Here is a 67,945-nt window from a genome sequence, read left to right as displayed (position 1 = left end):
CTGGGGTCAGAGTGAAGAGTCAGTATCGGGGTCAGTGTCTGGGGACTGTGTGAAGAGTCAGTATCGGGGTCAGTGTCTGGGGTCAGAGAGGAGAGTCAGTATCAGGGTCAGTGTCTGGGGACTGTGTGAAGAGTCAGTATCGGGGTCAGTGTCTGGGGTCAGAGTGAAGAGTCAGTATCGGGGTCAGACTCTGGGGTCAGTGTGAAGAGTCAGTATCAGGGTCAGAGTCTAGGGTCAGTGTGGAGAGTCAGTATCAGGGTCAGTGTCTGGGGTCAGAGTGAAGAGTCAGTATCAGGGTCAGTGTCTGGGGTCAGAGTGAAGAGTCAGTATCGGGGTCAGTGTCTGGGGACTGTGTGAAGAGTCAGTATCGGGGTCAGTGTCTGGGGTCAGTGTGGAGAGTCAGTATCAGGGTCTGTCTAGGGTCAGTGTGGAGAGTCAGTATCAGGGTCAGTGTCTGGGGTCGGTGTGGAGAGTCAGTATCAGGGTCAGTGTCTGGGGTCGGTGTGGAGAGTCAGATTCAGGGTCAGTGCCTGGGGTCAGTGTGGAGAGTCAGTAGGGTCAGCGTCTGGGGTCAGTGTGAAGAGTCAGTATCAGGGTCAGTGTCTAGGATCAGAGTGAAGAGTCAGTATCGGGGTCAGTGTCTGGGGACTGTGTGAAGAGTCAGTATCGGGGTCAGTGTCTGGGGTCAGTGTAGAGAGTCAGTATCAGGGTCAGCGTCTAGGGTCAGGGTAAAGAGTCAGTATCGGGGTCAGAGTCTGGGGCAGTGTGAAGAGTCAGTGTCTGGGGCAGTGTGAAGAGTCAGTGTCTGGGGCAGTGTGAAGAGTCAGTGTCTGGGGCAGTGTGAAGAGTCAGTGTCTGGGGCAGTGTGAAGAGTCAGTGTCTGGGGCAGTGTGAAGAGTCAGTGTCTGGGGCCAGTGTGAAGAGTCTGTATCGGGGTCAGTGTCTGGGGACGGTGTGAAGAGTCAGTATCGGGGTCAGTGTCTGGGGTCAGAGTGGAGAGTCAGTATCGGGGTCAGCGTCTGGGGACTGTGTGAAGAGTCAGTATCGGGGTCAGCATCTGGGGTCAGTGTGAAGAGTCAGTATCGGGGTCAGAGTCTGGGGCAGTGTGAAGAGTCAGTGTCTGGGGTCAGTGTGAAGAGTCAGTATCGGGGTCAGTGTCTGGGGACTGTGTGAAGAGTCAGTATCAGGGTCAATGTCTGGGGTCAGAGTGGAGAGTCAGTATCGGGGTCAGTGTCTGGGGTCAGAGTGAAGAGTCAGTATCGGGGTCAGTGTCTGGGGACTGTGTGAAGAGTCAGTATCGGGGTCAGTGTCTGGGGTCAGAGAGGAGAGTCAGTATCAGGGTCAGTGTCTGGGGACTGTGTGAAGAGTCAGTATCGGGGTCAGTGTCTGGGGTCAGAGTGAAGAGTCAGTATCGGGGTCAGACTCTGGGGTCAGTGTGAAGAGTCAGTATCGGGGTCAGAGTCTAGGGTCAGTGTGGAGAGTCAGTATCAGGGTCAGTGTCTGGGGTCAGAGTGAAGAGTCAGTATCAGGGTCAGTGTCTGGGGTCAGAGTGAAGAGTCAGTATCGGGGTCAGTGTGGAGAGTCTGTATCAGGGTCAGTGTCTGGGGTCAGAGTGAAGAGTCAGTATCAGGGTCAGTGTCTGGGGTCAGAGTGAAGAGTCAGTATCGGGGTCAGTGTCTAGGGTCAGTGTGGAGAGTCAGTAACAGGGTCAGCGTCTGGGGTCAGAGTGAAGAGTCAGTATCGGGGTCAGCGTCTGGGGTCAGAGTGAAGAGTCTGTATCAGGGTCAGTGGGGTCAGTGTGAAGAGTCAGTATCGGGGTCAGCGTCTGGGGTCAGTGTGAAGAGTCAGTATCAGGGTCTACCTAGGGTCAGTGTTGAGAGTCAGTATCGGGGTCAGCGTCTGGGGTCAGTGTGAAGAGTCACTATCGGGGTCAGTGTCTGGGGTCAGTATCAGGGTCAGTGTCTGGGGTCAGTGTGGAGAGTCAGTATCAGGGTCTACCTAGGGTCAGTGTTGAGAGTCAGTATCGGGGTCAGACTCTGGGGTCAGTGTGGAGAGTCAGTAACAAGGTCAGCGTCTGGGGTCAGTGTGAAGAGTCAGTATCAGGGTCGGACTCTGGGGTCAGTGTAGAGAGTCAGTATCGGGGTCAGAGTCTGGGGCAGTGTGAAGAGTCAGTGTCTGGGGTCAGTGTGAAGAGTCAGTATCGGGGTCAGTGTCTGGGGACGGTGTGAAGAGTCAGTATCGGGGTCAGTGTCTGGGGTCAGAGTGGAGAGTCAGTATCGGGGTCAGTGTCTGGGGACTGTGTGAAGAGTCAGTATCGGGGTCAGTGTCTGGGGTCAGTGTGGAGAGTCAGTATCGGGGTCAGTGTCTAGGGACTGTGTGAAGAGTCAGTATCGGGGTCAGTGTCTGGGGTCAGTGTGGAGAGTCAGTATCAGGGTCAGCGTCTGGGGTCAGTGTGAAGAGTCAGTATCAGGGTCTACCTAGGGTCAGTGTGGAGAGTCAGTATCGGGTCAGACTCTGGGGTCAGTGTGAAGAGTCAGTATCATGGTCAGTGTCTAGGATCAGAGTGAAGAGTCAGTATCGGGGTCAGTGTCTGGGGACTGTGTGAAGAGTCAGTATCGGAGTCAGTGTCTGGGGTCAGTGTGGAGAGTCAGTATCAGGGTCTGTCTAGGGTCAGTGTGGAGAGTCAGTATCAGGGTCAGTGTCTGGGGTCGGTGTGGAGAGTCAGTATCAGGGTCAGTGTCTGGGGTCGGTGTGGAGAGTCAGTATCAGGGTCAGTGCCTGGGGTCAGTGTGGAGAGTCAGTAGGGTCAGCGTCTGGGGTCAGTGTGAAGAGTCAGTATCAGGGTCAGTGTCTAGGATCAGAGTGAAGAGTCAGTATCGGGGTCAGTGTCTGGGGACTGTGTGAAGAGTCAGTATCGGGGTCAGTGTCTGGGGTCAGTGTAGAGAGTCAGTATCAGGGTCAGCGTCTAGGGTCAGGGTAAAGAGTCAGTATCGGGGTCAGTATCTGGGGCAGTGTGAAGAGTCAGTGTCTGGGGCAGTGTGAAGAGTCAGTGTCTGGGGCAGTGTGAAGAGTCAGTGTCTGGGGCAGTGTGAAGAGTCAGTGTCTGGGGTCAGTGTGAAGAGTCTGTATCGGGGTCAGTGTCTGGGGACGGTGTGAAGAGTCAGTATCGGGGTCAGTGTCTGGGGTCAGAGTGGAGAGTCAGTATCGGGGTCAGTGTCTGGGGTCAGTGTGAAGAGTCAGTATCTGGGTCAGAGTCTGGGGCAGTGTGAAGAGTCAGTGTCTGGGGTCAGTGTGAAGAGTCAGTATCGGGGTCAGTGTCTGGGGACTGTGTGAAGAGTCAGTATCAGGGTCAATGTCTGGGGTCAGAGTGGAGAGTCAGTATCGGGGTCAGTGTCTGGGGTCAGAGTGAAGAGTCAGTATCGGGGTCAGTGTCTGGGGACTGTGTGAAGAGTCAGTATCGGGGTCAGTGTCTGGGGTCAGAGAGGAGAGTCAGTATCAGGGTCAGTGTCTGGGGACTGTGTGAAGAGTCAGTATCGGGGTCAGTGTCTGGGGTCAGAGTGAAGAGTCAGTATCGGGGTCAGACTCTGGGGTCAGTGTGAAGAGTCAGTATCGGGGTCAGAGTCTAGGGTCAGTGTGGAGAGTCAGTATCAGGGTCAGTGTCTGGGGTCAGAGTGAAGAGTCAGTATCGGGGTCAGTGTGGAGAGTCTGTATCAGGGTCAGTGTCTGGGGTCAGAGTGAAGAGTCAGTATCAGGGTCAGTGTCTGGGGTCAGAGTGAAGAGTCAGTATCGGGGTCAGTGTCTAGGGTCAGTGTGGAGAGTCAGTAACAGGGTCAGCGTCTGGGGTCAGAGTGAAGAGTCAGTATCGGGGTCAGCGTCTGGGGTCAGAGTGAAGAGTCTGTATCAGGGTCAGTGTCTGGGGTCAGTGTGAAGAGTCAGTATCGGGGTCAGCGTCTGGGGTCAGTGTGAAGAGTCAGTATCAGGGTCTACCTAGGGTCAGTGTTGAGAGTCAGTATCGGGGTCAGCGTCTGGGGTCAGTGTGAAGAGTCACTATCGGGGTCAGTGTCTGGGGTCAGTATCAGGGTCAGTGTCTGGGGTCAGTGTGGAGAGTCAGTATCAGGGTCTACCTAGGGTCAGTGTTGAGAGTCAGTATCAGGGTCAGCGTCTGGGGTCAGTGTGAAGAGTCAGTATCAGGGTCAGCGTCTGGGGTCAGAGTGAAGAGTCAGTATCAGGGTCTACCTAGGGTCAGTGTTGAGAGTCAGTATCGGGGTCAGACTCTGGGGTCAGTGTGGAGAGTCAGTAACAGGGTCAGCGTCTGGGGTCAGTGTGAAGAGTCAGTATCGGGGTCAGACTCTGGGGTCAGAGTGAAGAGTCAGTATCGGGGTCAGACTCTGGGGTCAGTGTGAAGAGTCAGTATCGGGGTCAGAGTCTAGGGTCAGTGTGGAGAGTCAGTATCAGGGTCAGTGTCTGGGGTCAGAGTGAAGAGTCAGTATCAGGGTCAGTGTCTGGGGTCAGAGTGAAGAGTCAGTATCGGGGTCAGTGTGGAGAGTCTGTATCAGGGTCAGTGTCTGGGGTCAGAGTGAAGAGTCAGTATCAGGGTCAGTGTCTGGGGTCAGAGTGAAGAGTCAGTATCGGGGTCAGTGTCTAGGGTCAGTGTGGAGAGTCAGTAACAGGGTCAGCGTCTGGGGTCAGAGTGAAGAGTCAGTATCGGGGTCAGCGTCTGGTGTCAGAGTGAAGAGTCTGTATCAGGGTCAGTGTCTGGGGTCAGTGTGAAGAGTCAGTATCGGGGTCAGCGTCTGGGGTCAGTGTGAAGAGTCAGTATCAGGGTCTACCTAGGGTCAGTGTTGAGAGTCAGTATCGGGGTCAGCGTCTGGGGTCAGTGTGAAGAGTCACTATCGGGGTCAGTGTCTGGGGTCAGTATCAGGGTCAGTGTCTGGGGTCAGTGTGGAGAGTCAGTATCAGGGTCTACCTAGGGTCAGTGTTGAGAGTCAGTATCGGGGTCAGCGTCTGGGGTCAGTGTGAAGAGTCAGTATCAGGGTCAGCGTCTGGGGTCAGTGTGAAGAGTCAGTATCGGGGTCAGTGTCTGGGGTCAGAGTGAAGAGTCAGTATCAGGGTCTACCTAGGGTCAGTGTTGAGAGTCAGTATCGGGGTCAGACTCTGGGGTCAGTGTGGAGAGTCAGTAACAGGGTCAGCGTCTGGGGTCAGTGTGAAGAGTCAGTATCAGGGTCGGACTCTGGGGTCAGTGTGACGAGTTAGTATCGGGGTCAGCGTCTAGGGTCAGTGTGGAGAGTCAGTATCAGGGTCTGTCTAGGGTCAGTGTGGAGAGTCAGTATCAGGGTCTGTCTAGGGTCAGTGTGGAGAGTCACTATCAGGGTCAGTGTCTGGGGTCGGTGTGGAGAGTCAGTATCAGGGTCAGTGTCTGGGGTCAGTGTGGAGAGTCAGTAGGGTCAGCGTCTACGTTCAGTGTGAACAGTCAGTATCAGGGTCAGCGTCTAGGGTCAGCGTCTACGGTCAGTGTGGAGAGTCAGTATCAGGGTCAGTGTCTGGGGTCAGTGTGGAGAGTCAGTATCAGGGTCAGCGTCGACAGTCAGTGTGGAGAGCCAGTATTAGGGTCAGTGTCTGGGGTCAGTGTGAAGAGTCAGTATCAGGGTCAGTGTCTAGGGTCAGAGTGAAGAGTCAGTATCGGGGTCTGCGTCTGGGGAGTGTGTGAAGAGTCAGGATCGGGGTCAGCGTCTGGGGAGTGTGTGAAGAGTCAGTATCAGGGTCAGCATCTGGGGTCAGTGTGAAGAGTCAGTATCGGGGTCAGCGTCTAGGGTCAGTGTGAAGAGTCAGTATCGGTGTCAGAGTCTGGGGCAGTGTGAAGAGTCAGTGTCTGGGGTCAGTGTGAAGAGTCAGTATCGGGGTCAGTGTCTGGGGACTGTGTGAAGAGTCAGTATCAGGGTCAGTGTCTGGGGTTAGAGTGAAGAGTCAGTATCGGGGTCAGTGTCTGGGGACTGTGTGAAGAGTCAGTATCGGGGTCAGTGTCTGGGGTCAGAGTGAAGAGTCAGTATCGGGGTCAGTGTCTGGGGACTGTGTGAAGAGTCAGTATCGGGGTCAGTGTCTGGGGACTGTGTGAAGAGTCAGTATCAGGGTCAGTGTCTGGAGACTGTGTGAAGAGTCAGTATCGGGGTCAGTGTCTGGGGTCAGAGTGGAGAGTCAGTATCGGGGTCAGCGTCTGGGGTCAGAGTGAAGAGTCTGTATCAGGGTCAGTGTCTGGGGTCAGAGTGGAGAGTCAGTATCGGGGTCAGCGTCTGGGGTCAGAGTGAAGAGTCTGTATCAGGGTCAGTGTCTGGGGTCAGTGTGAAGAGTCAGTATTGGGGTCAGTGTGGAGAGTCAGTATCGGGGTCAGTGTCTGGGGTCAGAGTGGAGAGTCAGTATCAGGGTCAGCGTCTGGGGTCAGTGTGAAGAGTCAGTATCAGGGTCTACCTAGGGTCAGTGTGGAGAGTCAGTATCGGGTCAGACTCTGGGGTCAGTGTGAAGAGTCAGTATCGGGGTCAGTGTCTGGGGACTGTGTGAAGAGTCAGTATCGGGGTCAGTGTCTGGGGACTGTGTGAAGAGTCAGTATCAGGGTCAATGTCTGGGGTCAGAGTGGAGAGTCAGTATCGGGGTCAGTGTCTGGGGTCAGAGTGAAGAGTCAGTATCGGGGTCAGTGTCTGGGGACTGTGTGAAGAGTCAGTATCGGGGTCAGTGTCTGGGGTCAGAGAGGAGAGTCAGTATCAGGGTCAGTGTCTGGGGACTGTGTGAAGAGTCAGTATCGGGGTCAGTGTCTGGGGTCAGAGTGAAGAGTCAGTATCGGGGTCAGACTCTGGGGTCAGTGTGAAGAGTCAGTATCAGGGTCAGAGTCTAGGGTCAGTGTGGAGAGTCAGTATCAGGGTCAGTGTCTGGGGTCAGAGTGAAGAGTCAGTATCAGGGTCAGTGTCTGGGGTCAGAGTGAAGAGTCAGTATCGGGGTCAGTGTCTGGGGACTGTGTGAAGAGTCAGTATCGGGGTCAGTGTCTGGGGTCAGTGTGGAGAGTCAGTATCAGGGTCTGTCTAGGGTCAGTGTGGAGAGTCAGTATCAGGGTCAGTGTCTGGGGTCAGTGTGGAGAGTCAGTATCAGGGTCAGCGTCGACAGTCAGTGTGGAGAGCCAGTATTAGGGTCAGTGTCTGGGGTCAGTGTGAAGAGTCAGTATCAGGGTCAGTGTCTAGGGTCAGAGTGAAGAGTCAGTATCGGGGTCTGCGTCTGGGGAGTGTGTGAAGAGTCAGGATCGGGGTCAGCGTCTGGGGAGTGTGTGAAGAGTCAGTATCAGGGTCAGCATCTGGGGTCAGTGTGAAGAGTCAGTATCGGGGTCAGCGTCTAGGGTCAGTGTGAAGAGTCAGTATCGGTGTCAGAGTCTGGGGCAGTGTGAAGAGTCAGTGTCTGGGGTCAGTGTGAAGAGTCAGTATCGGGGTCAGTGTCTGGGGACTGTGTGAAGAGTCAGTATCAGGGTCAGTGTCTGGGGTTAGAGTGAAGAGTCAGTATCGGGGTCAGTGTCTGGGGACTGTGTGAAGAGTCAGTATCGGGGTCAGTGTCTGGGGTCAGAGTGAAGAGTCAGTATCGGGGTCAGTGTCTGGGGACTGTGTGAAGAGTCAGTATCGGGGTCAGTGTCTGGGGACTGTGTGAAGAGTCAGTATCAGGGTCAGTGTCTGGAGACTGTGTGAAGAGTCAGTATCGGGGTCAGTGTCTGGGGTCAGAGTGGAGAGTCAGTATCGGGGTCAGCGTCTGGGGTCAGAGTGAAGAGTCTGTATCAGGGTCAGTGTCTGGGGTCAGAGTGGAGAGTCAGTATCGGGGTCAGCGTCTGGGGTCAGAGTGAAGAGTCTGTATCAGGGTCAGTGTCTGGGGTCAGTGTGAAGAGTCAGTATTGGGGTCAGTGTGGAGAGTCAGTATCGGGGTCAGTGTCTGGGGTCAGAGTGGAGAGTCAGTATCAGGGTCAGCGTCTGGGGTCAGTGTGAAGAGTCAGTATCAGGGTCTACCTAGGGTCAGTGTGGAGAGTCAGTATCGGGTCAGACTCTGGGGTCAGTGTGAAGAGTCAGTATCGGGGTCAGTGTCTGGGGACTGTGTGAAGAGTCAGTATCGGGGTCAGTGTCTGGGGACTGTGTGAAGAGTCAGTATCAGGGTCAATGTCTGGGGTCAGAGTGGAGAGTCAGTATCGGGGTCAGTGTCTGGGGTCAGAGTGAAGAGTCAGTATCGGGGTCAGTGTCTGGGGACTGTGTGAAGAGTCAGTATCGGGGTCAGTGTCTGGGGTCAGAGAGGAGAGTCAGTATCAGGGTCAGTGTCTGGGGACTGTGTGAAGAGTCAGTATCGGGGTCAGTGTCTGGGGTCAGAGTGAAGAGTCAGTATCAGGGTCAGCGTCGACAGTCAGTGTGGAGAGCCAGTATTAGGGTCAGTGTCTGGGGTCAGTGTGAAGAGTCAGTATCAGGGTCAGTGTCTAGGGTCAGAGTGAAGAGTCAGTATCGGGGTCTGCGTCTGGGGAGTGTGTGAAGAGTCAGGATCGGGGTCAGCGTCTGGGGAGTGTGTGAAGAGTCAGTATCAGGGTCAGCATCTGGGGTCAGTGTGAAGAGTCAGTATCGGGGTCAGCGTCTAGGGTCAGTGTGAAGAGTCAGTATCGGTGTCAGAGTCTGGGGCAGTGTGAAGAGTCAGTGTCTGGGGTCAGTGTGAAGAGTCAGTATCGGGGTCAGTGTCTGGGGACTGTGTGAAGAGTCAGTATCAGGGTCAGTGTCTGGGGTTAGAGTGAAGAGTCAGTATCGGGGTCAGTGTCTGGGGACTGTGTGAAGAGTCAGTATCGGGGTCAGTGTCTGGGGTCAGAGTGAAGAGTCAGTATCGGGGTCAGTGTCTGGGGACTGTGTGAAGAGTCAGTATCGGGGTCAGTGTCTGGGGACTGTGTGAAGAGTCAGTATCAGGGTCAGTGTCTGGAGACTGTGTGAAGAGTCAGTATCGGGGTCAGTGTCTGGGGTCAGAGTGGAGAGTCAGTATCGGGGTCAGCGTCTGGGGTCAGAGTGAAGAGTCTGTATCAGGGTCAGTGTCTGGGGTCAGAGTGGAGAGTCAGTATCGGGGTCAGCGTCTGGGGTCAGAGTGAAGAGTCTGTATCAGGGTCAGTGTCTGGGGTCAGTGTGAAGAGTCAGTATTGGGGTCAGAGTGGAGAGTCAGTATCGGGGTCAGTGTCTGGGGTCAGAGTGGAGAGTCAGTATCAGGGTCAGCGTCTGGGGTCAGTGTGAAGAGTCAGTATCAGGGTCTACCTAGGGTCAGTGTGGAGAGTCAGTATCGGGTCAGACTCTGGGGTCAGTGTGAAGAGTCAGTATCGGGGTCAGTGTCTGGGGACTGTGTGAAGAGTCAGTATCGGGGTCAGTGTCTGGGGACTGTGTGAAGAGTCAGTATCAGGGTCAATGTCTGGGGTCAGAGTGGAGAGTCAGTATCGGGGTCAGTGTCTGGGGTCAGAGTGAAGAGTCAGTATCGGGGTCAGTGTCTGGGGACTGTGTGAAGAGTCAGTATCGGGGTCAGTGTCTGGGGTCAGAGAGGAGAGTCAGTATCAGGGTCAGTGTCTGGGGACTGTGTGAAGAGTCAGTATCGGGGTCAGTGTCTGGGGTCAGAGTGAAGAGTCAGTATCGGGGTCAGACTCTGGGGTCAGTGTGAAGAGTCAGTATCAGGGTCAGAGTCTAGGGTCAGTGTGGAGAGTCAGTATCAGGGTCAGTGTCTGGGGTCAGAGTGAAGAGTCAGTATCAGGGTCAGTGTCTGGGGTCAGAGTGAAGAGTCAGTATCGGGGTCAGTGTCTGGGGACTGTGTGAAGAGTCAGTATCGGGGTCAGTGTCTGGGGTCAGTGTGGAGAGTCAGTATCAGGGTCTGTCTAGGGTCAGTGTGGAGAGTCAGTATCAGGGTCAGTGTCTGGGGTCGGTGTGGAGAGTCAGTATCAGGGTCAGTGTCTGGGGTCGGTGTGGAGAGTCAGATTCAGGGTCAGTGCCTGGGGTCAGTGTGGAGAGTCAGTAGGGTCAGCGTCTGGGGTCAGTGTGAAGAGTCAGTATCAGGGTCAGTGTCTAGGATCAGAGTGAAGAGTCAGTATCGGGGTCAGTGTCTGGGGACTGTGTGAAGAGTCAGTATCGGGGTCAGTGTCTGGGGTCAGTGTAGAGAGTCAGTATCAGGGTCAGCGTCTAGGGTCAGGGTAAAGAGTCAGTATCGGGGTCAGAGTCTGGGGCAGTGTGAAGAGTCAGTGTCTGGGGCAGTGTGAAGAGTCAGTGTCTGGGGCAGTGTGAAGAGTCAGTGTCTGGGGCAGTGTGAAGAGTCAGTGTCTGGGGCAGTGTGAAGAGTCAGTGTCTGGGGCAGTGTGAAGAGTCAGTGTCTGGGGCCAGTGTGAAGAGTCTGTATCGGGGTCAGTGTCTGGGGACGGTGTGAAGAGTCAGTATCGGGGTCAGTGTCTGGGGTCAGAGTGGAGAGTCAGTATCGGGGTCAGCGTCTGGGGACTGTGTGAAGAGTCAGTATCGGGGTCAGCATCTGGGGTCAGTGTGAAGAGTCAGTATCGGGGTCAGAGTCTGGGGCAGTGTGAAGAGTCAGTGTCTGGGGTCAGTGTGAAGAGTCAGTATCGGGGTCAGTGTCTGGGGACTGTGTGAAGAGTCAGTATCAGGGTCAATGTCTGGGGTCAGAGTGGAGAGTCAGTATCGGGGTCAGTGTCTGGGGTCAGAGTGAAGAGTCAGTATCGGGGTCAGTGTCTGGGGACTGTGTGAAGAGTCAGTATCGGGGTCAGTGTCTGGGGTCAGAGAGGAGAGTCAGTATCAGGGTCAGTGTCTGGGGACTGTGTGAAGAGTCAGTATCGGGGTCAGTGTCTGGGGTCAGAGTGAAGAGTCAGTATCGGGGTCAGACTCTGGGGTCAGTGTGAAGAGTCAGTATCGGGGTCAGAGTCTAGGGTCAGTGTGGAGAGTCAGTATCAGGGTCAGTGTCTGGGGTCAGAGTGAAGAGTCAGTATCAGGGTCAGTGTCTGGGGTCAGAGTGAAGAGTCAGTATCGGGGTCAGTGTGGAGAGTCTGTATCAGGGTCAGTGTCTGGGGTCAGAGTGAAGAGTCAGTATCAGGGTCAGTGTCTGGGGTCAGAGTGAAGAGTCAGTATCGGGGTCAGTGTCTAGGGTCAGTGTGGAGAGTCAGTAACAGGGTCAGCGTCTGGGGTCAGAGTGAAGAGTCAGTATCGGGGTCAGCGTCTGGGGTCAGAGTGAAGAGTCTGTATCAGGGTCAGTGGGGTCAGTGTGAAGAGTCAGTATCGGGGTCAGCGTCTGGGGTCAGTGTGAAGAGTCAGTATCAGGGTCTACCTAGGGTCAGTGTTGAGAGTCAGTATCGGGGTCAGCGTCTGGGGTCAGTGTGAAGAGTCACTATCGGGGTCAGTGTCTGGGGTCAGTATCAGGGTCAGTGTCTGGGGTCAGTGTGGAGAGTCAGTATCAGGGTCTACCTAGGGTCAGTGTTGAGAGTCAGTATCGGGGTCAGACTCTGGGGTCAGTGTGGAGAGTCAGTAACAAGGTCAGCGTCTGGGGTCAGTGTGAAGAGTCAGTATCAGGGTCGGACTCTGGGGTCAGTGTAGAGAGTCAGTATCGGGGTCAGAGTCTGGGGCAGTGTGAAGAGTCAGTGTCTGGGGCAGTGTGAAGAGTCAGTGTCTGGGGTCAGTGTGAAGAGTCAGTATCGGGGTCAGTGTCTGGGGACGGTGTGAAGAGTCAGTATCGGGGTCAGTGTCTGGGGTCAGAGTGGAGAGTCAGTATCGGGGTCAGTGTCTGGGGACTGTGTGAAGAGTCAGTATCGGGGTCAGTGTCTGGGGTCAGTGTGGAGAGTCAGTATCGGGGTCAGTGTCTAGGGACTGTGTGAAGAGTCAGTATCGGGGTCAGTGTCTGGGGTCAGTGTGGAGAGTCAGTATCAGGGTCAGCGTCTGGGGTCAGTGTGAAGAGTCAGTATCAGGGTCTACCTAGGGTCAGTGTGGAGAGTCAGTATCGGGTCAGACTCTGGGGTCAGTGTGAAGAGTCAGTATCATGGTCAGTGTCTAGGATCAGAGTGAAGAGTCAGTATCGGGGTCAGTGTCTGGGGACTGTGTGAAGAGTCAGTATCGGAGTCAGTGTCTGGGGTCAGTGTGGAGAGTCAGTATCAGGGTCTGTCTAGGGTCAGTGTGGAGAGTCAGTATCAGGGTCAGTGTCTGGGGTCGGTGTGGAGAGTCAGTATCAGGGTCAGTGTCTGGGGTCGGTGTGGAGAGTCAGTATCAGGGTCAGTGCCTGGGGTCAGTGTGGAGAGTCAGTAGGGTCAGCGTCTGGGGTCAGTGTGAAGAGTCAGTATCAGGGTCAGTGTCTAGGATCAGAGTGAAGAGTCAGTATCGGGGTCAGTGTCTGGGGACTGTGTGAAGAGTCAGTATCGGGGTCAGTGTCTGGGGTCAGTGTAGAGAGTCAGTATCAGGGTCAGCGTCTAGGGTCAGGGTAAAGAGTCAGTATCGGGGTCAGTATCTGGGGCAGTGTGAAGAGTCAGTGTCTGGGGCAGTGTGAAGAGTCAGTGTCTGGGGCAGTGTGAAGAGTCAGTGTCTGGGGCAGTGTGAAGAGTCAGTGTCTGGGGTCAGTGTGAAGAGTCTGTATCGGGGTCAGTGTCTGGGGACGGTGTGAAGAGTCAGTATCGGGGTCAGTGTCTGGGGTCAGAGTGGAGAGTCAGTATCGGGGTCAGTGTCTGGGGTCAGTGTGAAGAGTCAGTATCTGGGTCAGAGTCTGGGGCAGTGTGAAGAGTCAGTGTCTGGGGTCAGTGTGAAGAGTCAGTATCGGGGTCAGTGTCTGGGGACTGTGTGAAGAGTCAGTATCAGGGTCAATGTCTGGGGTCAGAGTGGAGAGTCAGTATCGGGGTCAGTGTCTGGGGTCAGAGTGAAGAGTCAGTATCGGGGTCAGTGTCTGGGGACTGTGTGAAGAGTCAGTATCGGGGTCAGTGTCTGGGGTCAGAGAGGAGAGTCAGTATCAGGGTCAGTGTCTGGGGACTGTGTGAAGAGTCAGTATCGGGGTCAGTGTCTGGGGTCAGAGTGAAGAGTCAGTATCGGGGTCAGACTCTGGGGTCAGTGTGAAGAGTCAGTATCGGGGTCAGAGTCTAGGGTCAGTGTGGAGAGTCAGTATCAGGGTCAGTGTCTGGGGTCAGAGTGAAGAGTCAGTATCGGGGTCAGTGTGGAGAGTCTGTATCAGGGTCAGTGTCTGGGGTCAGAGTGAAGAGTCAGTATCAGGGTCAGTGTCTGGGGTCAGAGTGAAGAGTCAGTATCGGGGTCAGTGTCTAGGGTCAGTGTGGAGAGTCAGTAACAGGGTCAGCGTCTGGGGTCAGAGTGAAGAGTCAGTATCGGGGTCAGCGTCTGGGGTCAGAGTGAAGAGTCTGTATCAGGGTCAGTGTCTGGGGTCAGTGTGAAGAGTCAGTATCGGGGTCAGCGTCTGGGGTCAGTGTGAAGAGTCAGTATCAGGGTCTACCTAGGGTCAGTGTTGAGAGTCAGTATCGGGGTCAGCGTCTGGGGTCAGTGTGAAGAGTCACTATCGGGGTCAGTGTCTGGGGTCAGTATCAGGGTCAGTGTCTGGGGTCAGTGTGGAGAGTCAGTATCAGGGTCTACCTAGGGTCAGTGTTGAGAGTCAGTATCGGGGTCAGCGTCTGGGGTCAGTGTGAAGAGTCAGTATCAGGGTCAGCGTCTGGGGTCAGAGTGAAGAGTCAGTATCAGGGTCTACCTAGGGTCAGTGTTGAGAGTCAGTATCGGGGTCAGACTCTGGGGTCAGTGTGGAGAGTCAGTAACAGGGTCAGCGTCTGGGGTCAGTGTGAAGAGTCAGTATCGGGGTCAGACTCTGGGGTCAGAGTGAAGAGTCAGTATCGGGGTCAGACTCTGGGGTCAGTGTGAAGAGTCAGTATCGGGGTCAGAGTCTAGGGTCAGTGTGGAGAGTCAGTATCAGGGTCAGTGTCTGGGGTCAGAGTGAAGAGTCAGTATCAGGGTCAGTGTCTGGGGTCAGAGTGAAGAGTCAGTATCGGGGTCAGTGTGGAGAGTCTGTATCAGGGTCAGTGTCTGGGGTCAGAGTGAAGAGTCAGTATCAGGGTCAGTGTCTGGGGTCAGAGTGAAGAGTCAGTATCGGGGTCAGTGTCTAGGGTCAGTGTGGAGAGTCAGTAACAGGGTCAGCGTCTGGGGTCAGAGTGAAGAGTCAGTATCGGGGTCAGCGTCTGGGGTCAGAGTGAAGAGTCTGTATCAGGGTCAGTGTCTGGGGTCAGTGTGAAGAGTCAGTATCGGGGTCAGCGTCTGGGGTCAGTGTGAAGAGTCAGTATCAGGGTCTACCTAGGGTCAGTGTTGAGAGTCAGTATCGGGGTCAGCGTCTGGGGTCAGTGTGAAGAGTCACTATCGGGGTCAGTGTCTGGGGTCAGTATCAGGGTCAGTGTCTGGGGTCAGTGTGGAGAGTCAGTATCAGGGTCTACCTAGGGTCAGTGTTGAGAGTCAGTATCGGGGTCAGCGTCTGGGGTCAGTGTGAAGAGTCAGTATCAGGGTCAGCGTCTGGGGTCAGTGTGAAGAGTCAGTATCGGGGTCAGTGTCTGGGGTCAGAGTGAAGAGTCAGTATCAGGGTCTACCTAGGGTCAGTGTTGAGAGTCAGTATCGGGGTCAGACTCTGGGGTCAGTGTGGAGAGTCAGTAACAGGGTCAGCGTCTGGGGTCAGTGTGAAGAGTCAGTATCAGGGTCGGACTCTGGGGTCAGTGTGACGAGTTAGTATCGGGGTCAGCGTCTAGGGTCAGTGTGGAGAGTCAGTATCAGGGTCTGTCTAGGGTCAGTGTGGAGAGTCAGTATCAGGGTCTGTCTAGGGTCAGTGTGGAGAGTCACTATCAGGGTCAGTGTCTGGGGTCGGTGTGGAGAGTCAGTATCAGGGTCAGTGTCTGGGGTCAGTGTGGAGAGTCAGTAGGGTCAGCGTCTACGTTCAGTGTGAACAGTCAGTATCAGGGTCAGCGTCTAGGGTCAGCGTCTACGGTCAGTGTGGAGAGTCAGTATCAGGGTCAGTGTCTGGGGTCAGTGTGGAGAGTCAGTATCAGGGTCAGCGTCGACAGTCAGTGTGGAGAGCCAGTATTAGGGTCAGTGTCTGGGGTCAGTGTGAAGAGTCAGTATCAGGGTCAGTGTCTAGGGTCAGAGTGAAGAGTCAGTATCGGGGTCTGCGTCTGGGGAGTGTGTGAAGAGTCAGGATCGGGGTCAGCGTCTGGGGAGTGTGTGAAGAGTCAGTATCAGGGTCAGCATCTGGGGTCAGTGTGAAGAGTCAGTATCGGGGTCAGCGTCTATGGTCAGTGTGAAGAGTCAGTATCGGGGTCAGCGTCTATGGTCAGTGTGAAGAGTCAGTATCGGTGTCAGAGTCTGGGGCAGTGTGAAGAGTCAGTGTCTGGGGTCAGTGTGAAGAGTCAGTATCGGGGTCAGTGTCTGGGGACTGTGTGAAGAGTCAGTATCAGGGTCAGTGTCTGGGGTTAGAGTGAAGAGTCAGTATCGGGGTCAGTGTCTGGGGACTGTGTGAAGAGTCAGTATCGGGGTCAGTGTCTGGGGTCAGAGTGAAGAGTCAGTATCGGGGTCAGTGTCTGGGGACTGTGTGAAGAGTCAGTATCGGGGTCAGTGTCTGGGGACTGTGTGAAGAGTCAGTATCAGGGTCAGTGTCTGGAGACTGTGTGAAGAGTCAGTATCGGGGTCAGTGTCTGGGGTCAGAGTGGAGAGTCAGTATCGGGGTCAGCGTCTGGGGTCAGAGTGAAGAGTCTGTATCAGGGTCAGTGTCTGGGGTCAGAGTGGAGAGTCAGTATCGGGGTCAGCGTCTGGGGTCAGAGTGAAGAGTCTGTATCAGGGTCAGTGTCTGGGGTCAGTGTGAAGAGTCAGTATTGGGGTCAGTGTGGAGAGTCAGTATCGGGGTCAGTGTCTGGGGTCAGAGTGGAGAGTCAGTATCAGGGTCAGCGTCTGGGGTCAGTGTGAAGAGTCAATATCAGGGTCTACCTAGGGTCAGGGTGAAGAGTCAGTATCGGGGTCAGTGTCTGGGGTCAGAGTGAAGAGTCAGTATCGGGGTCAGCGTCTGGGGTCAGTGTGAAGAGTCAGTATCAGGATCAGCGTCTGGGGTCAGTGTGAAGAGTCAGTATCGGGGTCAGTATCTGGGGTCAGTGTGAAGAGTCAGTATCGGGGTCAGTGTCTGGGGTCAGTATCAGGGTCAGTGTCTGGGGTCAGTGTGGAGAGTCAGTATCAGGGTCAGCTTCTGGGGTCAGTGTGAAGAGTCAGTATCAGGGTCTACCTAGGGTCAGTGTGGAGAGTCAGTATCGGGTCAGACTCTGGGGTCAGTGTGAAGAGTCAGTATCAGGGTCAGTGTCTAGGATCAGAGTGAAGAGTCAGTATCGGGGTCAGTGTCTGGGGACTGTGTGAAGAGTCAGTATCGGGGTCAGTGTCTGGGGTCAGTGTGGAGAGTCAGTATCAGGGTCTGTCTAGGGTCAGTGTGGAGAGTCAGTATCAGGGTCAGTGTCTGGGGTCAGTGTGGAGAGTCAGTATCAGGGTCAGTGTCTGGGGTCGGTGTGGAGAGTCAGTATCAGGGTCAGTGCCTGGGGTCAGTGTGGAGAGTCAGTAGGGTCAGCGTCTACGTTCAGTGTGAACAGTCAGTATCAGGGTCAGCGTCTAGGGTCAGCGTCTACGGTCAGTGTGGAGAGTCAGTATCAGGGTCAGTGTCTGGGGTCAGTGTGGAGAGTCAGTATCAGGGTCAGTGTCTAGGGTCAGTGTGGAGAGTCAGTAGGGTCCGCGTCTACGTTCAGTGTGAACAGTCAGTATCAGGGTCAGCGTCTACAGTCAGTGTGGAGAGCCAGTATTAGGGTCAGTGTCTGGGGTCAGTGTGAAGAGTCAGTGTCAGGGTCAGTGTCTAGGATCAGAGTGAAGAGTCAGTATCGGGGTCAGTGTCTGGGGACTGTGTGAAGAGTCAGTATCGGGGTCAGTGTCTGGGGTCAGTGTAGAGAGTCAGTATCAGGGTCAGCGTCTAGGGTCAGTGTAAAGAGTCAGTATCGGGGTCAGAGTCTGGGGCAGTGTGAAGAGTCAGTGTCTGGGGCAGTGTGAAGAGTCAGTGTCTGGGGCAGTGTGAAGAGTCAGTGTCTGGGGTCAGTGTGAAGAGTCAGTATCGGGGTCAGTGTCTGGGGACGGTGTGAAGAGTCAGTATCGGGGTCAGTGTCTGGGGTCAGAGTGGAGAGTCAGTATCGGGGTCAGTGTCTGGGGACTGTGTGAAGAGTCAGTATCGGGGTCAGTGTCTGGGGACTGTGTGAAGAATCAGTATCGGGGTCAGTGTCTGGGGTCATTGTGGAGAGTCAGTATCAGGGTCTCTCTAGGGTCAGTGTGGAGAGTCAGTATCAGGGTCAGTGTCTGGGGTCGGTGTGGAGAGTCAGTATCAGGGTCAGTGTCTGGGGTCGGTGTGGAGAGTCAGTATCAGGGTCAGTGCCTGGGGTCAGTGTGGAGAGTCAGTAGGGTCAGCGTCTGGGGTCAGTGTGAAGAGTCAGTGTCTGGGGCAGTGTGAAGAGTCAGTGTCTGGGGTCAGTGTGAAGAGTCTGTATCGGGGTCAGTGTCTGGGGACGGTGTGAAGAGTCAGTATCGGGGTCAGTGTCTGGGGTCAGAGTGGAGAGTCAGTATCGGGGTCAGTGTCTGGGGACTGTGTGAAGAGTCAGTATCGGGGTCAGCATCTGGGGTCAGTGTGAAGAGTCAGTATCGGGGTCAGAGTCTGGGGCAGTGTGAAGAGTCAGTGTCTGGGGTCAGTGTGAAGAGTCAGTATCGGGGTCAGTGTCTGGGGACTGTGTGAAGAGTCAGTATCAGGGTCAATGTCTGGGGTCAGAGTGGAGAGTCAGTATCGGGGTCAGAGTGAAGAGTCAGTATCGGGGTCAGTGTCTGGGGACTGTGTGAAGAGTCAGTATCGGGGTCAGTGTCTGGGGTCAGAGAGGAGAGTCAGTATCAGGGTCAGTGTCTGGGGACTGTGTGAAGAGTCAGTATCGGGGTCAGTGTCTGGGGTCAGAGTGAAGAGTCAGTATCGGGGTCAGACTCTGGGGTCAGTGTGAAGAGTCAGTATCGGGGTCAGAGTCTAGGGTCAGTGTGGAGAGTCTGTATCAGGGTCAGTGTCTGGGGTCAGAGTGAAGAGTCAGTATCAGGGTCAGTGTCTGGGGTCAGAGTGAAGAGTCAGTATCGGGGTCAGTGTCTAGGGTCAGTGTGGAGAGTCAGTAACAGGGTCAGCGTCTGGGGTCAGAGTGAAGAGTCAGTATCGGGGTCAGCGTCTGAGGTCAGAGTGAAGAGTCTGTATCGGGTCAGTGTCTGGGGTCAGTGTGAAGAGTCAGTATCGGGGTCAGCGTCTGGGGTCAGTGTGAAGAGTCAGTATCAGGGTCTACCTAGGGTCAGTGTTGAGAGTCAGTATCGGGGTCAGCGTCTGGGGTCAGTGTGAAGAGTCACTATCGGGGTCAGTGTCTGGGGTCAGTATCAGGGTCAGTGTCTGGGGTCAGTGTGGAGAGTCAGTATCAGGGTCTACCTAGGGTCAGTGTTGAGAGTCAGTATCGGGGTCAGCGTCTGGGGTCAGTGTGAAGAGTCAGTATCAGGGTCAGCGTCTGGGGTCAGTGTGAAGAGTCAGTATCAGGGTCTACCTAGGGTCAGTGTTGAGAGTCAGTATCGGGGTCAGCGTCTGGGGTCAGTGTGAAGAGTCACTATCGGGGTCAGTGTCTGGGGTCAGTATCAGGGTCAGTGTCTGGGGTCAGTGTGGAGAGTCAGTATCAGGGTCAGCGTCTGGGGTCAGTGTGAAGAGTCAGTATCAGGGTCTACCTAGGGTCAGTGTGGAGAGTCAGTATCGGGGTCAGTGTCTGGGGTCAGTGTGACGAGTTAGTATCGGGGTCAGCGTCTAGGGTCAGTGTGGAGAGTCAGTATCAGGGTCTGTCTAGGGTCAGTGTGGAGAGTCAGTATCAGGGTCAGTGTCTGGGGTCGGTGTGGAGAGTCAGTATCAGGGTCAGTGTCTGGGGTCAGTGTGGAGAGTCAGTAGGGTCAGCGTCTACGTTCAGTGTGAACAGTCAGTATCAGGGTCAGCGTCTGGGGTCAGTGTTGAGAGTCAGTATCGGGGTCAGCGTCTGGGGTCAGTGTGAAGAGTCACTATCGGGGTCAGTGTCTGGGGTCAGTGTGAAGAGTCAGTATCGGGGTCAGTGTCTGGGGTCAGTGTTGAGAGTCAGTATCGGGGTCAGCGTCTGGGGTCAGTGTGAAGAGTCACTATCGGGGTCAGTGTCTGGGGTCAGTATCAGGGTCAGTGTCTGGGGTCAGTGTGGAGAGTCAGTATCAGGGTCTACCTAGGGTCAGTGTTGAGAGTCAGTATCGGGGTCAGCGTCTGGGGTCAGTGTGAAGAGTCAGTATCAGGGTCAGCGTCTGTGGTCAGTGTGAAGAGTCAGTATCGGGGTCAGTGTCTGGGGTCAGAGTGAAGAGTCAGTATCAGGGTCAGCGTCTGGGGTCAGTGTGAAGAGTCAGTATCAGGGTCTACCTAGGGTCAGTGTTGAGAGTCAGTATCGGGGTCAGACTCTGGGGTCAGTGTGGAGAGTCAGTAACAGGGTCAGCGTCTGGGGTCAGTGTGAAGAGTCAGTATCAGGGTCGGACTCTGGGGTCAGTGTGACGAGTTAGTATCGGGGTCAGCGTCTAGGGTCAGTGTGGAGAGTCAGTATCAGGGTCAGTGTCTGGGGTCAGAGTGAAGAGTCAGTATCAGGGTCTACCTAGGGTCAGTGTTCAGAGTCAGTATCGGGGTCAGACTCTGGGGTCAGTGTGGAGAGTCAGTAACAGGGTCAGCGTCTGGGGTCAGAGTGAAGAGTCAGTATCAGGGTCGGACTCTGGGGTCAGTGTGACGAGTTAGTATCGGGGTCAGCGTCTAGGGTCAGTGTGGAGAGTCAGTATCAGGGTCTGTCTAGGGTCAGTGTGGAGAGTCACTATCAGGGTCAGTGTCTGGGGTCGGTGTGGAGAGTCAGTATCGGGGTCAGTGTCTGGGGACTGTGTGAAGAGTCAGTATCGGGGTCAGTGTCTGGGGTCAGTGTGGAGAGTCAGTATCGGGGTCAGTGTCTAGGGACTGTGTGAAGAGTCAGTATCGGGGTCAGTGTCTGGGGTCAGAGTGAAGAGTCAGTATCGGGTCAGACTCTGGGGTCAGTGTGGAGAGTCAGTATCAGGGTCAGCGTCTGGGGTCAGTGTGAAGAGTCAGTATCAGGGTCAGTGTAGAGAGTCAGTATCGGGGTCAGTGTCTAGGGACTGTGTGAAGAGTCAGTATCGGGGTCAGTGTCTGGGGTCAGAGTGAAGAGTCAGTATCGGGGTCAGTGTCTGGGGTCAGAGTGAAGAGTCAGTATCGGGTCAGACTCTGGGGTCAGTGTGGAGAGTCAGTATCAGGGTCAGCGTCTGGGGTCAGTGTGAAGAGTCAGTATCAGGGTCTACCTAGGGTCAGTGTGGAGAGTCAGTATCGGGTCAGACTCTGGGGTCAGTGTGAAGAGTCAGTATCATGGTCAGTGTCTAGGATCAGAGTGAAGAGTCAGTATCGGGGTCAGTGTCTGGGGACTGTGTGAAGAGTCAGTATCGGGGTCAGTGTCTGGGGTCAGTGTGGAGAGTCAGTATCAGGGTCTGTCTAGGGTCAGTGTGGAGAGTCAGTATCAGGGTCAGTGTCTGGGGTCGGTGTGGAGAGTCAGTATCAGGGTCAGTGTCTGGGGTCGGTGTGGAGAGTCAGTATCAGGGTCAGTGCCTGGGGTCAGTGTGGAGAGTCAGTAGGGTCAGCGTCTGGGGTCAGTGTGAAGAGTCAGTATCAGGGTCAGTGTCTAGGATCAGAGTGAAGAGTCAGTATCGGGGTCAGTGTCTGGGGACTGTGTGAAGAGTCAGTATCGGGGTCAGTGTCTGGGGTCAGTGTAGAGAGTCAGTATCAGGGTCAGCGTCTAGGGTCAGGGTAAAGAGTCAGTATCGGGGTCAGAGTCTGGGGCAGTGTGAAGAGTCAGTGTCTGGGGCAGTGTGAAGAGTCAGTGTCTGGGGCAGTGTGAAGAGTCAGTGTCTGGGGCAGTGTGAAGAGTCAGTGTCTGGGGCAGTGTGAAGAGTCAGTGTCTGGGGCAGTGTGAAGAGTCAGTGTCTGGGGCAGTGTGAAGAGTCAGTGTCTGGGGTCAGTGTGAAGAGTCTGTATCGGGGTCAGTGTCTGGGGACGGTGTGAAGAGTCAGTATCGGGGTCAGTGTTTGGGGACTGTGTGAAGAGTCAGTATCGGGGTCAGCATCTGGGGTCAGTGTGAAGAGTCAGTATCGGGGTCAGAGTCTGGGGCAGTGTGAAGAGTCAGTGTCTGGGGTCAGTGTGAAGAGTCAGTATCGGGGTCAGTGTCTGGGGACTGTGTGAAGAGTCAGTATCAGGGTCAATGTCTGGGGTCAGAGTGGAGAGTCAGTATCGGGGTCAGTGTCTGGGGTCAGAGTGAAGAGTCAGTATCGGGGTCAGTGTCTGGGGACTGTGTGAAGAGTCAGTATCGGGGTCAGTGTCTGGGGACTGTGTGAAGAGTCAGTATCGGGGTCAGTGTCTGGGGTCAGAGAGGAGAGTCAGTATCAGGGTCAGTGTCTGGGGACTGTGTGAAGAGTCAGTATCGGGGTCAGTGTCTGGGGTCAGAGTGAAGAGTCAGTATCGGGGTCAGACTCTGGGGTCAGTGTGAAGAGTCAGTATCGGGGTCAGAGTCTAGGGTCAGTGTGGAGAGTCAGTATCAGGGTCAGTGTCTGGGGTCAGAGTGAAGAGTCAGTATCAGGGTCAGTGTCTGGGGTCAGAGTGAAGAGTCAGTATCGGGGTCAGTGTCTGGGGACTGTGTGAAGAGTCAGTATCGGGGTCAGTGTCTGGGGTCAGTGTGGAGAGTCAGTATCAGGGTCTGTCTAGGGTCAGTGTGGAGAGTCAGTATCAGGGTCAGTGTCTGGGGTCGGTGTGGAGAGTCAGTATCAGGGTCAGTGTCTGGGGTCGGTGTGGAGAGTCAGTATCAGGGTCAGTGCCTGGGGTCAGTGTGGAGAGTCAGTAGGGTCAGCGTCTGGGGTCAGTGTGAAGAGTCAGTATCAGGGTCAGTGTCTAGGATCAGAGTGAAGAGTCAGTATCGGGGTCAGTGTCTGGGGACTGTGTGAAGAGTCAGTATCGGGGTCAGTGTCTGGGGTCAGTGTAGAGAGTCAGTATCAGGGTCAGCGTCTAGGGTCAGGGTAAAGAGTCAGTATCGGGGTCAGAGTCTGGGGCAGTGTGAAGAGTCAGTGTCTGGGGCAGTGTGAAGAGTCAGTGTCTGGGGCAGTGTGAAGAGTCAGTGTCTGGGGCAGTGTGAAGAGTCAGTGTCTGGGGCAGTGTGAAGAGTCAGTGTCTGGGGTCAGTGTGAAGAGTCTGTATCGGGGTCAGTGTCTGGGGACGGTGTGAAGAGTCGGTATCGGGGTCAGTGTCTGGGGTCAGAGTGGAGAGTCAGTATCGGGGTCAGCATCTGGGGTCAGTGTGAAGAGTCAGTATCGGGGTCAGAGTCTGGGGCAGTGTGAAGAGTCAGTGTCTGGGGTCAGTGTGAAGAGTCAGTATCGGGGTCAGTGTCTGGGGACTGTGTGAAGAGTCAGTATCAGGGTCAGTGTCTGGGGACTGTGTGAAGAGTCAGTATCGGGGTCAGTGTCTGGGGTCAGAGAGGAGAGTCAGTATCAGGGTCAGTGTCTGGGGACTGTGTGAAGAGTCAGTATCGGGGTCAGTGTCTGGGGTCAGAGTGAAGAGTCAGTATCGGGGTCAGACTCTGGGGTCAGTGTGAAGAGTCAGTATCGGGGTCAGAGTCTAGGGTCAGTGTGGAGAGTCAGTATCAGGGTCAGTGTCTGGGGTCAGAGTGAAGAGTCAGTATCAGGGTCAGTGTCTGGGGTCAGAGTGAAGAGTCAGTATCGGGGTCAGTGTGGAGAGTCTGTATCAGGGTCAGTGTCTGGGGTCAGAGTGAAGAGTCAGTATCAGGGTCAGTGTCTGGGGTCAGAGTGAAGAGTCAGTATCGGGGTCAGTGTCTAGGGTCAGTGTGGAGAGTCAGTAACAGGGTCAGCGTCTGGGGTCAGAGTGAAGAGTCAGTATCGGGGTCAGCGTCTGGGGTCAGAGTGAAGAGTCTGTATCAGGGTCAGTGTCTGGGGTCAGTGTGAAGAGTCAGTATCGGGGTCAGCGTCTGGGGTCAGTGTGAAGAGTCAGTATCAGGGTCTACCTAGGGTCAGTGTTGAGAGTCAGTATCGGGGTCAGCGTCTGGGGTCAGTGTGAAGAGTCACTATCGGGGTCAGTGTCTGGGGTCAGTATCAGGGTCAGTGTCTGGGGTCAGTGTGGAGAGTCAGTATCAGGGTCTACCTAGGGTCAGTGTTGAGAGTCAGTATCGGGGTCAGCGTCTGGGGTCAGTGTGAAGAGTCAGTATCAGGGTCAGCGTCTGGGGTCAGTGTGAAGAGTCAGTATCGGGGTCAGTGTCTGGGGTCAGAGTGAAGAGTCAGTATCAGGGTCAGCGTCTGGGGTCAGTGTGAAGAGTCAGTATCGGGGTCAGTGTCTGGGGTCAGAGTGAAGAGTCAGTATCGGGGTCAGCGTCTGGGGTCAGTGTGAAGAGTCACTATCGGGGTCAGTGTCTGGGGTCAGTATCAGGGTCAGTGTCTGGGGTCAGTGTGGAGAGTCAGTATCAGGGTCTACCTAGGGTCAGTGTTGAGAGTCAGTATCGGGGTCAGCGTCTGGGGTCAGTGTGAAGAGTCAGTATCAGGGTCAGCGTCTGGGGTCAGTGTGAAGAGTCAGTATCGGGGTCAGTGTCTGGGGTCAGAGTGAAGAGTCAGTATCAGGGTCAGCGTCTGGGGTCAGTGTGAAGAGTCAGTATCGGGGTCAGTGTCTGGGGTCAGAGTGAAGAGTCAGTATCAGGGTCAGCGTCTGGGGTCAGTGTGGAGAGTCAGTATCAGGGTCTACCTAGGGTCAGTGTTGAGAGTCAGTATCGGGGTCAGACTCTGGGGTCAGTGTGGAGAGTCAGTAACAGGGTCAGCGTCTGGGGTCAGTGTGAAGAGTCAGTATCAGGGTCGGACTCTGGGGTCAGTGTAGAGAGTCAGTATCAGGGTCAGCGTCTAGGGTCAGTGTAAAGAGTCAGTATCGGGGTCAGAGTCTGGGGCAGTGTGAAGAGTCAGTGTCTGGGGCAGTGTGAAGAGGCAGTGTCTGGGGTCATTGTGAAGAGTCAGTATCGGGGTCAGTGTCTGGGGACGGTGTGAAGAGTCAGTATCGGGGTCAGTGTCTGGGGTCAGAGTGGAGAGTCAGTATCGGGGTCAGTGTCTGGGGACTGTGTGAAGAGTCAGTATCGGGGTCAGTGTCTGGGGTCAGTGTGGAGAGTCAGTATCGGGGTCAGTGTCTAGGGACTGTGTGAAGAGTCAGTATCGGGGTCAGTGTCTGGGGCAGTGTGAAGAGTCAGTGTCTGGGGCAGTGTGAAGAGTCAGTGTCTGGGGCAGTGTGAAGAGTCAGTGTCTGGGGCAGTGTGAAGAGTCAGTGTCTGGGGCAGTGTGAAGAGTCAGTGTCTGGGGTCAGTGTGAAGAGTCTGTATCGGGGTCAGTGTCTGGGGACGGTGTGAAGAGTCAGTATCGGGGTCAGTGTTTGGGGACTGTGTGAAGAGTCAGTATCGGGGTCAGCATCTGGGGTCAGTGTGAAGAGTCAGTATCGGGGTCAGAGTCTGGGGCAGTGTGAAGAGTCAGTGTCTGGGGTCAGTGTGAAGAGTCAGTATCGGGGTCAGTGTCTGGGGACTGTGTGAAGAGTCAGTATCAGGGTCAATGTCTGGGGTCAGAGTGGAGAGTCAGTATCGGGGTCAGTGTCTGGGGTCAGAGTGAAGAGTCAGTATCGGGGTCAGTGTCTGGGGACTGTGTGAAGAGTCAGTATCGGGGTCAGTGTCTGGGGACTGTGTGAAGAGTCAGTATCGGGGTCAGTGTCTGGGGTCAGAGAGGAGAGTCAGTATCAGGGTCAGTGTCTGGGGACTGTGTGAAGAGTCAGTATCGGGGTCAGTGTCTGGGGTCAGAGTGAAGAGTCAGTATCGGGGTCAGACTCTGGGGTCAGTGTGAAGAGTCAGTATCGGGGTCAGAGTCTAGGGTCAGTGTGGAGAGTCAGTATCAGGGTCAGTGTCTGGGGTCAGAGTGAAGAGTCAGTATCAGGGTCAGTGTCTGGGGTCAGAGTGAAGAGTCAGTATCGGGGTCAGTGTCTGGGGACTGTGTGAAGAGTCAGTATCGGGGTCAGTGTCTGGGGTCAGTGTGGAGAGTCAGTATCAGGGTCTGTCTAGGGTCAGTGTGGAGAGTCAGTATCAGGGTCAGTGTCTGGGGTCGGTGTGGAGAGTCAGTATCAGGGTCAGTGTCTGGGGTCGGTGTGGAGAGTCAGTATCAGGGTCAGTGCCTGGGGTCAGTGTGGAGAGTCAGTAGGGTCAGCGTCTGGGGTCAGTGTGAAGAGTCAGTATCAGGGTCAGTGTCTAGGATCAGAGTGAAGAGTCAGTATCGGGGTCAGTGTCTGGGGACTGTGTGAAGAGTCAGTATCGGGGTCAGTGTCTGGGGTCAGTGTAGAGAGTCAGTATCAGGGTCAGCGTCTAGGGTCAGGGTAAAGAGTCAGTATCGGGGTCAGAGTCTGGGGCAGTGTGAAGAGTCAGTGTCTGGGGCAGTGTGAAGAGTCAGTGTCTGGGGCAGTGTGAAGAGTCAGTGTCTGGGGCAGTGTGAAGAGTCAGTGTCTGGGGCAGTGTGAAGAGTCAGTGTCTGGGGTCAGTGTGAAGAGTCTGTATCGGGGTCAGTGTCTGGGGACGGTGTGAAGAGTCGGTATCGGGGTCAGTGTCTGGGGTCAGAGTGGAGAGTCAGTATCGGGGTCAGCATCTGGGGTCAGTGTGAAGAGTCAGTATCGGGGTCAGAGTCTGGGGCAGTGTGAAGAGTCAGTGTCTGGGGTCAGTGTGAAGAGTCAGTATCGGGGTCAGTGTCTGGGGACTGTGTGAAGAGTCAGTATCAGGGTCAGTGTCTGGGGACTGTGTGAAGAGTCAGTATCGGGGTCAGTGTCTGGGGTCAGAGAGGAGAGTCAGTATCAGGGTCAGTGTCTGGGGACTGTGTGAAGAGTCAGTATCGGGGTCAGTGTCTGGGGTCAGAGTGAAGAGTCAGTATCGGGGTCAGACTCTGGGGTCAGTGTGAAGAGTCAGTATCGGGGTCAGAGTCTAGGGTCAGTGTGGAGAGTCAGTATCAGGGTCAGTGTCTGGGGTCAGAGTGAAGAGTCAGTATCAGGGTCAGTGTCTGGGGTCAGAGTGAAGAGTCAGTATCGGGGTCAGTGTGGAGAGTCTGTATCAGGGTCAGTGTCTGGGGTCAGAGTGAAGAGTCAGTATCAGGGTCAGTGTCTGGGGTCAGAGTGAAGAGTCAGTATCGGGGTCAGTGTCTAGGGTCAGTGTGGAGAGTCAGTAACAGGGTCAGCGTCTGGGGTCAGAGTGAAGAGTCAGTATCGGGGTCAGCGTCTGGGGTCAGAGTGAAGAGTCTGTATCAGGGTCAGTGTCTGGGGTCAGTGTGAAGAGTCAGTATCGGGGTCAGCGTCTGGGGTCAGTGTGAAGAGTCAGTATCAGGGTCTACCTAGGGTCAGTGTTGAGAGTCAGTATCGGGGTCAGCGTCTGGGGTCAGTGTGAAGAGTCACTATCGGGGTCAGTGTCTGGGGTCAGTATCAGGGTCAGTGTCTGGGGTCAGTGTGGAGAGTCAGTATCAGGGTCTACCTAGGGTCAGTGTTGAGAGTCAGTATCGGGGTCAGCGTCTGGGGTCAGTGTGAAGAGTCAGTATCAGGGTCAGCGTCTGGGGTCAGTGTGAAGAGTCAGTATCGGGGTCAGTGTCTGGGGTCAGAGTGAAGAGTCAGTATCAGGGTCAGCGTCTGGGGTCAGTGTGAAGAGTCAGTATCGGGGTCAGTGTCTGGGGTCAGAGTGAAGAGTCAGTATCGGGGTCAGCGTCTGGGGTCAGTGTGAAGAGTCACTATCGGGGTCAGTGTCTGGGGTCAGTATCAGGGTCAGTGTCTGGGGTCAGTGTGGAGAGTCAGTATCAGGGTCTACCTAGGGTCAGTGTTGAGAGTCAGTATCGGGGTCAGCGTCTGGGGTCAGTGTGAAGAGTCAGTATCAGGGTCAGCGTCTGGGGTCAGTGTGAAGAGTCAGTATCGGGGTCAGTGTCTGGGGTCAGAGTGAAGAGTCAGTATCAGGGTCAGCGTCTGGGGTCAGTGTGAAGAGTCAGTATCGGGGTCAGTGTCTGGGGTCAGAGTGAAGAGTCAGTATCAGGGTCAGCGTCTGGGGTCAGTGTGGAGAGTCAGTATCAGGGTCTACCTAGGGTCAGTGTTGAGAGTCAGTATCGGGGTCAGACTCTGGGGTCAGTGTGGAGAGTCAGTAACAGGGTCAGCGTCTGGGGTCAGTGTGAAGAGTCAGTATCAGGGTCGGACTCTGGGGTCAGTGTAGAGAGTCAGTATCAGGGTCAGCGTCTAGGGTCAGTGTAAAGAGTCAGTATCGGGGTCAGAGTCTGGGGCAGTGTGAAGAGTCAGTGTCTGGGGCAGTGTGAAGAGGCAGTGTCTGGGGTCATTGTGAAGAGTCAGTATCGGGGTCAGTGTCTGGGGACGGTGTGAAGAGTCAGTATCGGGGTCAGTGTCTGGGGTCAGAGTGGAGAGTCAGTATCGGGGTCAGTGTCTGGGGACTGTGTGAAGAGTCAGTATCGGGGTCAGTGTCTGGGGTCAGTGTGGAGAGTCAGTATCGGGGTCAGTGTCTAGGGACTGTGTGAAGAGTCAGTATCGGGGTCAGTGTCTGGGGTCAGAGTGAAGAGTCAGTATCGGGTCAGACTCTGGGGTCAGTGTGGAGAGTCAGTATCAGGGTCAGCGTCTGGGGTCAGTGTGAAGAGTCAGTATCAGGGTCTACCTAGGGTCAGTGTGGAGAGTCAGTATCGGGTCAGACTCTGGGGTCAGTGTGAAGAGTCAGTATCATGGTCAGTGTCTAGGATCAGAGTGAAGAGTCAGTATCGGGGTCAGTGTCTGGGGACTGTGTGAAGAGTCAGTATCGGGGTCAGTGTCTGGGGTCAGTGTGGAGAGTCAGTATCAGGGTCTGTCTAGGGTCAGTGTGGAGAGTCAGTATCAGGGTCAGTGTCTGGGGTCGGTGTGGAGAGTCAGTATCAGGGTCAGTGTCTGGGGTCGGTGTGGAGAGTCAGTATCAGGGTCAGTGCCTGGGGTCAGTGTGGAGAGTCAGTAGGGTCAGCGTCTGGGGTCAGTGTGAAGAGTCAGTATCAGGGTCAGTGTCTAGGATCAGAGTGAAGAGTCAGTATCGGGGTCAGTGTCTGGGGACTGTGTGAAGAGTCAGTATCGGGGTCAGTGTCTGGGGTCAGTGTAGAGAGTCAGTATCAGGGTCAGCGTCTAGGGTCAGGGTAAAGAGTCAGTATCGGGGTCAGAGTCTGGGGCAGTGTGAAGAGTCAGTGTCTGGGGCAGTGTGAAGAGTCAGTGTCTGGGGCAGTGTGAAGAGTCAGTGTCTGGGGCAGTGTGAAGAGTCAGTGTCTGGGGCAGTGTGAAGAGTCAGTGTCTGGGGCAGTGTGAAGAGTCAGTGTCTGGGGCAGTGTGAAGAGTCAGTGTCTGGGGCAGTGTGAAGAGTCAGTGTCTGGGGCAGTGTGAAGAGTCAGTGTCTGGGGTCAGTGTGAAGAGTCTGTATCGGGGTCAGTGTCTGGGGACAGTGTGAAGAGTCAGTATCGGGGTCAGTGTCTGGGGTCAGAGTGGAGAGTCAGTATCGGGGTCAGTGTCTGGGGACTGTGTGAAGAGTCAGTATCGGGGTCAGCATCTGGGGTCAGTGTGAAGAGTCAGTATCTGGGTCAGAGTCTGGGGCAGTGTGAAGAGTCAGTGTCTGGGGTCAGTGTGAAGAGTCAGTATCGGCGTCAGTGTCTGGGGACTGTGTGAAGAGTCAGTATCAGGGTCAATGTCTGGGGTCAGAGTGGAGAGTCAGTATCGGGGTCAGTGTCTGGGGTCAGAGTGAAGAGTCAGTATCGGGGTCAGTGTCTGGGGACTGTGTGAAGAGTCAGTATCGGGGTCAGTGTCTGGGGTCAGTGTGGAGAGTCAGTATCAGGGTCTGTCTAGGGTCAGTGTGGAGAGTCAGTATCAGGGTCAGTGTCTGGGGTCGGTGTGGAGAGTCAGTATCAGGGTCAGTGTCTGGGGTCGGTGTGGAGAGTCAGTATCAGGGTCAGTGCCTGGGGTCAGTGTGGAGAGTCAGTAGGGTCAGCGTCTGGGGTCAGTGTGAAGAGTCAGTATCAGGGTCAGTGTCTAGGATCAGAGTGAAGAGTCAGTATCGGGGTCAGTGTCTGGGGACTGTGTGAAGAGTCAGTATCGGGGTCAGTGTCTGGGGTCAGTGTAGAGAGTCAGTATCCGGGTCAGCGTCTAGGGTCAGGGTAAAGAGTCAGTATCGGGGTCAGAGTCTGGGGCAGTGTGAAGAGTCAGTGTCTGGGGCAGTGTGAAGAGTCAGTGTCTGGGGCAGTGTGAAGAGTCAGTGTCTGGGGCAGTGTGAAGAGTCAGTGTCTGGGGCAGTGTGAAGAGTCAGTGTCTGGGGCAGTGTGAAGAGTCAGTGTCTGGGGCAGTGTGAAGAGTCAGTGTCTGGGGCAGTGTGAAGAGTCAGTGTCTGGGGTCAGTGTGAAGAGTCTGTATCGGGGTCAGTGTCTGGGGACGGTGTGAAGAGTCAGTATCGGGGTCAGTGTCTGGGGTCAGAGTGGAGAGTCAGTATCGGGGTCAGTGTCTGGGGACTGTGTGAAGAGTCAGTATCGGGGTCAGCATCTGGGGTCAGTGTGAAGAGTCAGTATCTGGGTCAGAGTCTGGGGCAGTGTGAAGAGTCAGTGTCTGGGGTCAGTGTGAAGAGTCAGTATCGGCGTCAGTGTCTGGGGACTGTGTGAAGAGTCAGTATCAGGGTCAATGTCTGGGGTCAGAGTGGAGAGTCAGTATCGGGGTCAGTGTCTGGGGTCAGAGTGAAGAGTCAGTATCGGGGTCAGTGTCTGGGGACTGTGTGAAGAGTCAGTATCGGGGTCAGTGTCTGGGGTCAGAGAGGAGAGTCAGTATCAGGGTCAGTGTCTGGGGACTGTGTGAAGAGTCAGTATCGGGGTCAGTGTCTGGGGTCAGAGTGAAGAGTCAGTATCGGGGTCAGACTCTGGGGTCAGTGTGAAGAGTCAGTATCGGGGTCAGAGTCTAGGGTCAGTGTGGAGAGTCAGTATCAGGGTCAGTGTCTGGGGTCAGAGTGAAGAGTCAGTATCAGGGTCAGTGTCTGGGGTCAGAGTGAAGAGTCAGTATCGGGGTCAGTGTGGAGAGTCTGTATCAGGGTCAGTGTCTGGGGTCAGAGTGAAGAGTCAGTATCAGGGTCAGTGTCTGGGGTCAGAGTGAAGAGTCAGTATCGGGGTCAGTGTCTAGGGTCAGTGTGGAGAGTCAGTAACAGGGTCAGCGTCTGGGGTCAGAGTGAAGAGTCAGTATCGGGGTCAGCGTCTGGGGTCAGAGTGAAGAGTCTGTATCAGGGTCAGTGTCTGGGGTCAGTGTGAAGAGTCAGTATCGGGGTCAGCGTCTGGGGTCAGTGTGAAGAGTCAGTATCAGGGTCTACCTAGGGTCAGTGTTGAGAGTCAGTATCGGGGTCAGCGTCTGGGGTCAGTGTGAAGAGTCACTATCGGGGTCAGTGTCTGGGGTCAGTATCAGGGTCAGTGTCTGGGGTCAGTGTGGAGAGTCAGTATCAGGGTCTACCTAGGGTCAGTGTTGAGAGTCAGTATCGGGGTCAGCGTCTGGGGTCAGTGTGAAGAGTCAGTATCAGGGTCAGCGTCTGGGGTCAGTGTGAAGAGTCAGTATCGGGGTCAGTGTCTGGGGTCAGAGTGAAGAGTCAGTATCAGGGTCTACCTAGGGTCAGTGTTGAGAGTCAGTATCGGGGTCAGACTCTGGGGTCAGTGTGGAGAGTCAGTAACAGGGTCAGCGTCTGGGGTCAGTGTGAAGAGTCAGTATCAGGGTCGGACTCTGGGGTCAGTGTGACGAGTTAGTATCGGGGTCAGCGTCTAGGGTCAGTGTGGAGAGTCAGTATCAGGGTCTGTCTAGGGTCAGTGTGGAGAGTCAGTATCAGGGTCTGTCTAGGGTCAGTGTGGAGAGTCACTATCAGGGTCAGTGTCTGGGGTCGGTGTGGAGAGTCAGTATCAGGGTCAGTGTCTGGGGTCAGTGTGGAGAGTCAGTATCAGGGTCAGTGTCTAGGGTCAGAGTGAAGAGTCAGTATCGGGGTCAGCGTCTGGGGAGTGTGTGAAGAGTCAGGATCGGGGTCAGCGTCTGGGGAGTGTGTGAAGAGTCAGTATCAGGGTCAGCATCTGGGGTCAGTGTGAAGAGTCAGTATCGGGGTCAGCGTCTAGGGTCAGTGTGAAGAGTCAGTATCGGTGTCAGAGTCTGGGGCAGTGTGAAGAGTCAGTGTCTGGGGTCAGTGTGAAGAGTCAGTATCGGGGTCAGTGTCTGGGGACTGTGTGAAGAGTCAGTATCGGGGTCAGTGTCTGGGGTCAGAGTGAAGAGTCAGTATCGGGGTCAGTGTCTGGGGACTGTGTGAAGAGTCAGTATCGGGGTCAGTGTCTGGGGACTGTGTGAAGAGTCAGTATCAGGGTCAGTGTCTGGAGACTGTGTGAAGAGTCAGTATCGGGGTCAGTGTCTGGGGTCAGAGTGGAGAGTCAGTATCGGGGTCAGCGTCTGGGGTCAGAGTGAAGAGTCTGTATCAGGGTCAGTGTCTGGGGTCAGAGTGAAGAGTCAGTATCGGGGTCAGCGTCTGGGGTCAGAGTGAAGAGTCTGTATCAGGGTCAGTGTCTGGGGTCAGTGTGAAGAGTCAGTATCGGGGTCAGTGTGGAGAGTCAGTATCGGGTCAGACTCTGGGGTCAGTGTGAAGAGTCAGTATCATGGTCAGTGTCTAGGATCAGAGTGAAGAGTCAGTATCGGGGTCAGTGTCTGGGGACTGTGTGAAGAGTCAGTATCGGGGTCAGTGTCTGGGGTCAGTGTGGAGAGTCAGTATCAGGGTCAGTGTCTGGGGTCGGTGTGGAGAGTCAGTATCAGGGTCAGTGCCTGGGGTCAGTGTGGAGAGTCAGTAGGGTCAGCGTCTGGGGTCAGTGTGAAGAGTCAGTATCGGGGTCAGTGTCTGGGGACTGTGTGAAGAGTCAGTATCGGGGTCAGTGTCTGGGGTCAGTGTAGAGTGTCAGTATCAGGGTCAGCGTCTAGGGTCAGGGTAAAGAGTCAGTATCGGGGTCAGAGTCTGGGGCAGTGTGAAGAGTCAGTGTCTGGGGCAGTGTGAAGAGTCAGTGTCTGGGGCAGTGTGAAGAGTCAGTGTCTGGGGTCAGTGTGAAGAGTCTGTATCGGGGTCAGTGTCTGGGGACGGTGTGAAGAGTCAGTATCGGGGTCAGTGTCTGGGGTCAGAGTGGAGATTCAGTATCGGGGTCAGTGTCTGGGGACTGTGTGAAGAGTCAGTATCGGGGTCAGCATCTGGGGTCAGTGTGAAGAGTCAGTATCGGGGTCAGAGTCTGGGGCAGTGTGAAGAGTCAGTGTCTGGGGTCAGTGTGAAGAGTCAGTATCGGGGTCAGTGTCTGGGGACTGTGTGAAGAGTCAGTATCGGGGTCAGTGTCTGGGGTCAGAGAGGAGAGTCAGTATCAGGGTCAGTGTCTGGGGACTGTGTGAAGAGTCAGTATCGGGGTCAGTGTCTGGGGTCAGAGTGAAGAGTCAGTATCGGGGTCAGACTCTGGGGTCAGTGTGAAGAGTCAGTATCGGGGTCAGAGTCTAGGGTCAGTGTGGAGAGTCAGTATCAGGGTCAGTGTCTGGGGTCAGAGTGAAGAGTCAGTATCAGGGTCAGTGTCTGGGGTCAGAGTGAAGAGTCAGTATCGGGGTCAGTGTGGAGAGTCTGTATCAGGGTCAGTGTCTGGGGTCAGAGTGAAGAGTCAGTATCAGGGTCAGTGTCTGGGGTCAGAGTGAAGAGTCAGTATCGGGGTCAGTGTCTAGGGTCAGTGTGGAGAGTCAGTAACAGGGTCAGCGTCTGGGGTCAGAGTGAAGAGTCAGTATCGGGGTCAGCGTCTGGGGTCAGAGTGAAGAGTCTGTATCAGGTCAGTGTCTGGGGTCAGTGTGAAGAGTCAGTATCGGGGTCAGCGTCTGGGGTCAGTGTGAAGAGTCAGTATCAGGGTCTACCTAGGGTCAGTGTTGAGAGTCAGTATCGGGGTCAGCGTCTGGGGTCAGTGTGAAGAGTCACTATCGGGGTCAGTGTCTGGGGTCAGTATCGGGGTCAGTGTCTGGGGTCAGTATCAGGGTCAGTGTCTGGGGTCACTGTCTGGGGTCAGTGTGAAGAGTCAGTATCGGGGTCAGTGTCTAGGGTCAGTGTGGAGAGTCAGTACCGGGGTCAGTGTCTGGGGTCAGTGTGAAGAGTCAGTATCAGGGTCAGCGTCTACAGTCAGTGTGGAGAGTCAGTATCAGGGTCAGTGTCTACAGTCAGTGTGGAGAGTCAGTATCGGGGTCAGTGTCTGGGGTCAGTGTGGAGAGTCAGTATCAGGGTCAGCGTCTGGGGTCAGTGTGAAGAGTCAGTATCAGGGTCTACCTAGGGTCAGTGTGGAGAGTCAGTATCGGGGTCAGTGTCTGGGGTCAGTGTGACGAGTTTGTATCGGGGTCAGCGTCTAGGGTCAGTGTGGAGAGTCAGTATCAGGGTCTGTCTAGGGTCAGTGTGGAGAGTCAGTATCAGGGTCTGTCTAGGGTCAGTGTGGAGAGTCAGTATCAGGGTCAGTGTCTGGGGTCGGTGTGGAGAGTCAGTATCAGGGTCAGTGTCTGGGGTCAGTGTGGAGAGTCAGTAGGGTCAGCGTCTACGTTCAGTGTGAACAGTCAGTATCAGGGTCAGCGTCTAGGGTCAGCGTCTAGGGTCAGCGTCTACGGTCAGTGTGGAGAGTCAGTATCAGGGTCAGTGTCTGGGGTCAGTGTGGAGAGTCAGTATCAGGGTCAGCGTCTAGGGTCAGCGTCTACGGTCAGTGTGGAGAGTCAGTATCAGGGTCAGTGTCTGGGGTCAGTGTGAAGAGTCAGTATCAGGGTCAGCGTCTGGGGTCAGTGTGAAGAGTCAGTATCGGGGTCAGCGTCTAGGGTCAGTGTGAAGAGTCAGTATCGGGGTCAGAGTCTGGGGCAGTGTGAAGAGTCAGTGTCTGGGGTCAGTGTGAAGAATCAGTATCGGGGTCAGTGTCTGGGGACTGTGTGAAGAGTCAGTATCAGGGTCAGTGTCTGGGGTCAGAGTGGAGAGTCAGTATCGGGGTCAGTGTCTGGGGTCAGAGTGAAGAGTCAGTATCGGGGTCAGTGTCTGGGGACTGTGTGAAGAGTCAGTATCAGGGTCAGTGTCTGGGGTCAGAGTGGATAGTCAGTATCGGGGTCAGTGTCTGGGGTCAGAGTGAAGAGTCAGTATCGGGGTCAGTGTCTGGGGACTGTGTGAAGAGTCAGTATCCGGGTCAGTGTCTGGGGTCAGAGTGGAGAGTCAGTAACAGGGTCAGCGTCTGGGGTCACAGTGAAGAGTCAGTATCGGGGTCAGCGTCTGGGATCAGAGTGAAGATTCTGTATCAGGGTCAGTGTCTGGGGTCAGTGTGAAGAGTCAGTATCGGGGTCAGTGTCTGGGGTCAGTGTTGAGAGTCAGTATCGGGGTCAGCGTCTGGGGTCAGTGTGAAGAGTCAGTATCGGGGTCAGTGTCTGGGGTCAGTATCAGGGTCAGTGTCTGGGGTCAGTGTGGAGAGTCAGTAGGGTCAGCGTCTACGTTCAGTGTGAACAGTCAGTATCAGGGTCAGCGTCTAGGGTCAGTGTGGAGAGTCAGTATCAGGGTCAGCGTCTACAGTCAGTGTGGAGAGCCAGTATTAGGGTCAGCGTCTGGGGTCAGTGTGAAGAGTCAGTAACAGGGTCAGCGTCTGGGGTCAGTGTGAAGAGTCAGTATCAGGGTCAGTGTCTAGGGTCAGAGTGAAGAGTCAGTATCGGGGTCAGTGTCTAGGGTCAGTGTGAAGAGTCAGTATCGGGGTCAGAGTCTGGGGAGTGTGTGAAGAGTCAGTATCGGGGTCAGTGTCTGGGGTCAGAGTGGAGAGTCAGTATCAGGGTCAGTGTCTAGGGTCAGTGTGGAGAGTCAGTAGGGTCAGAGTCTACGTTCAGTGTGAACAGTCAGTATCAGGGTCAGCGTCTAGGGTCAGCGTCTACAGTCAGTGTGGAGAGCCAGTATTAGGGTCAGTGTCTGGGGTCAGTGTGAGGAGTCAGTATCGGGGTCAGAGTCTGGGGTCAGTGTGAAGAGTCAGTATCAGAGTCAGTGTCTGGGGTCAGTGTGAAGAGTCAGTATCGGGGTCAGTGTCTGGGGTCAGTATCAGGGTCAGTGTCTGGGGTCAGTGTGGAGAGTCAGTAGGGTCAGCGTCTACGTTCAGTGTGAACAGTCAGTATCAGGGTCAGCGTCTATGGTCAGCGTCTACAGTCAGTGTGGAGAGCCAGTATTAGGGTCAGTGTCTGGGGTCAGTGTGAAGAGTCAGTAACAGGGTCAGCGTCTACAGTCAGTGTGGAGAGCCAGTATTAGGGTCAGCGTCTGGGGTCAGTGTGAAGAGTCAGTAACAGGGTCAGCGTCTACAGTCAGTGTGGAGAGCCAGTATTGGGGTCAGTGTCTAGGGTCAGTGTGAAGAGTCAGTATCAGGGTCAGCGTCTACAGTCAGTGTGGAGAGTCAGTATCAGGGTCAGTGTGAAGAGTCAGTATCGGGGTCAGTGTCTGGGGACTGTGTGAAGAGTCAGTATCAGGGTCAGTGTCTGGGGTCAGAGTGGAGAGTCAGTATCGGGGTCAGTGTCTGGGGTCAGAGTGAAGAGTCAGTATCGGGGTCAGTGTCTGGGGACTGTGTGAAGAGTCAGTATCCGGGTCAGTGTCTGGGGTCAGAGTGGAGAGACAGTATCGGGGTCAGTGTCTGGGGACTGTGTGAAGAGTCAGTATCGGGTTCAGCGTCTAGGGTCAGCGTCTACAGTCAGTGTGGAGAGCCAGTATCGGGGTCAGTGTCTGGGGTCAGTATCAGGGTCAGTGTCTGGGGTCAGTGTGGAGAGTCAGTAGGGTCAGCGTCTACGTTCAGTGTGAACAGTCAGTATCAGGGTCAGCGTCTAGGGTCAGTGTGGAGAGTCAGTATCAGGGTCAGCGTCTACAGTCAGTGTGGAGAGCCAGTATTAGGGTCAGCGTCTGGGGTCAGTGTGAAGAGTCAGTAACAGGGTCAGCGTCTGGGGTCAGTGTGAAGAGTCAGTATCAGGGTCAGTGTCTAGGGTCAGAGTGAAGAGTCAGTATCGGGGTCAGTGTCTAGGGTCAGTGTGAAGAGTCAGTATCGGGGTCAGAGTCTGGGGAGTGTGTGAAGAGTCAGTATCGGGGTCAGTGTCTGGGGTCAGAGTGGAGAGTCAGTATCAGGGTCAGTGTCTAGGGTCAGTGTGGAGAGTCAGTAGGGTCAGAGTCTACGTTCAGTGTGAACAGTCAGTATCAGGGTCAGCGTCTAGGGTCAGCGTCTACAGTCAGTGTGGAGAGCCAGTATTAGGGTCAGTGTCTGGGGTCAGTGTGAGGAGTCAGTATCGGGGTCAGAGTCTGGGGTCAGTGTGAAGAGTCAGTATCAGAGTCAGTGTCTGGGGTCAGTGTGAAGAGTCAGTATCGGGGTCAGTGTCTGGGGTCAGTATCAGGGTCAGTGTCTGGGGTCAGTGTGGAGAGTCAGTAGGGTCAGCGTCTACGTTCAGTGTGAACAGTCAGTATCAGGGTCAGCGTCTAGGGTCAGCGTCTACAGTCAGTGTGGAGAGCCAGTATTAGGGTCAGTGTCTGGGGTCAGTGTGAAGAGTCAGTAACAGGGTCAGCGTCTACAGTCAGTGTGGAGAGCCAGTATTAGGGTCAGCGTCTGGGGTCAGTGTGAAGAGTCAGTAACAGGGTCAGCGTCTACAGTCAGTGTGGAGAGCCAGTATTGGGGTCAGTGTCTAGGGTCAGTGTGAAGAGTCAGTATCAGGGTCAGCGTCTACAGTCAGTGTGGAGAGTCAGTATCAGGGTCAGTGTGAAGAGTCAGTATCGGGGTCAGTGTCTGGGGACTGTGTGAAGAGTCAGTATCAGGGTCAGTGTCTGGGGTCAGAGTGGAGAGTCAGTATCGGGGTCAGTGTCTGGGGTCAGAGTGAAGAGTCAGTATCGGGGTCAGTGTCTGGGGACTGTGTGAAGAGTCAGTATCCGGGTCAGTGTCTGGGGTCAGAGTGGAGAGTCAGTATCGGGGTCAGTGTCTGGGGACTGTGTGAAGAGTCAGTATCGGGTTCAGCGTCTAGGGTCAGCGTCTACAGTCAGTGTGGAGAGCCAGTATTAGGGTCAGTGTCTGGGGTCAGTGTGAAGAGTCAGTAACAGGGTCAGCGTCTACAGTCAGTGTGGAGAGCCAGTATTAGGGTCAGCGTCTACAGTCAGTGTGGAGAGCCAGTATTAGGGTCAGCGTCTGGGGTCAGTGTGAAGAGTCAGTAACAGGGTCAGCGTCTGGGGTCAGTGTGAAGAGTCAGTATCAGGGTCAGTGTCTAGGGTCAGAGTGAAGAGTCAGTATCGGGGTCAGTGTCTAGGGTCAGTGTGAAGAGTCAGTATCGGGGTCAGAGTCTGGGGAGTGTGTGAAGAGTCAGTATCGGGGTCAGTGTCTGGGGTCAGAGTGGAGAGTCAGTATCAGGGTCAGTGTCTAGGGTCAGTGTGGAGAGTCAGTAGGGTCAGAGTCTACGTTCAGTGTGAACAGTCAGTATCAGGGTCAGCGTCTAGGGTCAGCGTCTACAGTCAGTGTGGAGAGCCAGTATTAGGGTCAGTGTCTGGGGTCAGTGTGAAGAGTCAGTAACAGGGTCAGCGTCTACAGTCAGTGTGGAGAGCCAGTATTAGGGTCAGCGTCTGGGGTCAGTGTGAAGAGTCAGTAACAGGGTCAGCGTCTACAGTCAGTGTGGAGAGCCAGTATTGGGGTCAGTGTCTAGGGTCAGTGTGAAGAGTCAGTATCAGGGTCAGCGTCTACAGTCAGTGTGGAGAGTCAGTATCAGGGTCAGTGTCTACAGTCAGTGTGAAGAGTCAGTATCGGGGTCAGTGTCTGGGGTCAGAGTGGAGAGTCAGTATCGGGGTCAGTGTCTGGGGTCAGAGTGAAGAGTCAGTATCGGGGTCAGTGTCTGGGGACTGTGTGAAGAGTCAGTATCCGGGTCAGTGTCTGGGGTCAGAGTGGAGAGTCAGTATCGGGGTCAGTGTCTGGGGACTGTGTGAAGAGTCAGTATCGGGTTCAGCGTCTAGGGTCAGCGTCTACAGTCAGTGTGGAGAGCCAGTATTAGGGTCAGTGTCTGGGGTCAGTGTGAAGAGTCAGTAACAGGGTCAGCGTCTACAGTCAGTGTGGAGAGCCAGTATTAGGGTCAGCGTCTGGGGTCAGTGTGAAGAGTCAGTAACAGGGTCAGCGTCTACAGTCAGTGTGGAGAGCCAGTATTGGGGTCAGTGTCTAGGGTCAGTGTGAAGAGTCAGTATCAGGGTCAGCGTCTACAGTCAGTGTGGAGAGTCAGTATCAGGGTCAGTGTCTACAGTCAGTGTGAAGAGTCAGTATCGGGGTCAGCGTCTGGGGTCAGTGTGAAGAGTCAGTATCGGGGTCAGTGTCTAGGGTCAGAGTGAAGAGTCAGTATCGGGGTCAGTGTCTAGGGTCAGTGTGAAGAGTCAGTAACAGGGTCAGTGTCTGGGGTCAGTGTGAAGAGTCAGTATCGGGGTCAGCGTCTGGGGAGTGTGTGAAGAGTCAGTATCAGGGTCAGCGTCTGGGGTCAGTGTGAAGAGTCAGTATTGGGGTCAGCGTCTGGGGTCAGTGTGAAGAGTCAGTATTGGGGTCAGCGTCTGGGGTCAGTGTGAAGAGTCAGTATCGGGGTCAGCGTCTGGGGTCAGTGTGAAGAGTCAGTATCGGGGTCAGCGTCTGGGGTCAGTGTGAAGAGTCAGTATCGGGGTCAGTGTCTACGGTCAGTGTGGAGAGTCAGTACCGGGGTCAGTGTCTGGGTTCAGTGTGAAGAGTCAGTATCAGGGTCAGCGTCTACAGTCAGTGTGGAGAGCCAGTATTAGGGTCAGTGTCTGGAGTCAGTGTGGAGAGTCAGTATCAGGGTCAGTGTCTACGGTCAGTGTGGAGAGTCAGTATCAGGGACAGCGTCTGGGGTCAGTGTGAAGAGTCAGTATCAGGGTCTACCTAGGGTCAGTGTGGAGAGTCAGTATCGGGGTCAGTGTCTGGGGTCAGTGTGACGAGTTAGTATCGGGGTCAGCGTCTAGGGTCAGTGTGGAGAGTCAGTATCAGGGTCTGTCTAGGGTCAGTGTGGAGAGTCAGTATCAGGGTCTGTCTAGGGTCAGTGTGGAGAGTCAGTATCAGGGTCAGTGTCTGGGGTCGGTGTGGAGAGTCAGTATCAGGGTCAGTGTCTGGGGTCAGTGTGGAGAGTCAGTAGGGTCAGCGTCTACGTTCAGTGTGAACAGTCAGTATCAGGGTCAGCGTCTAGGGTCAGCGTCTACGGTCAGTGTGGAGAGTCAGTATCAGGGTCAGTGTCTGGGGTCTGTGTGGAGAGTCAGTATCAGGGTCAGCGTCTACAGTCAGTGTGGAGAGCCAGTATTAGGGTCAGTGTCTAGGGTCAGTGTGGAGAGTCAGTAACAGGGTCAGCGTCTGGGGTCAGAGTGAAGAGTCAGTATCGGGGTCAGCTTCTGGGGTCAGAGTGAAGAGTCTGTATCAGGGTCAGTGTCTGGGGTCAGAGTGAAGAGTCAGTATCGGGGTCAGCGTCTGGGGTCAGTGTGGAGAGTCAGTACTGGGGTCAGTGTCTGGGGTCAGTGTGGAGAGTCAGTATCGGGGTCTGCGTCTGGGGTCAGTGTGAAGAGTCAGTATCAGGGTCAGTGTCTGGGGTCAGTGTTGGGAGTCAGTATCAGGGTCAGTGTCTGGGGTCAGTGTGGAGAGTCAGTATCAGGGTCAGTGTCTGGGGTCAGTGTGAAGAGTCAGTATCGGGGTCAGTGTCTGGGGTCAGTGTGGAGAGTCAGTATCGGGGTCAGTGTCTAGGGTCAGTGTGAAGAGTCAGTATCGGGGTCAGTGTGGAGAGTCAGTATCGGGTTCATCGTCTAGGGTCAGTGTGAAGAGTAACTATCAGGGTTTGTGTCTGGGTCAATGTCCAGGGGCAGTGCCAGTGTCAGTATACAGGGTTATTGTCCAGGGTCAGTGTGCTGGGTTACTATCCAGGGTCAGTGTACAGTCTTACTATACAGGGTCAGTGTCAGGGTCAGTATACAGGGTTACTGTCTAGGGTCAGTGTGTAGTGGGTACTGTGTAGGCCTCTGTTACTATTGATAGATCATGCATTTGCGTTTTCGAAAGTTTACAGGGCTGAAGCCTTGGCGAGCATTTTTTTGTGGAAGACTGGCAGTTGCCCAGGCTGCAAGTCTCCCCTCTCCACACCACCAATGTTGTTCAAGGGAAGGGCATTAGGACCCATTCAACTTGGCATCAGTGTCATCACAGAGCAATGTGTGGTTAAGTGCCTTGCACAAGGGCACAACGCAGCCTCAGCCAAGGCTAAAACTAGTGTCCTTCAGATAACTATAGGAACGCCTTATCCACTCGGCCACGCACCAACACAGGGTCAGTGTGCAGGTTTACCGTCCGGGATCACTGTCAGGGTCAGTGTACAGTGTTACTGTTCAGGGTCAGTGTACAGGGTTACTATCCAGGGTCAGTGTACAGTGTTACTGTCCAGGATCAGTGTACAGTGTTACTATCCAGGGTCAGTGTACAGGTTTACTGTCTGGGGTCAGTGTCAGGGTCAGTATACAGGGTTACTGTCCTGGGTCAGTGTCAGGGTCAGTGTACAGTGTTACTGTCCAGGGTCAGTATACAGTGTTACTGTCCAGGGTCAGTATACAGGGTTACTGTCCAGGGTCAGTATACAGGGTTACCGTCCAGGGTCAGTATACAGGGTTACCGTCCAGGGTCAGTATACAGGGTTACCGTCCAGGGTCAGTGTACAGGGTTACTGTCCAGGGTCAGTGTACAGGGTTACTGTCCAGGGTCAGTGTACAGGGTTACTGTCCAGGGTCAGTGTGCAGTGTTACTATCCAGGCTCAGTGTGCAGGGTTACTATCCAGGGTCAGTGTACAGTGTTACTGTCCAGGATCAGTGTACAGTGTTACTGTCCAGGATCAGTGTACAGTGTTGCTGTCCAGGATCAGTGTGCAGTGTTACTGTCCAGGGTCAGTGTACAGTGTTACTGTCCAGGATCAGTGTGCAGGATTACTATCAAGGGTCAGTGTACAGTGTTACTATCCAGGGTCAGTGTAGAGTGTTACTATCCAGGGTCAGTGTACAGTGTTACTATCCAGGGTCAGTGTGCAGTGTTACTGTCCAGGGTCAGTGTACAGTGTTACTATCCAGGCTCAGTGTGCAGGGTTACTATCCAGGGTCAGTGTACAGTGTTACTGTCCAGGATCAGTGTACAGGGTTACTATCCAGGGTCAGTGTACAGTGTTACTGTCCAGGATCAGTGTACAGTGTTACTATCCAGGGTCAGTGTGCAGGGTTACTGTCCAGGATCAGTGTGCAGGGTTACTATCCAGGATCAGTGTGCAGTGTTACTGTCCAGGGTCAGTGTACAGTGTTACTGTCCAGGATCAGTGTGCAGGATTACTATCAAGGGTCAGTGTACAGTGTTACTATCCAGGGTCAGTGTACAGTGTTACTGTTCAGGATCAGTGTACAGGGTTACTATCCAGGGTCAGTGTACAGTGTTACTGTCCAGGATCAGTGTACAGTGTTACTATCCAGGGTCAGTGTACAGGTTTACTGTCTGGGGTCAGTGTCAGGGTCAGTATACAGGGTTACTGTCCAGGGTCAGTATACAGGGTTACTGTCCAGGGTCAGTATACAGAGTTACTGTCCAGGGTCAGTATACAGGGTTACTGTCCAGGGTCAGTGTACAGTGTTTCTGTCCAGGGTCAGTGTCAGTGTACAGTGTTACTGTCCAGGATCAGTGTACAGTGTTACAGTCCAGGATCAGTGTGCAGGGTTACTATCCAGGGTCAGTGTACAGTGTTACTGTCCAGGATCACTGTGCAGGGTTACTATCCAGGGTCAGTGTGCAGGGTTACTATCCAGGGTCAGAGTACAGGGTTACTATCCAGGGTCAGTGTACAGTGTTACTGTCCAGGATCACTGTACAGTGTTACTGTCCAGGATCAGTGTGCAGGGTTACTATCCAGGGTCAGTGTGCAGGGTTACTATCCAGGGTCAGTGTACAGGGTTACTATCCAGGATCAGTGTACAGTGTTACAGTCCAGGATCAGTGTGCAGTGTTACAGTCCAGTATCAGTGTGCAGGGTTACTATCCAGGGTCAGTGTACAGTGTTACTGTCCAGGGTCAGTGTCAGGGTCAGTGTACAGGGTTACTGTCCAGGATCAGTGTGCAGGGTTACTGTCCAGGGTCAGTGTGCAGGGTTACTATCCAGGGTCAGTGTGCAGGGTTACTATCCAGGGTCAGTGTACAGTGTTACTGTCCAGGAACAGTGTGCACGGTTACTATCCAGGGTCAGTGTACAGTGTTACTGTTCAGGATCAGTGTACAGGGTTACTATCCAGGGTCAGTGTACAGTGTTACTGTCCAGGATCAGTGTACAGTGTTACTATCCAGGGTCAGTGTACAGGTTTACTGTCTGGGGTCAGTGTCACGGTCAGTATACAGGGTTACTGTCCTGGGTCAGTGTCAGGGTCAGTGTACAGTGTTACTGTCCAGGGTCAGTATACAGTGTTACTGTCCAGGGTCAGTATACAGGGTTACTGTCCAGGGTCAGTATACAGGGTTACTGTCCAGGGTCAGTATACAGGGTTACTGTCCAGGGTCAGTATACAGGGTTACTGTCCAGGGTCAGTATACAGGGTTACTGTCCAGGATCAGTGTACAGTGTTACTGTCCAGGATCAGTGTGCAGGGTTACTATCCAGGGTCAGTGTGCAGGGCTACTGTCCAGGGTCAGTATACAGGGTTACTGTCCAGGGTCAGTATACAGGGTTACTGTCCAGGGTCAGTATACAGGGTTACTGTCCAGGGTCAGTATACAGGGTTACTGTCCAGGGTCAGTATACAGGGTTACCGTCCAGGGTCAGTATACAGGGTTACCGTCCAGGGTCAGTGTACAGGGTTACCGTCCAGGGTCAGTGTGCAGTGTTACTATCCAGGCTCAGTGTGCAGGGTTACTATCCAGGGTCAGTGTACAGTGTTACTGTCCAGGATCAGTGTACAGTGTTACTGTCCAGGATCAGTGTACAGTGTTGCTGTCCAGGGTCAGTGTGCAGGGTTACTATCCACGGTCAGTGTGCAGGATTACTATCAAGGGTCAGTGTACAGTGTTACTATCCAGGGTCAGTGTAGAGTGTTACTATCCAGGGTCAGTGTACAGTGTTACTATCCAGGGTCAGTGTACAGTGTTACTATCCAGGGTCAGTGTACAGTGTTACTATCCAGGGTCAGTGTACAGTGTTACTGTTCAGGATCAGTGTACAGTGTTACTGTCCAGGATCAGTGTGCAGGGTTACTATCCAGTGTCAGTGTACAGTGTTACTATACAGGGTCAGTGTACAGGTTTACTGTCTGGGGTCAGTGTCAGGGTCAGTGTACAGAGTTACTGTCCAGGATCAGTGTACAGCGTTACTGTCCAGGGTCAGTGTACAGGGTTACTGTCCAGGGTCAGTGTACAGGGTTACTGTCCAGGGTCAGTGTACAGTGTTTCTGTCCAGGGTCAGTGTACAGTGTTACTATCCAGGCTCAGTGTGCAGGGTTACTATCCATGGTCAGTGTACAGTGTTACTGTCCAGGGTCAGTGTGCAGGGTTACTGTCCAGGATCAGTGTACAGTGTTACTGTCGAGGATCAGTGTACAGTGTTACTGTCCAGGATCAGTGTACAGTGTTACTGTCCAGTGTCCGTGTACAGTGTTACTATCCAGGATCAGTGTACAGTGTTACTGTCCAGGATCAGTGTGCAGGGTTACCATCCAGGGTCAGTGTACAGGGTTACTGTCCAGGATCAGTGTACAGTGTTACTATCCAGGGTCAGTGTACAGTGTTACTGTCCCGGATCAGTGTGCAGGGTTCCTATCCAGGGTCAGTGTGCAGGGTTCCTATCCAGGGTCAGTGTGCAGGGTTCCTATCCAGGGTCAGTGTGCAGGGTTCCTATCCAGGGTCAGTGTGCAGGGTTCCTATCCAGGGTCAGTGTGCAGGGTTCCTATCCAGGGTCAGTGTGCAGGGTTCCTATCCAGGGTCAGTGTGCAGGGTTCCTATCCAGGGTCAGTGTGCAGGGTTCCTATCCAGGGTCAGTGTGCAGGGTTCCTATCCAGGGTCAGTGTGCAGGGTTCCTATCCAGGGTCAGTGTGCAGGGTTCCTATCCAGGGTCAGTGTGCAGGGTTCCTATCCAGGGTCAGTGTGCAGGGTTCCTATCCAGGGTCAGTGTGCAGGGTTCCTATCCAGGGTCAGTGTGCAGGGTTCCTATCCAGGGTCAGTGTGCAGGGTTCCTATCCAGGGTCAGTGTGCAGGGTTCCTATCCAGGGTCAGTGTGCAGGGTTCCTATCCAGGGTCAGTGTGCAGGGTTCCTATCCAGGGTCAGTGTGCAGGGTTCCTATCCAGGGTCAGTGTGCAGGGTTCCTATCCAGGGTCAGTGTGCAGGGTTCCTATCCAGGGTCAGTGTGCAGGGTTCCTATCCAGGGTCAGTGTGCAGGGTTCCTATCCAGGGTCAGTGTGCAGGGTTCCTATCCAGGGTCAGTGTGCAGTGTTACCCTTCAGGATCAGTGTACAGTGTTACTATACAGGGTCAGTGTACAGGTTTACTGTCTGGGGTCAGTGTCAGGGTCAGTATACAGGGTTACTGTCCAGGGTCAGTGTACAGTGTTACTATACAGGGTCAGTGTACAGGTTTACTGTCTGGGGTCAGTGTCAGGGTCAGTATAAAGGGTAACTGTCCGGGGTCAGTGTCAGGGTCAGTGTACAGTGTTACTGTCCAGGGTCAGTGTACAGTGTTACTGTCCAGGGTCAGTGTACAGGGTTACTGTCCAGGGTCAGTGTACAGGGTTACTGTCCAGGGTCAGTGTACAGGGTTTCTGTCCAGGGTCAGTGTACAGTGTTACTGTCCAGGATCAGTGTGCAGGGTTACTATCCAGGGTCAGTGTACAGTGTTACTATCCAGGGTCAGAGTGCAGGGTTACTATCCAGGGTCAGTGTGCAGGGTTACTGTCCAGGGTCGGTGTACAGTGTTACTATCCAGGATCAGTGTGCAGTGTTACTGTCCAGGATCAGTGTACAGTGTTACTGTCCAGGGTCAGTGTACAGTGTTACTGTCCAGGGTCAGTGTACAGTGTTACTGTCCAGGATCAGTGTACAGTGTTACTGTCCAGGGTCAGTGTACAGTGTTACTGTCCAGGATCAGTGTACAGTGTTACTGTCCAGGGTCAGTGTACAGTGTTACTGTCCAGGGTCAGTGTACAGTGTTACTGTCCAGGATCAGTGTGCAGGGTTACTATCCAGGATCAGTGTACAGGATTACTGTCCAGGGTCAGTGTACAGTGTTTCTGTCCAGGGTCAGTGTCAGTATACAGGGTTACTGTCCAGTGTCAGTGTACAGTGTTACTATCCAGGCTCAGTGTACAGGGTTACTATCCAGGATCAGTGTACAGTGTTACTGTCCAGGGTCAGTGTGCAGTGTTACTGTCCAGGGTCAGTCTACAGGGTTAATATCCAGGGTCAGTGTACAGTGTTACTGTCCAGGGTCAGAGTACAGTGTTACTGTCCAGGGTCAGTGTGCAGTGTTACTGTCCAGGATCAGTGTACAGTGTTACTGTCCAGGGTCAGTGTGCAGTGTTACTGTCCAGGGTCAGTCTACAGGGTTAATATCCAGGGTCAGTGTACAGTGTTACTGTCCAGGGTCAGAGTACAGTGTTACTGTCCAGGGTCAGTGTGCAGTGTTACTGTCCAGGATCAGTGTACAGTGTTACTATCCAGGGTCAGTGTACAGGTTTACTGTCTGGGGTCAGTGTCAGGGTCAGTATACAGGGTTACTGTCCAGGGTCAGTATACAGGGTTACTGTCCAGGGTCAGTATACAGGGTTACTGTCAAGGGTCAGTGTCAGTGTTTCTGTCCAGGGTCAGTGTCAGTGTACAGTGTTAATGTCCAGGATCAGTGTACAGTGTTACTATCCAGGATCAGTGTGCAGGGTTACTATCCAGGGTCAGTGTACAGTGTTACTGTCCAGGATCACTGTGCAGGGTTACTATCCAGGGTCAGTGTGCAGGGTTACTATCCAGGATCAGTGTACAGTATTACAGTCCAGGATCAGTGTACAGTGTTACTGTCCAGGATCAGTGTACAGTGTTACTGTCCAGGATCAGTGTACAGTGTTACTATCCAGGGTCAGTGTACAGTGTTACTGTCGAGGATCAGTGTACAGGGTTACTGTCCAGGATCAGTGTGCAGGGTTACTATCCAGGGTCAGTGTGCAGGGTTACTATCCAGGGTCAGTGTACAGTGTTTCTGTCCAGGGTCAGTGTACAGTGTTACTATCCAGGCTCAGTGTACAGTGTTACTATCCAGGATCAGTGTGCAGGGTTACTGTCCAGGGTCAGTGTACAGTGTTTCTGTCCAGGGTCAGTGTACAGTGTTACTATCCAGGCTCAGTGTGCAGGGTTACTATCCATGGTCAGTGTACAGTGTTACTGTCCAGTGTCCGTGTACAGTGTTACTGTCCAGGATCAGTGTACAGTGTTACTGTCCAGGATCAGTGTACAGTGTTACTGTCCAGGATCAGTGTGCAGGGTTACTATCCAGGGTCAGTGTACAGGGTTACTGTCCAGGATCAGTGTACAGTGTTACTATCCAGGGTCAGTGTACAGTGTTACTGTCCCGGATCAGTGTGCAGGGTTCCTATTCAGGGTCAGTGTGCAGGGTTCCTATCCAGGATCAGTGTGCAGGGTTCCTATTCAGGGTCAGTGTGCAGGGTTCCTATCCAGGGTCAGTGTACAGTGTTTCTGTCCAGGATCAGTGTACAGTGTTACTGTCCAGGATCAGTGTACAGTGTTACTGTCCAGGATCAGTGTGCAGGGTTACTGTCCAGGGTCAGTGTACAGGGTTACTGTCCAGGATCAGTGTACAGTGTTACTATCCAGGGTCAGTGTACAGTGTTACTGTCCCGGATCAGTGTGCAGGGTTCCTATTCAGGGTCAGTGTGCAGGGTTCCTATCCAGGGTCAGTGTGCAGGGTTCCTATCCAGGGTCAGTGTGCAGGGTTCCTATCCAGGGTCAGTGTGCAGGGTTCCTATCCAGGATCAGTGTGCAGGGTTCCTATCCAGGATCAGTGTGCAGGGTTCCTATCCAGGGTCAGTGTGCAGGGTTCCTATCCAGGGTCAGTGTGCAGGGTTCCTATCCAGGGTCAGTGTGCAGGGTTCCTATCCAGGGTCAGTGTGCAGGGTTCCTATCCAGGGTCAGTGTGCAGGGTTCCTATCCAGGGTCAGTGTGCAGGGTTCCTATCCAGGGTCAGTGTGCAGGGTTCCTATCCAGGGTCAGTGTGCAGGGTTCCTATCCAGGGTCAGTGTGCAGGGTTCCTATCCAGGGTCAGTGTGCAGGGTTCCTATACAGGGTCAGTGTACAGGGTTACTATACAGGGTCAGTGTACAGGGTTACTGTCAGGGGTCAGTGTCAGGGTCAGTATACAGGGTTACTGTCCGGGGTCAGTGTCAGGGTCAGTATACAGGGTTACTGTCCAGGGTCAGTGTACAGTGTTACTATACAGGGTCAGTGTACAGTGTTACTGTCCCGGATCAGTGTGCAGGGTTCCTATCCAGGGTCAGTGTGCAGGGTTCCTATCCAGGGTCAGTGTGCAGGGTTCCTATCCAGGGTCAGTGTGCAGGGTTCCTATCCAGGGTCAGTGTGCAGGGTTCCTATCCAGGGTCAGTGTGCAGGGTTCCTATCCAGGATCAGTGTGCAGGGTTCCTATCCAGGATCAGTGTGCAGGGTTCCTATCCAGGGTCAGTGTGCAGGGTTCCTATCCAGGGTCAGTGTGCAGGGTAACTATCCAGGGTCAGTGTGCAGGGTTCCTATCCAGGGTCAGTGTGCAGGGTTCCTATCCAGGGTCAGTGTGCAGGGTTCCTATCCAGGGTCAGTGTGCAGGGTTCCTATCCAGGGTCAGTGTGCAGGGTTCCTATACAGGGTCAGTGTACAGGGTTACTGTCTGGGGTCAGTGTCAGGGTCAGTATACAGGGTTACTGTCCAGGGTCAGTGTACAGTGTTACTATACAGGGTCAGTGTACAGGTTTACTGTCTGGGGTCAGTGTCAGGGTCAGTATACAGGGTTACTGTCCGGGGTCAGTGTCAGGGTCAGTGTACAGTGTTACTGTCCAGGGTCAGTGTACAGGGTTACTGTCCAGGGTCAGTGTACAGGGTTACTGTCCAGGGTCAGTGTACAGGGTTTCTGTCCAGGGTCAGTGTACAGTGTTACTGTCCAGGATCAGTGTGCAGGGTTACTATCCAGGGTCAGTGTACAGTGTTACTATCCAGGCTCAGTGTACAGGGTTACTGTCCAGGGTCAGTGTACAGTGTTACTATCCAGGGTCAGTGTACAGTGTTACTGTCCAGGGTCAGTGTGCAGTGTTACTGTCCAGGGTCAGTGTGCAGTGTTACTGTCCAGGGTCAGTGTACAGGGTTACTATCCAGGGTCAGTGTACAGTGTTACTGTCCAGGGTCAGTGTACAGTGTTACTGTCCAGGGTCAGTGTACAGTGTTACTGTCCAGGGTCAGTATACAGGATTACTGTCCAGGGTCAGTGTACAGTGTTTCTGTCCAGGGTCAGTGTCAGTATACAGGGTTACTGTCCAGGGTCAGTGTACAGTGTTACTATCCAGGCTCAGTGTACAGGGTTACTGTCCAGGGTCAGTGTACAGTGTTACTGTCCAGGATCAGTGTACAGTGTTACTGTCCAGGGTCAGTGTGCAGTGTTACTGTCCAGGGTCAGTGTCAGGGTCAGTGTACAGGGTTACTGTCCAGGATCAGTGTACAGTGTTACTGTCCAGGATCAGTGTGCAGGGTTACTATCCAGGGTCAGTGTACAGGTTTACTGTCTGGGGTCAGTGTCAGGGTCAGTATACAGGGTTACGTTCCAGGGTCAGTATACAGGGTTACGTTCCAGGGTCAGTATACAGGGTTACTGTCCAGGGTCAGTGTACAGTGTTACTGTCCAGGATCACTGTGCAGGGTTACTATCCAGGGTCAGTGTGCAGGGTTACTATCCAGGGTCAGTGTACAGGGTTACTATCCAGGATCAGTGTACAGTATTACAGTCCAGGATCAGTGTGCAGTGTTACAGTCCAGGATCAGTGTGCAGGGTCAGTGTACAGTGTTACTGTCCAGGATCAGTGTACAGTGTTACTGTCCAGGATCAGTGTGCAGGGTTACTATCCAGGGTCAGTGTGCAGGGTTACTATCCAGGGTCAGTGTACAGTGTTTCTGTCCAGGGTCAGTGTACAGTGTTTCTGTCCAGGGTCAGTGTACAGTGTTACTATCCAGGCTCAGTGTGCAGGGTTACTGTCCAGGATCAGTGTACAGTGTTACTGTCCAGGATCAGTGTACAGTGTTACTGTCCAGGATCAGTGTACAGTGTTACTGTCCAGTGTCCGTGTACAGTGTTACTGTCCAGGATCAGTGTACAGTGTTACTGTCCAGGATCAGTGTACAGTGTTACTGTCCAGGATCAGTGTGCAGGGTTACTATCCAGGGTCAGTGTACAGGGTTACTGTCCAGGATCAGTGTACAGTGTTACTATCCAGGGTCAGTGTACAGTGTTACTGTCCCGGATCAGTGTGCAGGGTTCCTATCCAGGGTCAGTGTGCAGGGTTCCTATCCAGGGTCAGTGTGCAGGGTTCCTATCCAGGGTCAGTGTGCAGGGTTCCTATCCAGGATCAGTGTGCAGGGTTCCTATCCAGGATCAGTGTGCAGGGTTCCTATCCAGGGTCAGTGTGCAGGGTTCCTATCCAGGGTCAGTGTGCAGGGTTCCTATCCAGGGTCAGTGTGCAGGGTTCCTATCCAGGGTCAGTGTGCAGGGTTCCTATCCAGGGTCAGTGTGCAGGGTTCCTATCCAGGGTCAGTGTGCAGGGTTCCTATCCAGGGTCAGTGTGCAGGGTTCCTATCCAGGGTCAGTGTGCAGGGTTCCTATCCAGGGTCAGTGTGCAGGGTTCCTATCCAGGGTCAGTGTGCAGGGTTCCTATCCAGGGTCAGTGTGCAGGGTTCCTATCCAGGGTCAGTGTGCAGGGTTCCTATCCAGGGTCAGTGTACAGGGTTACTGTCAGGGGTCAGTGTCAGGGTCAGTATACAGGGTTACTGTCCGGGGTCAGTGTCAGGGTCAGTATACAGGGTTACTGTCCAGGGTCAGTGTACAGTGTTACTATACAGGGTCAGTGTACAGTGTTACTGTCCCGGATCAGTGTGCAGGGTTCCTATCCAGGGTCAGTGTGCAGGGTTCCTATCCAGGGTCAGTGTGCAGGGTTCCTATCCAGGGTCAGTGTGCAGGGTTCCTATCCAGGGTCAGTGTGCAGGGTTCCTATCCAGGGTCAGTGTGCAGGGTTCCTATCCAGGATCAGTGTGCAGGGTTCCTATCCAGGGTCAGTGTGCAGGGTTCCTATCCAGGGTCAGTGTGCAGGGTAACTATCCAGGATCAGTGTGCAGGGTTCCTATCCAGGGTCAGTGTGCAGGGTTCCTATCCAGGGTCAGTGTGCAGGGTTCCTATCCAGGGTCAGTGTGCAGGGTTCCTATCCAGGGTCAGTGTGCAGGGTTCCTATCCAGGGTCAGTGTGCAGGGTTCCTATACAGGGTCAGTGTACAGGGTTACTGTCTGGGGTCAGTGTCAGGGTCAGTATACAGGGTTACTGTCCAGGGTCAGTATACAGGGTTACTGTCCAGGGTCAGTGTACAGTGTTACTATACAGGGTCAGTGTACAGGTTTACTGTCTGGGGTCAGTGTCAGGGTCAGTATACAGGGTTACTGTCCGGGGTCAGTGTCAGGGTCAGTGTACAGTGTTACTGTCCAGGGTCAGTGTACAGTGTTACTGTCCAGGGTCAGTGTACAGGGTTTCTGTCCAGGGTCAGTGTACAGTGTTACTGACCAGGATCAGTGTGCAGGGTTACTATCCAGGGTCAGTGTACAGTGTTACTATCCAGGCTCAGTGTACAGGGTTACTGTCCAGGGTCAGTGTACAGTGTTACTATCCAGGGTCAGTGTACAGTGTTACTGTCCAGGGTCAGTGTGCAGTGTTACTGTCCAGGGTCAGTGTACAGGGTTACTGTCCAGGGTCAGTGTACAGGGTTACTGTCCAGGGTCAGTGTACAGTGTTACTGTCCAGGGTCAGTGTACAGTGTTACTGTCCAGGGTCAGTGTACAGTGTTACTGTCCAGGGTCAGTGTACAGTGTTTCTGTCCAGGGTCAGTGTCAGTATACAGGGTTACTGTCCAGGGTCAGTATACAGGGTTACTGTCCAGGGTCAGTGTACAGGGTTACTGTCCAGGGTCTGTGTACAGTGTTACTGTCCAGGATCAGTGTACAGTGTTACTGTCCAGGGTCAGTGTCAGGGTCAGTGTACAGGGTTACTGTCCAGGATCAGTGTACAGTGTTACTGTCCAGGATCAGTGTGCAGGGTTACTATCCAGGGTCAGTGTACAGGTTTACTGTCTGGGGTCAGTGTCAGGGTCAGTATACAGGGTTACGTTCCAGGGTCAGTATACAGGGTTACTGTCCAGGGTCAGTATACAGGGTTACTGTCCAGGGTCAGTGTACAGTGTTTCTGTCCAGGGTCAGTGTCAGTGTACAGTGTTACTGTCCAGGATCAGTGTACAGTGTTACAGTCCAGGATCAGTGTGCAGGGTTACTATCCAGGGTCAGTGTACAGTGTTACTGTCCAGGGTCAGTGTACAGGGTTACTGTCCAGGATCAGTGTACAGTGTTACTGTCCAGGATCAGTGTGCAGGGTTACTATCCAGGGTCAGTGTGCAGGGTTACTATCCAGGGTCAGTGTGCAGGGTTACTATCCAGGGTCAGAGTGCAGGGTTACTATGCAGGGTCAGTGTACAGTGTTACTGTCCAGGATCAGTGTGCACGGTTACTATCCAGGGTCAGTGTCCAGTGTTACTGTTCAGGATCAGTGTACAGGGTTACTATCCAGGGTCAGTGTACAGTGTTACTGTCCAGGATCAGTGTACAGTGTTACTATCCAGGGTCAGTGTACAGGTTTTCTGTCTGGCGTCAGTGTCAGGGTCAGTATACAGGGTTACTGTCCTGGGTCAGTGTCAGGGTCAGTGTACAGTGTTACTGTCCAGGGTCAGTATACAGTGCTACTGTCCAGGGTCAGTATACAGTGTTACTGTCCAGGGTCAGTATACAGGGTTACTGTCCAGGGTCAGTATACAGGGTTACTGTCCAGGGTCAGTACACAGGGTTACTGTCCAGGGTCAGTACACAGGGTTACTGTCCAGGGTCAGTATACAGGGTTACTGTCCAGGGTCAGTATACAGGGTTACTGTCCAGGGTCAGTGTACAGGGTTACTGTCCAGGGTCAGTGTACAGGGTTACTGTCCAGGGTCAGTGTACAGGGTTACTGTCCAGGATCAGTGTACAGTGTTACTGTCCAGGATCAGTGTGCAGGGTTACTATCCAGGGTCAGTATACAGGGTTACTATCCAGGGTCAGTGTGCAGGGTTACTATCCAGGGTCAGTGTGCAGTGTTACTGTTCAGGATCAGTGTACAGTGTTACTGTTCAGGATCAGTGTACAGTGTTACTGTCCAGGATCAGTGTGCAGGGTTACTATCCAGGATCAGTGTACAGTGTTACTATACAGGGTCAGTGTACAGGTTTAATGTCTGGGGTCAGTGTCAGGGTCAGTGTACAGTGTTACTGTCCAGGGTCAGTGTACAGAGTTACTGTCCAGGGTCAGTGTACAGGGTTACTGTCCAGGGTCAGTGTACAGGGTTACTGTCCAGGGTCAGTGTACAGGGTTACTGTCCAGGGTCAGTGTACAGTGTTACTATCCATGGTCAGTGTACAGTGTTACTGTCCAGGGTCAGTGTACAGTGTTACTGTCCAGGATCAGTGTACAGTGTTACTGTCCAGTGTCCGTGTACAGTGTTACTGTCCAGGATCAGTGTACAGTGTTACTGTCCAGGATCAGTGTGCAGGGTTACTATCCAGGGTCAGTGTACAGGGTTACTGTCCAGGATCAGTGTACAGTGTTACTATCCAGGGTCAGTGTACAGTGTTACTGTCCCGGATCAGTGTGCAGGGTTCCTATCCAGGGTCAGTGTGCAGGGTTCCTATCCAGGGTCAGTGTGCAGGGTTCATATCCAGGGTCAGTGTGCAGGGTTCATATCCAGGGTCAGTGTGCAGGGTTCCTATCCAGGATCAGTGTGCAGGGTTCCTATCCAGGATCAGTGTGCAGGGTTCCTATCCAGGGTCAGTGTGCAGGGTTCCTATCCAGGGTCAGTGTGCAGGGTTCCTATCCAGGGTCAGTGTGCAGGGTTCCTATCCAGGGTCAGTGTGCAGGGTTCCTATCCAGGGTCAGTGTGCAGGGTTCCTATCCAGGGTCAGTGTGCAGGGTTCCTATCCAGGGTCAGTGTGCAGGGTTCCTATCCAGGGTCAGTGTGCAGGGTTACTATCCAGGGTCAGTGTGCAGTGTTACCCTTCAGGTTCAGTGTACAGTGTTACTATACAGGGTCAGTGTACAGGTTTACTGTCTGGGGTCAGTGTCAGGGTCAGTATACAGGGTTACTGTCCAGGGTCAGTGTACAGTGTTACTATACAGGGTCAGTGTACAGGTTTACTGTCTGAGGTCAGTGTCAGGGTCAGTATACAGGGTTACTGTCCAGGGTCAGTGTACAGGGTTTCTGTCCAGGGTCAGTGTACAGTGTTACTGTCCAGGATCACTGTGCAGGGTTACTATCCAGGGTCAGTGTGCAGGGTTACTATCCAGGGTCAGTGTACAGGGTTACTATCCAGGGTCAGTGTACAGTGTTACTGTCCATTATCACTGTACAGTGTTACTGTCCAGGGTCAGTGTGCAGGGTTACTATCCAGGGTCAGTGTGCAGGGTTACTATCCAGGGTCAGTGTACAGGGTTACTATCCAGGATCAGTGTACAGTGTTACAGTCCAGGATCAGTGTGCAGTGTTACAGTCCAGTATCAGTGTGCAGGGTTACTATCCAGGGTCAGTGTACAGTGTTACTGTCCAGGGTCAGTGTCAGGGTCAGTGTACAGGGTTACTGTCCAGGATCAGTGTACAGTGTTACTGTCCAGGATCAGTGTGCAGGGTTACTATCCAGGGTCAGTGTGCAGGGTTACTATCCAGGGTCAGTGTACAGTGTTTCTGTCCAGGGTCAGTGTACAGTGTTACTATCCAGGCTCAGTGTGCAGGGTTACTATCCATGGTCAGTGTAACAGTGTTACTGTCCAGGGTCAGTGTGCAGGGTTACTGTCCAGGATCAGTGTACAGTGTTACTGTCCAGGATCAGTGTACAGTGTTACTGTCCAGTGTCCGTGTACAGTGTTACTGTCCAGGATCAGTGTACAGTGTTACTGTCCAGGCTCAGTGTGCAGGGTTACTATCCAGGGTCAGTGTACAGGGTTACTGTCCAGGATCAGTGTACAGTGTTACTATCCAGGGTCAGTGTACAGTGTTTCTGTCCCGGATCAGTGTGCAGGGTTCCTATCCAGGGTCAGTGTGCAGGGTTCCTATCCAGGGTCAGTGTGCAGGGTTCCTATCCAGGGTCAGTGTGCAGGGTTCCTATCCAGGGTCAGTGTGCAGGGTTCCTATCCAGGGTCAGTGTGCAGGGTTCCTATCCAGGATCAGTGTGCAGGGTTCCTATCCAGGAGCAGTGTGCAGGGTTCCTATCCAGGGTCAGTGTGCAGGGTTCCTATCCAGGGTCAGTGTGCAGGGTTCCTATCCAGGGTCAGTGTGCAGGGTTCCTATCCAGGGTCAGTGTGCAGGGTTCCTATCCAGGGTCAGTGTGCAGGGTTCCTATCCAGGGTCAGTGTGCAGGGTTCCTATCCAGGGTCAGTGTGCAGGGTTCCTATCCAGGGTCAGTGTGCAGGGTTCCTATCCAGGGTCAGTGTGCAGGGTTACTATACAGGGTCAGTGTGCAGGGTTACTATACAGGGTCAGTGTGCAGGGTTACTGTCTGGGGTCAGTGTCAGGGTCAGTATACAGGGTTACTGTCCAGGGTCAGTGTACAGTGTTACTATACAGGGTCAGTGTACAGGTTTACTGTCTGGGGTCAGTGTCAGGGTCAGTATACAGGGTTACTGTCCGGGGTCAGTGTCAGGGTCAGTGTACAGTGTTACTCTCCAGGGTCAGTGTACAGTGTTACTGTCCAGGGTCAGTGTACAGGGTTACTGTCCAGGGTCAGTGTACAGGGTTACTGTCCAGGGTCAGTGTACAGGGTTTCTGTCCAGGGTCAGTGTACAGTGTTACTGTCCAGGATCAGTGTGCAGGGTTACTATCTAGGGTCAGTGTACAGTGTTACTATCCAGGCTCAGTGTACAGGGTTACTGTCCAGGGTCAGTGTACAGTGTTACTGTCCAGTGTCAGTGTGCAGTGTTACTGTCCAGGGTCAGTGTGCAGTGTTACTGTCCAGGGTCAGTGTACAGGGTTACTGTCCAGGGTCAGTGTACAGGGTTAATATCCAGGGTCAGTGTACAGTGTTACTGTCCAGGGTCAGTGTACAGTGTTACTGTCCAGGATCAGTGTACAGTGTTACTGTCCAGTGTCCGTGTACAGTGTTACTGTCCAGGATCAGTGTACAGTGTTACTGTCCAGGATCAGTGTGCAGGGTTACTATCCAGGGTCAGTGTACAGGGTTACTGTCCAGGATCAGTGTACAGTGTTACTATCCAGGGTCAGTGTACAGTGTTTCTGTCCCGGATCAGTGTGCAGGGTTCCTATCCAGGGTCAGTGTGCAGGGTTCCTATCCAGGGTCAGTGTGCAGGGTTCCTATCCAGGGTCAGTGTGCAGGGTTCCTATCCAGGGTCAGTGTGCAGGGTTCCTATCCAGGGTCAGTGTGCAGGGTTCCTATCCAGGATCAGTGTGCAGGGTTCCTATCCAGGAGCAGTGTGCAGGGTTCCTATCCAGGGTCAGTGTGCAGGGTTCATATCCAGGGTCAGTGTGCAGGGTTCATATCCAGGGTCAGTGTGCAGGGTTCCTATCCAGGATCAGTGTGCAGGGTTCCTATCCAGGATCAGTGTGCAGGGTTCCTATCCAGGGTCAGTGTGCAGGGTTCCTATCCAGGGTCAGTGTGCAGGGTTCCTATCCAGGGTCAGTGTGCAGGGTTCCTATCCAGGGTCAGTGTGCAGGGTTCCTATCCAGGGTCAGTGTGCAGGGTTCCTATCCAGGGTCAGTGTGCAGGGTTCCTATCCAGGGTCAGTGTGCAGGGTTCCTATCCAGGGTCAGTGTGCAGGGTTCCTATCCAGGGTCAGTGTGCAGGGTTCCTATCCAGGGTCAGTGTGCAGGGTTACTATCCAGGGTCAGTGTGCAGTGTTACCCTTCAGGTTCAGTGTACAGTGTTACTATACAGGGTCAGTGTACAGGTTTACTGTCTGGGGTCAGTGTCAGGGTCAGTATACAGGGTTACTGTCCAGGGTCAGTGTACAGTGTTACTATACAGGGTCAGTGTACAGGTTTACTGTCTGAGGTCAGTGTCAGGGTCAGTATACAGGGTTACTGTCCAGGGTCAGTGTACAGGGTTTCTGTCCAGGGTCAGTGTACAGTGTTACTGTCCAGGATCACTGTGCAGGGTTACTATCCAGGGTCAGTGTGCAGGGTTACTATCCAGGGTCAGTGTACAGGGTTACTATCCAGGGTCAGTGTACAGTGTTACTGTCCATTATCACTGTACAGTGTTACTGTCCAGGGTCAGTGTGCAGGGTTACTATCCAGGGTCAGTGTGCAGGGTTACTATCCAGGGTCAGTGTACAGGGTTACTATCCAGGATCAGTGTACAGTGTTACAGTCCAGGATCAGTGTGCAGTGTTACAGTCCAGTATCAGTGTGCAGGGTTACTATCCAGGGTCAGTGTACAGTGTTACTGTCCAGGGTCAGTGTCAGGGTCAGTGTACAGGGTTACTGTCCAGGATCAGTGTACAGTGTTACTGTCCAGGATCAGTGTGCAGGGTTACTATCCAGGGTCAGTGTGCAGGGTTACTATCCAGGGTCAGTGTGCAGGGTTACTATCCAGGGTCAGTGTACAGTGTTTCTGTCCAGGGTCAGTGTACAGTGTTACTATCCAGGCTCAGTGTGCAGGGTTACTATCCATGGTCAGTGTAACAGTGTTACTGTCCAGGGTCAGTGTGCAGGGTTACTGTCCAGGATCAGTGTACAGTGTTACTGTCCAGGATCAGTGTACAGTGTTACTGTCCAGGATCAGTGTACAGTGTTACTGTCCAGTGTCCGTGTACAGTGTTACTGTCCAGGATCAGTGTACAGTGTTACTGTCCAGGCTCAGTGTGCAGGGTTACTGTCCAGGGTCAGTGTACAGGGTTACTGTCCAGGATCAGAGTACAGTGTTACTATCCAGGGTCAGTGTACAGTGTTTCTGTCCCGGATCAGTGTGCAGGGTTCCTATCCAGGGTCAGTGTGCAGGGTTCCTATCCAGGGTCAGTGTGCAGGGTTCCTATCCAGGGTCAGTGTGCAGGGTTCCTATCCAGGGTCAGTGTGCAGGGTTCCTATCCAGGGTCAGTGTGCAGGGTTCCTATCCAGGGTCAGTGTGCAGGGTTCCTATCCAGGATCAGTGTGCAGGGTTCCTATCCAGGAGCAGTGTGCAGGGTTCCTATCCAGGGTCAGTGTGCAGGGTTCCTATCCAGGGTCAGTGTGCAGGGTTCCTATCCAGGGTCAGTGTGCAGGGTTCCTATCCAGGGTCAGTGTGCAGGGTTCCTATCCAGGGTCAGTGTGCAGGGTTCCTATCCAGGGTCAGTGTGCAGGGTTCCTATCCAGGGTCAGTGTGCAGGGTTCCTATCCAGGGTCAGTGTGCAGGGTTCCTATCCAGGGTCAGTGTGCAGGGTTCCTATCCAGGGTCAGTGTGCAGGGTTACTATACAGGGTCAGTGTGCAGGGTTACTATACAGGGTCAGTGTACAGGTTTACTGTCTGGGGTCAGTGTCAGGGTCAGTATACAGGGTTACTGTCCAGGGTCAGTGTACAGTGTTACTATACAGGGTCAGTGTACAGGTTTACTGTCTGGGGTCAGTGTCAGGGTCAGTATACAGGGTTACTGTCCGGGGTCAGTGTCAGGGTCAGTGTACAGTGTTACTGTCCAGGGTCAGTGTACAGTGTTACTGTCCAGGGTCAGTGTACAGGGTTACTGTCCAGGGTCAGTGTACAGGGTTACTGTCCAGGGTCAGTGTACAGGGTTACTGTCCAGGGTCAGTGTACAGGGTTTCTGTCCAGGGTCAGTGTACAGTGTTACTGTCCAGGATCAGTGTGCAGGGTTACTATCCAGGGTCAGTGTACAGTGTTACTATCCAGGCTCAGTGTACAGGGTTACTGTCCAGGGTCAGTGTACAGTGTTACTGTCCAGGGTCAGTGTGCAGTGTTACTGTCCAGGGTCAGTGTGCAGTGTTACTGTCCAGGGTCAGTGTGCAGTGTTACTGTCCAGGGTCAGTGTACAGGGTTAATATCCAGGGTCAGTGTACAGTGTTACTGTCCAGGGTCAGTGTACAGTGTTACTGTCCAGGGTCAGTGTACAGTGTTACTGTCCAGGGTCAGTGTGCAGTGTTACTGTCCAGGGTCAGTGTGCAGTGTTACTGTCCAGGGTCAGTGTACAGGGTTACTGTCCAGGGTCAGTGTACAGGGTTAATATCCAGGGTCAGTGTACAGTGTTACTGTCCAGGGTCAGTGTACAGTGTTACTGTCAGGATCAGTGTACAGTGTTACTGTCCAGTGTCCGTGTACAGTGTTACTGTCCAGGATCAGTGTACAGTGTTACTGTCCAGGATCAGTGTGCAGGGTTACTATCCAGGGTCAGTGTACAGGGTTACTGTCCAGGATCAGTGTACAGTGTTACTATCCAGGGTCAGTGTACAGTGTTTCTGTCCCGGATCAGTGTGCAGGGTTCCTATCCAGGGTCAGTGTGCAGGGTTCCTATCCAGGGTCAGTGTGCAGGGTTCCTATCCAGGGTCAGTGTGCAGGGTTCCTATCCAGGGTCAGTGTGCAGGGTTCCTATCCAGGGTCAGTGTGCAGGGTTCCTATCCAGGGTCAGTGTGCAGGGTTCCTATCCAGGATCAGTGTGCAGGGTTCCTATCCAGGGTCAGTGTGCAGGGTTCCTATCCAGGGTCAGTGTGCAGGGTTCCTATCCAGGGTCAGTGTGCAGGGTTCCTATCCAGGGTCAGTGTGCAGGGTTCCTATCCAGGGTCAGTGTGCAGGGTTCCTATCCAGGGTCAGTGTGCAGGGTTCCTATCCAGGGTCAGTGTGCAGGGTTCCTATCCAGGGTCAGTGTGCAGGGTTCCTATCCAGGGTCAGTGTGCAGGGTTACTATACAGGGTCAGTGTGCAGGGTTACTATACAGGGTCAGTGTACAGGTTTACTGTCTGGGGTCAGTGTCAGGGTCAGTATACAGGGTTACTGTCCAGGGTCAGTGTACAGTGTTACTATACAGGGTCAGTGTACAGGTTTACTGTCTGGGGTCAGTGTCAGGGTCAGTATACAGGGTTACTGTCCGGGGTCAGTGTCAGGGTCAGTGTACAGTGTTACTGTCCAGGGTCAGTGTACAGTGTTACTGTCCAGGGTCAGTGTACAGGGTTACTGTCCAGGGTCAGTGTACAGGGTTACTGTCCAGGGTCAGTGTACAGGGTTTCTGTCCAGGGTCAGTGTACAGTGTTACTGTCCAGGATCAGTGTGCAGGGTTACTATCCAGGGTCAGTGTACAGTGTTACTATCCAGGCTCAGTGTACAGGGTTACTGTCCAGGGTCAGTGTACAGTGTTACTGTCCAGGATCAGTGTACAGTGTTACTGTCCAGGGTCAGTGTGCAGTGTTACTGTCCAGGGTCAGTGTACAGGGTTACTGTCCAGGGTCAGTGTACAGGGTTAATATCCAGGGTCAGTGTACAGTGTTACTGTCCAGGGTCAGTGTACAGTGTTACTGTCCAGGGTCAGTGTACAGTGTTACTGTCCAGGGTCAGTGTACAGGGTTACTGTCCAGGGTCAGTGTACAGTGTTTCTGTCCAGGGTCAGTGTCAGTATACAGGTTTACTGTCCAGGGTCAGTGTACAGTGTTACTATCCAGGCTCAGTGTACAGGGTTACTGTCCAGGGTCAGTGTACAGTGTTACTGTCCAGGATCAGTGTACAGTGTTACTGTCCAGGGTCAGTGTGCAGTGTTACTGTCCAGGGTCAGTGTACAGTGTTACTGTCCAGGGTCAGAGTACAATGTTACTGTCCAGGGTCAGTGTGCAGTGTTACTGTCCAGGATCAGTGTACAGTGTTACTATCCAGGGTCAGTGTACAGGTTTACTGTCTGGGGTCAGTGTCAGGGTCAGTATACAGGGTTACGTTCCAGGGTCAGTATACAGGGTTACTGTCCAGGGTCAGTATACAGGGTTACTGTCCAGGGTCAGTGTACAGTGTTTCTGTCCAGGGTCAGTGTCAGTGTACAGTGTTACTGTCCAGGATCAGTGTACAGTGTTACAGTCCAGGATCAGTGTGCAGGGTTACTATCCAGGGTCAGTGTACAGGGTTACTATCCAGGATCAGTGTACAGTGTTACAGTCCAGGATCAGTGTGCAGTGTTACAGTCCAGTATCAGTGTGCAGGGTTACTATCCAGGGTCAGTGTACAGTGTTACTGTCCAGGGTCAGTGTCAGGGTCAGTGTACAGGGTTACTGTCCAGGATCAGTGTACAGTGTTACTGTCCAGGATCAGTGTGCAGGGTTACTATCCAGGGTCAGTGTGCAGGGTTACTATCCAGGGTCAGTGTGCAGGGTTACTATCCAGGGTCAGTATACAGTGTTACTGTCCAGGATCAGTGTGCACGGTTACTATCCAGGGTCAGTGTACAGTGTTACTGTTCAGGATCAGTGTACAGGGTTACTATCCAGGGTCAGTGTACAGTGTTACTGTCCAGGATCAGTGTACAGTGTTACTATCCAGGGTCAGTGTACAGGTTTACTGTCTGGGGTCAGTGTCAGGGTCAGTATACAGGGTTACTCTCCTGGTTCAGTGTCAGGGTCAGTGTACAGTGTTACTGTCCAGGGTCAGTATACAGTGTTACTGTCCAGGGTCAGTATACAGGGTTACTGTCCAGGGTCAGTATACAGGGTTACTGTCCAGGGTCAGTATACAGGGTTACTGTCCAGGGTCAGTATACAGGGTTACTGTCCAGGGTCAGTGTCAGGGTCAGTGTACAGGGTTACTGTCCAGGATCAGTGTACAGTGTTACTGTCCAGGATCAGTGTGCAGGGTTACTATCCAGGGTCAGTGTGCAGGGTTATTATCCAGGGTCAGTGTGCAGGGTTACTATCCAGGGTCAGTATACAGTGTTACTGTCCAGGATCAGTGTGCACGGTTACTATCCAGGGTCAGTGTACAGTGTTACTGTTCAGGATCAGTGTACAGGGTTACTATCCAGGGTCAGTGTACAGTGTTACTGTCCAGGATCAGTGTACAGTGTTACTATCCAGGGTCAGTGTACAGGTTTACTGTCTGGGGTCAGTGTCAGGGTCAGTATACAGGGTTACTCTCCTGGTTCAGTGTCAGGGTCAGTGTACAGTGTTACTGTCCAGGGTCAGTATACAGTGTTACTGTCCAGGGTCAGTATACAGGGTTACTGTCCAGGGTCAGTATACAGGGTTACTGTCCAGGGTCAGTATACAGGGTTACTGTCCAGGGTCAGTATACAGGGTTACTGTCCAGGGTCAGTATACAGGGTTACTGTCCAGGGTCAGTATACAGGGTTACTGTCCAGGGTCAGTATACAGGGTTACCGTCCAGGGTCAGTATACAGGGTTACCGTCCAGGGTCAGTATACAGGGTTACCGTCCAGGGTCAGTATACAGGGTTACTGTCCAGGGTCAGTGTACAGTGTTACTGTCCAGGGTCAGTGTACAGTGTTACTGTCCAGGGTCAGTGTCAGGGTCAGTGTACAGGGTTACTGTCCAGGATCAGTGTACAGTGTTACTGTCCAGGATCAGTGTGCAGGGTTACTATCCAGGGTCAGTGTGCAGGGTTACTATCCAGGGTCAGTGTGCAGGGTTACTATCCAGGGTCTGTGTACAGTGTTTCTGTCCAGGGTCAGTGTACAGTGTTACTATCCAGGCTCAGTGTGCAGGGTTACTATCCATGGTCAGTGTAACAGTGTTACTGTCCAGGGTCAGTGTGCAGGGTTACTGTCCAGGATCAGTGTACAGTGTTACTGTCCAGGATCAGTGTACAGTGTTACTGTCCAGTGTCCGTGTACAGTGTTACTGTCCAGGATCAGTGTACAGTGTTACTGTCCAGGCTCAGTGTGCAGGGTTACTGTCCAGGGTCAGTGTACAGGGTTACTGTCCAGGATCAGTGTACAGTGTTACTATCCAGGGTCAGTGTACAGTGTTTCTGTCCCGGATCAGTGTGCAGGGTTCCTATCCAGGGTCAGTGTGCAGGGTTCCTATCCAGGGTCAGTGTGCAGGGTTCCTATCCAGGGTCAGTGTGCAGGGTTCCTATCCAGGGTCAGTGTGCAGGGTTCCTATCCAGGGTCAGTGTGCAGGGTTCCTATCCAGGGTCAGTGTGCAGGGTTCCTATCCAGGATCAGTGTGCAGGGTTCCTATCCAGGAGCAGTGTGCAGGGTTCCTATCCAGGGTCAGTGTGCAGGGTTCCTATCCAGGGTCAGTGTGCAGGGTTCCTATCCAGGGTCAGTGTGCAGGGTTCCTATCCAGGGTCAGTGTGCAGGGTTCCTATCCAGGGTCAGTGTGCAGGGTTCCTATCCAGGGTCAGTGTGCAGGGTTCCTATCCAGGGTCAGTGTGCAGGGTTCCTATCCAGGGTCAGTGTGCAGGGTTCCTATCCAGGGTCAGTGTGCAGGGTTACTATACAGGGTCAGTGTGCAGGGTTACTATACAGGGTCAGTGTACAGGTTTACTGTCTGGGGTCAGTGTCAGGGTCAGTATACAGGGTTACTGTCCAGGGTCAGTGTACAGTGTTACTATACAGGGTCAGTGTACAGGTTTACTGTCTGGGGTCAGTGTCAGGGTCAGTATACAGGGTTACTGTCCGGGGTCAGTGTCAGGGTCAGTGTACAGTGTTACTGTCCAGGGTCAGTGTACAGTGTTACTGTCCAGGGTCAGTGTACAGGGTTACTGTCCAGGGTCAGTGTACAGGGTTACTGTCCAGGGTCAGTGTACAGGGTTACTGTCCAGGGTCAGTGTACAGGGTTACTGTCCAGGGTCAGTGTACAGGGTTTCTGTCCAGGGTCAGTGTACAGTGTTACTGTCCAGGATCAGTGTGCAGGGTTACTATCCAGGGTCAGTGTACAGTGTTACTATCCAGGCTCAGTGTACAGGGTTACTGTCCAGGGTCAGTGTACAGTGTTACTGTCCAGGGTCAGTGTGCAGTGTTACTGTCCAGGGTCAGTGTGCAGTGTTACTGTCCAGGGTCAGTGTGCAGTGTTACTGTCCAGGGTCAGTGTACAGGGTTAATATCCAGGGTCAGTGTACAGTGTTACTGTCCAGGGTCAGTGTACAGTGTTACTGTCCAGGGTCAGTGTACAGTGTTACTGTCCAGGGTCAGTGTGCAGTGTTACTGTCCAGGGTCAGTGTGCAGTGTTACTGTCCAGGGTCAGTGTACAGGGTTACTGTCCAGGGTCAGTGTACAGGGTTAATATCCAGGGTCAGTGTACAGTGTTACTGTCCAGGGTCAGTGTACAGTGTTACTGTCAGGATCAGTGTACAGTGTTACTGTCCAGTGTCCGTGTACAGTGTTACTGTCCAGGATCAGTGTACAGTGTTACTGTCCAGGATCAGTGTGCAGGGTTACTATCCAGGGTCAGTGTACAGGGTTACTGTCCAGGATCAGTGTACAGTGTTACTATCCAGGGTCAGTGTACAGTGTTTCTGTCCCGGATCAGTGTGCAGGGTTCCTATCCAGGGTCAGTGTGCAGGGTTCCTATCCAGGGTCAGTGTGCAGGGTTCCTATCCAGGGTCAGTGTGCAGGGTTCCTATCCAGGGTCAGTGTGCAGGGTTCCTATCCAGGGTCAGTGTGCAGGGTTCCTATCCAGGGTCAGTGTGCAGGGTTCCTATCCAGGATCAGTGTGCAGGGTTCCTATCCAGGAGCAGTGTGCAGGGTTCCTATCCAGGGTCAGTGTGCAGGGTTCCTATCCAGGGTCAGTGTGCAGGGTTCCTATCCAGGGTCAGTGTGCAGGGTTCCTATCCAGGGTCAGTGTGCAGGGTTCCTATCCAGGGTCAGTGTGCAGGGTTCCTATCCAGGGTCAGTGTGCAGGGTTCCTATCCAGGGTCAGTGTGCAGGGTTCCTATCCAGGGTCAGTGTGCAGGGTTCCTATCCAGGGTCAGTGTGCAGGGTTCCTATCCAGGGTCAGTGTGCAGGGTTCCTATCCAGGGTCAGTGTGCAGGGTTACTATACAGGGTCAGTGTGCAGGGTTACTATACAGGGTCAGTGTACAGGTTTACTGTCTGGGGTCAGTGTCAGGGTCAGTATACAGGGTTACTGTCCAGGGTCAGTGTACAGTGTTACTATACAGGGTCAGTGTACAGGTTTACTGTCTGGGGTCAGTGTCAGGGTCAGTATACAGGGTTACTGTCCGGGGTCAGTGTCAGGGTCAGTGTACAGTGTTACTGTCCAGGGTCAGTGTACAGTGTTACTGTCCAGGGTCAGTGTACAGGGTTACTGTCCAGGGTCAGTGTACAGGGTTACTGTCCAGGGTCAGTGTACAGGGTTTCTGTCCAGGGTCAGTGTACAGTGTTACTGTCCAGGATCAGTGTGCAGGGTTACTATCCAGGGTCAGTGTACAGTGTTACTATCCAGGCTCAGTGTACAGGGTTACTGTCCAGGGTCAGTGTACAGTGTTACTGTCCAGGATCAGTGTACAGTGTTACTGTCCAGGGTCAGTGTGCAGTGTTACTGTCCAGGGTCAGTGTACAGGGTTACTGTCCAGGGTCAGTGTACAGGGTTAATATCCAGGGTCAGTGTACAGTGTTACTGTCCAGGGTCAGTGTACAGTGTTACTGTCCAGGGTCAGTGTACAGTGTTACTGTCCAGGGTCAGTGTACAGGGTTACTGTCCAGGGTCAGTGTACAGTGTTTCTGTCCAGGGTCAGTGTCAGTATACAGGTTTACTGTCCAGGGTCAGTGTACAGTGTTACTATCCAGGCTCAGTGTACAGGGTTACTGTCCAGGGTCAGTGTACAGTGTTACTGTCCAGGATCAGTGTACAGTGTTACTGTCCAGGGTCAGTGTGCAGTGTTACTGTCCAGGGTCAGTGTACAGTGTTACTGTCCAGGGTCAGAGTACAATGTTACTGTCCAGGGTCAGTGTGCAGTGTTACTGTCCAGGATCAGTGTACAGTGTTACTATCCAGGGTCAGTGTACAGGTTTACTGTCTGGGGTCAGTGTCAGGGTCAGTATACAGGGTTACGTTCCAGGGTCAGTATACAGGGTTACTGTCCAGGGTCAGTATACAGGGTTACTGTCCAGGGTCAGTGTACAGTGTTTCTGTCCAGGGTCAGTGTCAGTGTACAGTGTTACTGTCCAGGATCAGTGTACAGTGTTACAGTCCAGGATCAGTGTGCAGGGTTACTATCCAGGGTCAGTGTACAGTGTTACTGTCCAGGATCACTGTGCAGGGTTACTATCCAGGGTCAGTGTACAGGGTTACTATCCAGGGTCAGTGTACAGGGTTACTGTCCAGGATCACTGTACAGTGTTACTGTCCAGGATCAGTGTGCAGGGTTACTATCCAGGGTCAGTGTGCAGGGTTACTATCCAGGGTCAGTGTACAGGGTTACTATCCAGGATCAGTGTACAGTGTTACAGTCCAGGATCAGTGTGCAGTGTTACAGTCCAGTATCAGTGTGCAGGGTTACTATCCAGGGTCAGTGTACAGTGTTACTGTCCAGGGTCAGTGTCAGGGTCAGTGTACAGGGTTACTGTCCAGGATCAGTGTACAGTGTTACTGTCCAGGATCAGTGTGCAGGGTTACTATCCAGGGTCAGTGTGCAGGGTTACTATCCAGGGTCAGTGTGCAGGGTTACTATCCAGGGTCAGTATACAGTGTTACTGTCCAGGATCAGTGTGCACGGTTACTATCCAGGGTCAGTGTACAGTGTTACTGTTCAGGATCAGTGTACAGGGTTACTATCCAGGGTCAGTGTACAGTGTTACTGTCCAGGATCAGTGTACAGTGTTACTATCCAGGGTCAGTGTACAGGTTTACTGTCTGGGGTCAGTGTCAGGGTCAGTATACAGGGTTACTCTCCTGGTTCAGTGTCAGGGTCAGTGTACAGTGTTACTGTCCAGGGTCAGTATACAGTGTTACTGTCCAGGGTCAGTATACAGGGTTACTGTCCAGGGTCAGTATACAGGGTTACTGTCCAGGGTCAGTATACAGGGTTACTGTCCAGGGTCAGTATACAGGGTTACTGTCCAGGGTCAGTATACAGGGTTACTGTCCAGGGTCAGTATACAGGGTTACCGTCCAGGGTCAGTATACAGGGTTACCGTCCAGGGTCAGTATACAGGGTTACCGTCCAGGGTCAGTATACAGGGTTACCGTCCAGGGTCAGTGTACAGGGTTACTGTCCAGGGTCAGTGTACAGGGTTACTGTCCAGGGTCAGTGTACAGGGTTACTGTCCAGGGTCAGTGTACAGGGTTACTGTCCAGGGTCAGTGTGCAGTGTTACTATCCAGGCTCAGTGTGCAGGGTTACTATCCAGGGTCAGTGTACAGTGTTACTGTCCAGGATCAGTGTACAGTGTTACTGTCCAGGATCAGTGTACAGTGTTGCTGTCCAGGATCAGTCTGCAGCGTTACTGTCCAGGGTCAGTGTACAGTGTTACTGTCCGGGATCAGTGTGCAGTGTTACTGTCCAGGATCAGTGTGCAGTGTTACTGTCCAGGATCAGTGTGCAGGGTTACTATCCAGGGTCAGTGTACAGTGTTACTGTCCAGGATCAGTGTACAGTGTTATTGTCCAGGATCAGTGTACAGTGTTACTGTCCAGGATCAGTGTACAGTGTTACTATCCAGGGTCAGTGTGCAGGGTTACTATCCAGGGTCAGTGTGCAGGTTTACTATCAAGGGTCAGTGTACAGTGTTACTATCCAGGGTCAGTGTAGAGTGTTACTATCCAGGGTCAGTGTACAGTGTTACTATCCAGGGTCAGTGTACAGTGTTACTATCCAGGGTCAGTGTACAGTGTTACTATCCAGGGTCAGTGTACAGTGTTACTATCCAGGGTCAGTGTACAGTGTTACTATCCAGGGTCAGTGTACAGTGTTACTGTTCAGGATCAGTGTACAGTGTTACTGTCCAGGATCAGTGTGCAGGGTTACTATCCAGGGTCAGTGTACAGTGTTACTATACAGGGTCAGTGTACAGGTTTACTGTCTGGGGTCAGTGTCAGGGTCAGTGTACAGTGTTACTGTCCATGGTCAGTGTACAGAGTTACTGTCCAGGGTCAGTGTACAGTGTTTCTGTCCAGGGTCAGTGTCAGTATACAGGGTTACTGTCCAGGGTCAGTGTACAGTATTACTATCCAGGCTCAGTGTACAGGGTTACTGTCCAGGGTCAGTGTACAGTGTTACTGTCCAGGATCAGTGTACAGTGTTACTGTCCAGGGTCAGTGTGCAGTGTTACTGTCCAGGGTCAGTGTACAGAGTTAATATCCAGGGTCAGCGTACAGTGTTACTGTCCAGGGTCAGAGTACAGTGTTACTGTCCAGGGTCAGTGTGCAGTGTTAC

The sequence above is a fragment of the Hypanus sabinus genome, chromosome 9, assembly GCF_030144855.1.
Source record: "Hypanus sabinus isolate sHypSab1 chromosome 9, sHypSab1.hap1, whole genome shotgun sequence".
Taxonomy (NCBI): domain Eukaryota; kingdom Metazoa; phylum Chordata; class Chondrichthyes; order Myliobatiformes; family Dasyatidae; genus Hypanus; species Hypanus sabinus.
Note: the sequence above shows the minus strand (reverse complement) of the source record.